At 39.1% G+C, this 72,089-nt stretch overlaps 1 protein-coding gene across 1 annotated transcript; it reads right to left on the bottom strand.

The window, feature by feature from the left end:
• Window positions 1–16,633: 16,633 nt before the first annotated feature.
• Window positions 16,634–18,343, bottom strand: LOC149167226 (uncharacterized). Its single transcript, XM_089430412.1, has 3 exons — window positions 17,937–18,343; window positions 17,416–17,489; window positions 16,634–17,148 (listed from the first exon to the last, which is right to left on the bottom strand). The coding sequence occupies exons 1-3, from the start codon at window positions 18,341–18,343 to the stop codon at window positions 16,634–16,636; spliced, it is 996 nt and encodes a 331-aa protein (XP_089286538.1).
• Window positions 18,344–72,089: the final 53,746 nt, after the last annotated feature.

Genomic DNA, 72,089 nt, shown 5'->3' with positions numbered 1-72,089 from the left:
TTGCCTGGTGTGCTGTCGGCGCCGTTGGTGGGTCGCTCAGAACCCTAACAGAGTCCCTCTGCCACCTATGTTCAATATATTACAATTATTATCATCTACTACTCTATAAATATTATTATCATTTTCATTATCATTTTTATATATTCAAATTATTTGTTTTTTTCACACTATTGCATATTAACATATTCATTTATATACTTTATTATATCATATTTTATATACGATTATATAAACAATACTTTATTACATATATTTTAATACATCACTTAGTATTCTTATACTTCTTCTATATGCAATTATAATTAAACGTGATTGATTTCCCATCCATTTTACAAGTGCATTTATGTTTTACATTAAGGTTTTACTATAGCATGCTCTAATTGGTAGTATACAGAAAGTATCTCATTAAGCTAGCCGAATGTATTCATGCAAATAATCATTATTATTGTAAAAATTTTAAAATATAAAATGTTTATAAACTGTAAATAAGTGACACATTTTCCTTTTTTCTTCATTATAATCTTTTTGAATTAAGCTTTTCTGATATAATTTAGAAGGTCATTTATCTTTCTTCTAAACTGCAACATAGTTTGATAACAAGAAAAGAATTCCTTTTTACACATTGTTTTGATTAACGTCTTTAATCTAATAACTGTTTAAATTTGATATTTTAGTAAATATATAAGGAGATAAGCCAAAAATATAATAATTTTTTTTTTTTTTCTTCTTTTCCTCCAAAAATATTTACCCTTGGGGATGACATCAGCATTTTGAATCTCACTAGTTCTTTTGAAGTTGACTTTTTTAGTACAATTTTGTTTTGAAGCCCATTTTTGATGCAGAAGCATTCAGCTCAACAATATCATTGTATTTTAGTAGACATAGGGGGTCTTGTGTTTCCAAGGAAGTTGGTTTCCTATGTTTTGAATTAATGTAATTATTAAGGTTTTGGGTGATTTTAATTAGAGAAGCTAGAATAGGGATTTAATTAAGTATCGTGAGGCATATTTTTAAATGTTCTCGAATGTAGGAGAACATGAGAGAATCAAGATAGTTGAGAGATTTGAGAATTAATTGTAAAACTTAGATTAGGAGTTAGTTCATGATTTTGTGGATTAGAGAGGATCCTTAGAGATAAGGAAGAGATTTTAGGATTTTGTTGAGAAGGTTATGGATCTAAACCAGGAATTGGTTGTAGAATCCTTTTGTATAAATGTAAGCCTAAAAGGCATAGTCAGGGGTTAGCTGGTTAGTTAGTCAGGTCGAGAGTTAGATAGGTTTGATTGTAAGCCTACGGGCAGGTAGGAAAACAGAGGCCACTGATTAGAAAATCAGGCCAGAGAGACAGAGAGTCTCATTATGTAATCATTTGTTTATATATATATATATATATATATATATATATATACATAGATTCAATTCCTAAATTGTGTAAGTGTGTGGATTGAGTAATTGAATGATAAATTGAGTGTGAAGAGAGAGTTTCTACATAGTATATGTATGCAGGTGGAGTTCGGGCAGAAGACACAGAAGAAGTGAGGATGAAGGATTGTGTCAGATCGAAGGATCGTGTCAGATCGTTGAATCCGATTGAAGGATCAATATGAAGTTTAGGAGTGACAGTGTTCAAGAGTACGCAGAGTAAGTCCAAGAGGGAGTTGTGTTGTGGAACAATCAAAGACCAGAAACCCTGGAGGAACCTGAAACCAAAGAGAACTTTGAAGAACCACGTAAAGGCGAAGAAAGTAAAGGCACGGAGGAAGGAATTAAATGTGCACAGGAGCCGTCAGATTGTTTAGATCGACATATATTAATTGCGGAAGAAGAAAGGCGGAGGAATAGATCTGGATCATCAAATCGACAAATCTGTTAGATCGATGGTGATCAGCGATTGCGGTGGTAGGAGAGTACGAATTTCCTTGATCGTGGCTGAAGTCCTGCACTCGCTCCTAGCCATCAATCTCATATTCAAACTCTTAGCTCACTGTCAACTACGGGAGTTAAGCCCGTTTTAATCCGTGTACTAGTTGAAGTCCAGCAGACTGTAGATTTGATGGCCTCTTATACCCAACGGATATCGGGTCATAATGTGATCGAACTTTAATTTCAAAATCGGACTTGAACATCTATACATCAAGGATTTATATTCCTTATCGGCTCCATAAGGGCGGTTAAACATTGCGCAAGTAGCTCGTCCGATATCGCTGCTGACCGTTGGATCAAGTGTGCTTTGATCAAACAGTGGAGGATCGCCGATTAGGTTGGTTGATCAGGTGTACCATCAACTGTCGGATCGAAGGGTGAGATCAACGATGGAGATTGAAACCGATAAGACTTGGGCTTGAGCAGACCCGAGAAGTTTATTAACACGAGTTAAAGTTATTTGGGTTCCAGAGGATGAGTGGAGATCATGCGACAAACGTCGGATTTGGTGGAGTGAAATTAACGGTGGAGGATTGAACCTGATAAAGGTAGTGCATCGATAAATGTGCCAAGGGCATGGAAAAGGCGAAAAGGTAAGGTTAAGTGGGTTTATGGTATATTTCTATTATATAAGAATTATAATAGAAATAAAGCGGATAAAGGTTTTATGGGTTAAGTTCGAATATAACCAAAGTTAAGAGTGGGGTTTGGTTAATATGCGCGGGGTATAGAATTAACCAAATTTTATGAGGGTGAATAAAGTTCCGTTGGAAAGGTTAATGAGGTGTAAGACTATGTATAGTCAAATATAACGTTTCCACATAAAACTTAATTAAGAAAATTAAACCTTGATTTAAGAAGGTTTTCACCATGGATCAGATGATTAAGGCTTGGGACCAGTGACATGCAATTTTATTTGCATAATGTGGGTATTGTCGGCTTAGGCTCGCGTCATTTTGGTATCAGAGCAGAATTGTGGTTGAAACATTTGGTATCAAAACAACACAAAGAAATTCTGTGTGAAAATTTCTTTGAGAAAATTTAGAATAGAGTTATGTTTTAAGATGTGTATGCAGGCAAGAGGAGATTAGATTTCAATCTGACAAGCAGTAGGCACACAGAGATAATGTGTAGCGGAATTTACAGATGCAAGAAACAGAGAACAATCCATTCAAAGTACGGGAGAATGGTAGAAAAAGATCATGCAAAGATCTTGAAGGTGAGATGATATGTTTTTATTTTAATTTTGATTTGAAGATTGGAGAGTTTGTGGTCTTTATATTGATGAACATGTAGCATCATAAGAAGGCGAGAAGATTGCAGCAACCTAGAGCAAGGAGTGCTCAATTGGTTCCAAAGGAAAGAACCAGAGAGATGCTAAAAGACTAAGCTCAGAGGAGAGAAGCTTAGTGAGGCATATGTAGCAAGAAGGAGACTTGTTACTGCAGGGGTTTTGTTGCAGCTCACAAAGGCAATTCCATAGAGGATGTGGGTAGAATTGCTAAGGGATGAAGGACGCTGATAAGAGTTTCTAAGTGAAAGAAGAGGTGGTCAGAACCTAGTATTTCATTAGTGATTGAAATACATGAAGACAATGGTGTTCTTAGAAGATGCAGATGAGTTGAAGCCTAGAAGGAGCAGAGAGAAGTGCTCAAAAGAGGTTCCAGAGATAGAGAACCAAGTGCTTTCCAAAAGACCAAGTACAGAGGAAAGCTTGGTGAGGTAAGTGGCAGCAGGGAGGACTTGCTGTTGCAGAGGCTTTAATGCAGCTCATAGTAAGTGAGTAAGGAGCTCATGAAGATAGAGAAGGAGAAGATGATTACTGATAGTCATAGCAGAGGTTCTGAGGAAGACCACAACAGAAGAAAAGTGAAGAAGGAGGATGCCAAGGAAAATGGCAAGAGAATGAGTCAAGAGGAGCTTGACAAGGAAATTGCAGAGTTAAAAGAACAACTCGATGCATTAAGGAGGATACTGGAGGAAAGCCAGAGACAAGGTTGGGTCTTGAGGAAAAAGGCAGTAAAGTGGCATAAGTTACAGAGAAGGCTACAATAGAAGCAAGTAAAGTGGCTGATGGAAAAAATCAGAGAAGTTGAGTTGGAAATGGAAGTTTCCATTTGTGAACCAGAATAGGGTGAAGTTCTGGGTGAAGATGAAGAATGGAGATCAGTGAACTATTGGGATAGTTCAGAGCAGCATACTGAAATGTTGCCAAAGGAAGAAGAGACACTGAGGCCTTATGTTTTTAATTATAATAATTGTTTTGTGAGTGCAGGTTTTGTAGAGGATTGGTAGCCTTATGAAGTTGTCATAAAACTTGATAAAAATTACCAGAGTTCAGAGGAGAACTTGGATTAGCATACTAATGTACTGACAGAGGATGAAGAGTACCTTTCAAAGGATAAGTATTCTAGAGCAGAGTATGATGGAGAATGCCTCTTGAATGAGGAAAATATTGAATTTTTGCAGTAGAAAGAAATTATTGATGAATTGATATTTGGAACTGTTACAAAACAAGGACAATTCCTTGTGGAGGAAGGAGATGAAGATCAGCCTGAAAGGCTAATATGTGAAACATTAGTTGAGGCTGTTGAGCCTTACATTTTTTAAACTGACAATTGTTGTGTGAATACAGGGATTATAAGTGTTGAACAAGAACTTATTTCTATGGAGATGAATGAGACAAAATTGTCTATGGAAGGTAGTCCGATTGAATCATTGGGCAATAGTGACCATGTAAAGGATGAAGCTGGAAATGAAGAGCATTGTGATAAAACACTTGCTAAATGTAAGGAGGAAATTGAATTGTTGGAGAAGTTGCTAGGAGGAAATGGCAATAGAAAAGAAATGGTTACAACAGTACTTAACAGTAGCAGAGGGTCTTTAAAAGACATGGAGACAAAAGAGTGTTTTGATTCACAAACCAATAGTTTGTTTGCAGGAACAGTGCATAGAATGATTGAGTGTGATGCTGTGATCGAAGAAATTGAACAGAAGTTATTTGGAGATGAAATGGAAGTTCAGAAGCAACAAGAGGGTAAGGATGTAAGGGTGACAGTAAGGAACCAGCAACTACAAAGTGAAAGTAACCAACAGAAGATTAAAGGAAAATTTAAAGAAGAGACTATGTTAGCTAAAAACATAGTAAAGGATCATCATTCCATCATGATGATAGGCACAATGGAGATAACCAGGGAAGCTGTTGAGGCAGTCAATAAAGAAGAAGGACTAAACTCTCATCAAAGGATCAGTGAATGGGAGAAATAATTGGAGCTACTGGAGAAATGGCTGAAAGCACCAGTAGGGAAGAAAGAACCTGATGAAGATTGCAAAGGATATGCAAGAGAGGAAGAGGAAAGAGTCCAGCAAAGAAATGAGTTGGACATAGAAATTGAATTGATGATGGATTTGATGAGAAAAGAGTCTCAAAGGGAGAAGAAAATAGTAAGAAAGCAAAGCAGCAACAAGAAAAAGACAACAACAGACTGTGAGAGCATAGCTAGTGGGGCAATGTAGCATAAAGTATGGAGACCTGGAGAACAACAACAAACAACAACAACAACCAAGGACAAACTATAGAACAAAGTATGGGATCCAGGAGGACACAGATCAGAAGCACATGATCAGGAGATCATGATTATTTTCAACCTTGAGAGTCTGATGCAAGAGCATTCAGCTCAACAATATCATTGTATTTTAGTAGATATAGGGGGTCTTGTGTTTCCAAGGAAGTTGGTTTCCTATGTTTTGAATTAATTTAATTATTAAGGTTTTGGGTGATTTTAATGAGAGAAGCTAGAATAGGATTTTATTTAAGTATAGTGAGGCATATTTGTAAATTTTCTTGAATGTAGGAGAACATGAGAGAACCAAGATAGTTGAGAGATTGAGAGATTTGAGAATTAATTGTAAAACTTAGATTAGGACTTAGTTCATGATTTTGTGGATTAGAGAGGATCCTTAGAGATAAGAAAGAGATTTTAGGATTTTGTTGAGAAGGTTATGGATCTAAACTAGGAATTGGTTGTAGAATCCTTTTGTATAAATGTAACCCTAAAAGGCATAGTTAGGGGTTAGCTGGTTAGCCAGTCAGGTCGAGCATTAGATAGGTTTGATTGTAAGACTATGGGCAGGTAGGAAAACAGGGGCCACTGATTAGAAAATCAGGCCAGAGAGACAGAGAGTCTCATTATGTAATAATTTGTTTATGTATATATATTATATATATATATATACAAAGATTCAATTGCTAAATTGTGTAAGTGTGTGGATTGAGTAATTGAATGATAAATGGAGTGTGAAGAGAGAGTTTCTGCATAGTATATGTATGCAGGTGGAGTTCAAGAAGAACACAGAGAAGAAGTGAGGATGAAGGATCATGTCGGATTGTTGAATCCGATCGAAGGATCAATGTGAAGTTCATGAGTGACAGTGTTCAAGAATACATGGAGTAAGTCCAAGAGGGAGTTGTGTTGCGGAACAATCAAAGACCAGAAACCCTGGAGGAACCCGAAACCACAGAGAACTTTGAGAAACCATGTAAAGGTGAAGAAAGTAAAGGCACAAAGGAAGGAATTAAACGTGCACAGGAGTCGTCAGACCGTTTGGATCGACGGATATTAATGGCAGAAGAAGAATGGTAGAGGAATAGATCTGGATCGTCAAATCGACAGATCTGTTAGATCGACGGTGATCAACAACTGTGGGGGTAGGAGAGTACAAATTTCCTTGATCGTGGTTGAAGTCCCGCACTCGCTCCTAGCCATCGATCTCATATTCAAACTCTTAGGTCACAGTCAACTGCAGAAGTTAAGCCCATTTTAATCCATGTGCTAGTTGAAGTCCCGCAGACCGTAGATTTCATGGCCTATTATATCCAACGGATATCGGGTCATAACGTGACTGAAATTTAATTTCAAAATCGGCCTGAACATTTACACATCAAGGATTTATATTCCTTATCAGCTCCGTGAGGGTGGTTAAACATTGCGAAAGTAGCTCGTCTGATATCGCTGCTGACCGTTGGATCAAGTGTGCTTTGATCAAACGGTGGAGGATCACCGATTAGGTTGGTTGATCGGGTGTACCATCAAACGTTGGATCGAAGGGTGAGATCAACGGTGGAGATTGAAATGGATAAGACTTGGGCCTGAGTGGACTTGAGAAGTTTATCAACATGAGTTAAGTTTATTTGGGTTCCAGAGGATGAGTGAAGATCACGCGACAACCATTGGATTTGGTGGAGTGAAATCAACGGTGGAGGATTGAACCTGATAAAGGTAGAGCATCGATAAATGTGCCAAGGGCATGGAAAAGGCGGAAAGGTAAGGTTAAGTGGGTTTATGGTATATTTCTATTATATAAGAATTATAATATAAGTAAATCGGATAAAGGTTTTATGGGTTAAGTTCGAATATAACCAAAGTTAAGAGTGGGGTTTGATTAATATGCGCGGGGTATATAATTAACCAAAGTTTATGAGGGTGAATAAAGTTCTGCTGGAAAGGTTAATGAGGGGTCAGACTATGTGTAGTCAAATATAACGTTTCCACATAAAACTTAATTAAGAACATTAAACCTTGATTTAAGAATGTTTTCACCATGGATCAGGTGATTAAGGCTTGGGAAGAGTGACATGCAATTTTATTTGCATAATGTGGGTATTGTCGGCTTAGGCTGGCATCAATTTTTTACTTCAAAATACCCTTAATGTTTGTCTTAAAGGGAACAACATTACCTCTAGGGAGTTTAAATTGGCACATGGACACACATTGACCATTATGATGACACTTGTACGAGTTACAACTTCACAATGGTGACATGGACTTCATGATGAGGTGGCAATGCGAGGATGTCTGCCTTGCTACTTCATATTACATTCTTGATGATAAATCTGATTCATTTTTAATATTAATGGAAGATCTTCTGTGTTTCTCATATTCACCCTCCAAATGGTATTTGATTAATATCAGAATCATCTTAGTCATAATGTGATGTCTTCTTTCTGTATTGGTCCATGATCTGCTTCATGTCGTCATGATAGCTCTCTTAGCGCTTCTTCTCTACAGGGGTTTCTTAATGTTTTCTCCTTTCTATCTTCTCTTGAGAATCACCTTGTCATGCTTGGAAGTTACTCCTGCCAATATAATCCATTCATGACAATCCAATATTAGCCTTAAAAACATCTATTATGTCACTGCCTAGTTCATGGAATGATATGCTTATGATATGCCCATGAGAAGGTTAAAAGAAGAAATCTTGATTAAGAAGGTTCAATCAAACTCATCAATGGCTTAAAAAGGCTCCACTATTCATTTTTACTATGGCATGCACTATGAGGAGGAGCTCTCCTTGGTCCAGCATAGTGGGGGAAGTCGAAGGGACAAGGTGGAAAGCTTCATGCTTCAAGGTTGCACCATGCACTCCAAAGAAAAGAGCGAAAATCTTAAAAGTGCAATTTGACTAGTAAAGGGTGAGGGGAGGCATCCTTCAACATTCCCTACCATGTTATGTGCTCAAAGGAAGTGATAAATGAAGTCTAGGGTGCATGAGCGCATTGGGAAAGAGGGAAGGTGAAAGGGTTAGCCTTCGGGACTACACTATGTTCTCAAAGGGAAAGAAGACTTCTTGGAGAGCACAGTTTGACTGGTCAAAGGCAGAGAGGAGGCTTACTTTAGCCTTCTATACTACACCATGCAATCTATAAGAAGAGTTTAAGCAAGCCTTAGGAACAGACCACATTGGGGAAGGGGGAAGGGTGAGGCTTCAGCCTTTGGGAGTGCGCCATATGCTCAAAGGAATATGAGGCTTGAGAGAAAGAAAAATTTTCTTCAATAAGGGGTCATTGTTTCTTTTTAATATGCTTTCCATCCTAGGCTAGTGTAATTTGACCCAAAATTTGGTAATTGACCATTTCAAGTGTGCTTTTCATTGAGGGAAGCCATAGGGATGAAGCCACTTTTCCTAAGAGGGTTTTCACTACATTGGGAGGATAGGAGGATCTTTGCATTGCATGTTATGCCTCTAGAAAAGGGTGAAAGAGGTCCATGATGCTATCTAGGAATGATCTATGTGTCATTCAAGGTAGAGGTGACCAAAATTTATTGTAGTGAGTCAGTGTGAGCAAGAAGGGTTAAGTGACTGCCCTTGGGAGGATCAAAATGTGAAATAGGTTTAAGGTAATCTTGAGAGGGGATTATTGCACCAATATTTGGGAGAAGGATTGCATCATTTATGCCTATCGATAGGTTGATATATTAACTCGATAAGAGGGCTAAATGATTCATAACTTACACTAGGCTAAAGGACCAAGAAGTTCTCTCAAATGGCTAAGTGTGGGATTAATAGAGTAAAAGAGGAAAATGCATCCTAACATGACTCAATATTTGATCACACACATAAAACCATTAAAACAATCTAGAAGAATACACAAGACTCATGAATGACAATCACACCTCAAAACGCCAACAAAGCGACACTTATTTCTATGTTTGACAATTGAAACGACACTTTACAACCCTAAGGACAAAAGTTACGAAAACTGTGATGATCGTGACCAAAAGGCATGCTAAGCCCTAGGAATGTGTCTAGTGCATATTCTAATGATATGTAAGACCATGTAATGTAGAAGAGTGCACCAGAAATAACTTTGGTGATATGCAAAGGTGTGACACATGCAGGAATGAAAATCACAAAAGAAACACATGTGACATGAGGAAAACATAAGAAAAAACTTCCAAAATGTTAACGACCTTTAAAGTGACACATGCCAAAGGGAAGATAACATGAAAACACCACTTAATAAAGTGAAACAAGTAAAGTGATAGTCATGAATGTGAAAGCGACAATTGTGAAAGAGAAATCGCATAAAAGTGAAAGTTGAGAAAACTTTACATAGTAAAAGTACAAACACAACCAAAGTGAGGGAGACTGCCAAAAAAAGTGCTCACTAACTATCATCATGAGTTGAACATCACAAAAGTATTGTCTTGATGGATGATGCTATTCATGTTCAAGCTTTCATAAAGGAGGTGTTCTCATTAACTCAATTAGACTTTGGATGCGAGTGCAAGTGATTTCAAGACTTAAACACTTTTCAAAACATCAAATGACCATGGAGTAACGATAGAGCAACAAATCATAAGATCCTGAGTAGGCTCAAAAATTCAAGTGTGACCAAAATTTTGGAGGGTGTTGATCGCAATGACAACACGTCCTTATCTGGACAAGTTTGTGATAATATTCATTGATGAAATATTGATATATTCTAAGAATGAGGAAGAGAACGCACATCGTTTAGCAGAAGTGTTAAAATTGTTGAGAGAGAATCATTTGTATGCCAATCTTAGTAAATGTAGTTTATTTCAGATAGAATTTCATTACTTGGGGCATGTTGCTTCCAAGGAAAGTATAGCAGTGGACCTAGAAAATATTAGAGCTATCATGTAGTGAGAAACTCCTTGGAATGTGGGTGAGTTCAGATCATCCATGGGATTAGCAAGTTACTTCAGGAGCTTCATTAGGAACTTCTCACATGTTTCCTATCCTATTACATATTTGCAATGGAAATGGAAGCAGTTTGAATGGACTGATGAGTGTGCATCTAGTTTTGACTAGTTGAAGCATTTTCTTACAAATGCTCTAGGCTTGAAGTTTGCAAATCCAAAAATGAGTTTGTGGTATGTACATATGCTTGCAAGAGATGACTTGGTGGATTCCTGGTGTAGGAAGGACGATTGTTATTCTATGAGTCAAGGAAGTTGAATGAGCATGAGAAAAACTATGTGACTCATGATCTTAAGTTGGTAGCTATCATTCATGCCTTGAAGATGTGGAGAAATTATCCTCTTGACAGGAGGTTCATCTTGATGAGTCGTCACAGTGGGCTGAGGTACTTATTTGATCAACCTAATTTGAATTCCAAGAAAGCTCGTGTTTCCTTGATAGGGCCTGACCCAAGTTCAATGTTATCTGCACCAACCAACAAAACCATAACTGCTTGCCCTTTCAGAAATAACCCACGTATCGCAAGCTGAATTCTCACCCGAAGCAGTATTGGGGGATGACAGAACCAAGTTTTTCTATCCAAAGGTCAATGTGATAGGTTCATGTGGTTCCTAGGGCTTAGATCTATCTTCGCTAACACTTAACCCTTTTGAGAAGAAAATTACTATAAATGCACTTAAACGACTTCCAGATATTTGCGAAGGATCTTAATCATTCATAACATGCATAATTATTACTGATCTACTATTTTTCGTGCACCAGATAAGCATTAATTCATATAAATTATAACACAGAGCGAAAATACAGAAACTTGCAGAAGTAAGAAAGAAGACACAGATGCATTAGAATTGGCTCAAAACTATCTTTATTAAGTATAATCAATTCAGTACAGACTTATTTTCTCTGCACACTCAGCTACAAGGGGCCCGTGCACTCAGCTTGCGGACTTACCAAGGTCCCCACGCACTTAGTTGCAGGAGCCTTCCCCTTTCACCTAAGTATAGGAACAAACCTTTCCTGCATTAGGTTACTTTCCCTTACAAAATTTCTTATCAAATAGATACCTCTCAGACTCGCTATGACTCATATATATATAAAATTTTCCTTACAATACCATGGTACACGGGCTGTGGGTGGGTCTCAAAACCTTCCTATTACTTACCCACCTAAGGGAATAAAACCCCTTTGACTCATACCATCTTCGTGCTCCACTTCCACATTTCGCGGAGACTTTACATATTTACAAAATTTGACCAAAACTTAACCCAGGTACCCCATCCCAATAGGCCCCCAACACAAATTGGTTGACTCGCCCTCGAGTCACTCGAATGGCACTGCAATCTTGTTTTGGAGTTCATGCAACTCTATCTTCAGAATCTGCAAATCAGCAGTACCCTGGACCACGGCCTGTTGTACTTCTTCAACCAGTTTTTCTGTTGTAGGGCCTTCCATCGTGAGGCCCTTTGTCCTTTGTGTCTGCTGGATGGTCTTCAAATTGTCTTGAACTGATAGAGTGAGCTGGATTTCTTCCTCTATCCATGGTTGTTAAATTGGAAAATAGGGCCAAACTTCATGTGGGTCATCTTATTCATGGCTAATAATATTTTTATTAGATTCCTCTCGTCGAGAGGTGTAGTATTGATCTAAAGATCATCTGATTCCGATAAGTATTTATGGATATATGAATTTCTTTTGATTATGGAATTATTATCAAGCCGACCTACAACTCATGTAGGCTCAGAAGCCCAACAGTTGCATCTATTCAAACATCAACGTTGTGTATAAATACAGGAGGACTTTTCCTCATTTTCACTCACTCATCTCATCACATCTCTCTCTCTCTCTACTGCGCAGAAAAGAGTCTCTTCTCTACTGCGCAGAAAAGGGTCTCTCCCTCACACATGTGAAGCTGGAAGCTGTTGAAACTGAAGCTGCAACTGTAGAAGTAAAGTTTGACCTGCGTGGACCAGAAGATCTCCTCATCTGAACTGTGTTGTAGGTTCATCTGAACCTCCTCTGAAAGCCGCAACTTTTGGTGGTGGAATCAAGTCAATCCGACGGACGGTTTGCAAGATATCGACTGCCCTAGTTTGAAGGAAGCTGCTGAAACTGAAGCTGCAACTGCAGAAGTGAAGTTTGACCTATGTGGACTAGAAGATCTCCTCATCTGAATTGTGTTGTAGGTTCATCTGAACCTCCTCTGGAAGCCGCAACTTTTGGTGGTGGAATCAAGCCGATCCGACAGTCAGTTTGTGAGATATCGTCTGCCCTAGTTTGATGATGAAGCCGCTAATGTTGATGCTGCTGATCTACGGTTTTCTATTGCTGATTTAAATCAGATTTATTGTACTATTTCTCTCTACTGAATTATTGAAGATAAAAGAAGATTTGATCAAAGGGTTTCCCCATACATTGTGGGGTTTGTCCCTGGCTAGCCGCCACATCTTGTGTCTCTTGTCTTGGCTTGTTTTCTGTCGATCGTTTAATGTTCTATCTGCACTTTACTTTATGTATTTGTGATTGTTAATCTGTGGAATATAATAAGAAAAAGAAGTAAATTGTTATAAGCATATAACATACCATAACTTAACAATGGTTGTGTTCTGGCCCTCAAGATGGCCTCTTTACTGTGCAACTCTTCAATCTTTATCTGCAGTTGTTTTCCTTCCTATAGTCGTGCGAAGTGCTGGACTGGTGCCAAAGTCCGTGCAGTCAACCTCATTTCATAAAAAATTCGCTGCTTCTCCCTAATATCAGTATCGATCTTCTGCAGAGTGGGGTCCTCCTGTAGAGATGTCCAAAGTTCCATGGCCTGCTCGAATAATTTTGTGCAGTCCTTAACTGTTGTGTCCAATGTGGCCATGCCTTCTTTGATTGTTTCTTCGCTGCTCCCGAACTTCTAGCGGAGTGGTTGGTTGCAATTTTAACTGCAATTGTGAAATCTGCAACTGAAGTTCGAATTAGACTCAGCTGATTTCATCCTTTGATTCCCGGACCGCTGCAACAAACTTCTGAATTTTTTATGTGGACCTTGCATCTGTGGGAATGTTGAGCTTTGGCAACGTATTACAAGCCTGTGTAATTTCTGCTTCCAAATTCTGATTGCGCATGGCCATTTCTTCCCTTTCCTTCAGCGCCTGCGCCTTTTCTGCGAATATCTACTGGTTGTTTTTTTTTACTTTGGTGATCACCAGTAGCACACGCTACTCCCTAAACCTTAGCTCGTTGGATACGCCTTGGTGTAATTTGTGGAGCATTGGGATAGGGAGTGTCGTGAGATTGACACCCATATCCTTGAGCTATGACAGCTGGGTGTTTTCTTCCTCTGACTGTACGTGCAGGGACCCCTCTGGAAATTGAATGACTTTGAGATCCAGAGTTTGATTTGTATCTAGCACAGTCACACTCACTTGTTGCAAGGTCGCCTAAATCCCGCTTGCTTGGTCAACGCTCGCTTGCAGCTGCCCTGTTTGAATCTGTAGGTCACGCAGATCCTTCTACACATTACCCAGCACCTATTATTATTACTGCTCTAACTACGTCCATAGTTATGTTGTGGTATTGCAGACCTTTTATCCAATTTCTTCCAATTCCCCCTCAGTGAGGACCATTGGATCGACATGCGCGTGCCTGTCAGACTTCTGCTTCTTCCTAGGTCCTGAAGTTGTCTCTTTGGAGTGCTTCTGTACTCTAAAGGGAGTTCCCTACTCTGCGCCTCTGCCTCCTTCAACATCAGATTCCTCCTTGTCCTCAGTGTGGTGAGAAGTAGACTCCTCAACTTCGACAGTAGTCTCCTTAGCCACCGCTCTTGTTCAGCAACTGCCTTAGTATTAGCTGCCTTGGTAGCCACTTCCTTCTTCTGTTGCACAACTTTCTCTCAAGCTGCAGCCTACTCAACCTCCTTCTTCTGGAGGAACTCTCCCCGACCTTTCTTGTACCCTCACCGATATTTGAGGGGTGCAACCACTCCCTTGGCCATTTCCCAACGAGCTCCTGTGCATCTGCCTCATTCACTGGGTAGGGTAAGTTGTACCATGTTTTCTACGTATCCCGTCTTGTGCGGATAGACACATTGTGAAAGTCCACCTTGAACTTTGCATAAGATTCCAATTTTTCATATAGATTCAATGACAGCCTTGACCTCTGGCTGATCACCATGCAGAGATCCATCTTGACCAGCACCCAAAACATTTTAGTCTCCATGACCCGCACAGGGTCCTTTGTCTCCCATAGTGAAGTGAACTTTGTGGCTTCTGGTAAATCAGGTTCTTATGGAGGGAATTGACTGTCTTCTGGAAGCCTCCACGTGACTAGCGTAATCAATAGAAATAGTCAAGCATAGTGAAATTCCTTGCCCTCATCTTATGCTTCATGACAGTTGGCCAAAAATTCCTTGCAGAGGTACTGTGCCCAATTGTACCGGACACCTTTAGCACATTGGGCAGCTAATGAAATTACCGGTGTCGTAACCTCATCTACGCGACACTTCCACATGATATTACAGGCCAAGATCTACATGGAAAACTCCATTTCCTTGTCTATAATGGAGAGGATGGAATATCCGTACGACTTCTTCACCAAGCCAAACTCGCTCTTCATTTGGTTTGCGAGTTGTTTTTCTTTGGTTTTTCCTCCAAACGCCTCTACTGGATCCACCCCTTGATAGGGAAACATAGTGATGTAGTGGATTAGCATATCAGTAATGGGGATGGGTTCTCCCAACCAAAGACACCCATCATGCACCAGGGTGAGAATTTTTCGAACACATACTGTGTTGATGTTTGTTCTACCGAAATGCGACACCCAGAGCATGTTCAATAGTCCTACTTTCTCAACCCCAGTGACCCACGTCATCAGCCCTAGTCGCGTTACTCCGGTTTCTTCATAATAAATATTTTCCAAATACTTATTCGGCACAAGCTATGGGAACTTCTCATGGTATTCCAAGTCCCAATCCTCCAGCTTGAGCGAGGGAATGTGCCCTAATAGCGCGCCTTCAAACACCACCTTCTCTGGTAGCAGTGGTGTAGAAACCATAAATTTGGCGGTATCTGGGTCTTTTGGCACCTTCGTTTTGCCTTTTCGTGGTGGGATATACTTTTGGAGCTATGTTATAGGCTCACCCTCTTCAGCGTCCAACTCCTCGATGCATCCGCGAAGCTCTTCTTCATCAAGATAAAGGGGATCACGTTGATGTTGTGAGTTATCCATTTTCCCCTTTTGGAAAATCTCTGGGGGGTTTTTGCATGGTGATTACCTCACCGGAACTTGCTCCTTCTTCTTCTATTTCTTCTCAGCAAAATACGGCTTAGGTGTAAGAGACCTAGGCACCGAAACTCTCATAGGAACAAGGGGTGGTACTTCAGCGGAGCACGTGGCTTTAAAGAGTGCAACTTCGGTTGTGACTTCTGTTACGAGGGGAGTGGCCTTCATTTTCTCAAAGATGATCTCTCAGCACCACTTGAATAAGCTCGCGAATTCTGGTCGTGCTAAAATGTCTTCCCAAATCTTCTCAGACATACAACAATCTCTATGACAACAAGGATTAAGGAAAACTCGTTGAAATAAAAGTGTTTGAATGATGGTTAGCCTGCCAGATTTATAGGTGAATTTGAATTCAAATCCAACCGTTCCCTCCAATTTTCTATTGTTAATGCATCTTTTGCAATAGACTTCCAAATATATGCCCCATAAATGCGCCCTGCCCGCTCCTTCTAACGGAAAATTTTCCATCCAATCATCTACAATGCACCCAACAGCTAATTTTTGAACTGGATACATGGCACCAACCTCCATGGCGCAGCTCTCCTCAACGCCCTATTTTATTCCATCGCGCAGCCCCCTTACTTCATCTTTTCAACTTTCAAGTAGTGTAGTTTATAGTCTCATACTTCCTTGTAGCTGCCTGGAGTACTAAGACTATCCGACCATCATATAGTCATTGCGCAGGGGCGAGATCACCTTTGTACAACTTCAATCAACTACCATTAACTCTTTCTGGAAACAATTCCCCACTCAGCTTCGCGAGCTGAACTACGCCACCATCCGTAATTTCCTTGAATACATAGGGTCCCAGCCAATGCATTTGAAATTTTATAAGAAATTTCGTAAACTTGCTGCCATATAATAAAACCAAATCATTTACCTGGAAGGTGTGCTGCTTTATATGTCGATCTTGTCAGGCCATTTCGTGCTCCTTTTTCACCTACTGGTGAAATCCGGCCAAAAACATATCTTCCTCCAATTCCATTCGCTGTGTGAGACGCTCCTCCATCGTGTTGCAATCAACCATATCAGTGAGGGCTACAATCTGCAGACTCAACACAATATACTCCGTGGGCATCATCATCATAGCCTCTATCCCACAGACCAACCTAAAGGGAGTTTGTCCTGTCAACTTTTTACATGTTATCATATATGCCCATAGAACTGCTGGTATGCATACATCCCAATCATTCCTTTTCGTGTTGCAGACCTTTGTCAATGCACTTTCCAGGATCTTATTGAACTCTTCAACCATACCATTACCTTGAGGATGATAGGGCATGCTCTTCTGGTGATAAACTCGGAATTCATCCAACATTGCAGCAATAGTTTCGTTTAAGAAATGCATACCCCTATCGCTCATCAATATCTTAGGACACCCAAACTGAGTTAAGACAAACTTGAAAAGGAACTTCGCAGCTGTAGCAGCACTACAGTGTTTGACCGGTTGTGCTTCTGCCCATCTTATCAAATACTCAGTTGCAGTAATAATCTATCGCATGGCCATATTTTTCCCTCGTGGCTATATCAGACCCACAATGTCAATCACCCATTTGTCAAACACCTACAAAGAAATATGTTGGGTTAAGGGCATTTTGTCCCTCCGCAATGGCTTCCCCATCCTTTGACAAGCATCACATGGGTTGCAATATGCCTTAGAATCCTTATGCACTATCTGCCTCAACAATCTTATACGTAGAATCTTCTACATGGTTGCTTTACCTGCATAGTGTCCTCCCGCCACTCCTCCGTGTTCTTCGGCAAGGATGTTGGATCGTTGAAACTCCAGAACATATCTGCGCAGTATTTTATCGAAGCACATCTTATACAAGTTTCCAACGATCACAAAAAAATCAGTCACACAGACCACCAATTCCTTTTTCTGTTGTGTATAATATACCTACGGGGCTACACCATTGGTTAAAAAATGGATCATGTTAGCAAAGTGATCATCTGCAACATGGATAGCAAAGAGCTATGCATCTGGAAACCCTTCTTCCAAACTAGTGGACTCTTCACCTGTCTCAATTTTGGATAAGTAATCTGGTCCCACATTCAATTGTCTAGGCTTCACAATCACCTCAAAGTCATATTATTAAAAAAGAAACATCCACTTACAGATCTTCCCCCCCAACACAAGCTTATTGACCAGGTACTCGAGAGTGGAGTGATTTGTATACATCTTGAAGTGTGCACCCAACAGGTAATGTCAAAATTTTTGTAGCGTGTACACCATCGCCAACCCTTCGCGTTCCATAGTTGAGTAATTCTTATCGGTCTTTGATACTTTCCTGCTCGCCAAGGCTATAGGATTATCAATTTCTCCTTCATCTACCTCTGTTAATACCGTGCTTAACATAATGCAAGAGGCATCCACATGAACATGAAATTCCTTCCTCCAGTTTGGGAACACCAAAATGGGTGTAGTCACCATCGTTTCCTTTAAAACATCCAAACTGTTCTGACACTGCTCATCCCAGCAGAAAGTCATGTCCTTCTTCAGTAATTTCTCCATTGGCGTAGTTATCTGCGCATAAGCTTTGATAAACTTCCTGTAGTATCCGGTGTGGCCTAGAGTTCCACACACTTTCTTTACATTCTTTAGAGCCTCTAAATTGATAATAACAACTATCTTCATAGGGTCTACCATTAATCCCTACTTGGAGACCACATGGCCTAGCAATATCCCATGGGACACACAAAATATACATTTTTTCAAATTCAGGGCAATCTACTATCTGTGACAAGTATCCAACATAAGGCGCAGACTTGCAACGTAGCACTTTACCAACCCAAACATAGTCTAGTCATCAAAATAATCTTCTAATAATTTATGGATGAATTACTTAAAAGCTGTAATTACGACCCTTGAGAATATCGTGGGTGAATTCTTTAGCCTGAATGGCATCACTGTGTACTAGAAGCATCCCCACTCCATCACGAAGGTAGTCTTGTTGTGATCCTCCGGTGCGATCTTAATCTGATGGTACCCTAAGAACCCATCAGTGAACGAATAGGCCTCCTGCCCTCCAACATTCTCCAAAATTTCATTCGTAAATGGCGTTGGAAATGGGTCATGAATGCACTTATCATTGAGCTTCCCCAGATCTACGCATGTCCTGATCTCATCTTGTTTCTTCTTCTCTTGAACAACCATAGGGCTCACCCAATCAGACTCTTCCACCGACTCAATGATTCTAGCCTCCAACATTTTTTCCAGCTCTTTGCACACCTTCTCCTTATACTTGGGATGTAGATGGTAGGGTCTCTGTTTCATGGGCTTTGTATCGGGATTTAGGGTGATCTTCGTTACACTCAGATCCCCTACTATTCCTTTTAGATATGAGAACTTGATAGGAAACAAGTCTTGGTATTCACGCAATAGTTCCACAACCTTATTGACTGTATCTTCATCCCAATAATCACCGATCTTTGCAAGCTTAGGTTGTGCATTGGATCCAATTTTCACTTGCTTGATCTTCAAAGGTTCTATTATATAAGGGTTTTCTGCTTTGAGCCCTTCAACCTCGTGTTGTCCCTCGACTCTGGAATGTTGATATTTCGTGGATCCTCTTCTTCTTCTTCTGCAGTCACGTTGTAGCATTCCAGTGCATGGCACAGTTGTGTATTCCAGTCTGGTTGAACCCATTCTATCGGCTCCTCAGGCGTCCTAAAGATTGCAGCCTTAATTTCCTGGAGCGCTTCATCAATACACGCAAATCCATCCTCAAAGCTGAAAGTTAACAAGAAACTTTCCCTCAGGATATCCCACTCAGCTGTCCCATGGCGTAGCTCCGTTTCCAAGTACCAGTTCATCAGAATAGTATCTAGGGTGTGACAAAAGATATGTACCCATTTTGGTTGAGGCTCCTCCCCCCAAGCTTTAGTCCATCACGCCAAATTCTCACGCGGATCATCCTTGCCTGAGTATTTCTCAGTCAGGCGGGTATTCGCGTACCTGAACCTTAGCTTCACCATTCAATTGTACTATTTCTAGTCCATGAAGATTTTCTTATGTGTCCCCCACTGTCGTGCAGCCCTAATGCGCAGCGCCAAATCTAGCACCTGGAATATATATTCCTCTTGAACCTTCTTTTCAAATTGATCCAAAAATAAGTTAACATCATTCAAACCATCATAATGAGGTAGGTTTCGTACCTCTGTGGATGCGCATAGAAGCGATTTTGTCATCATATTGTAGCGTAACGTCGAGATTTCGTGCAAAATATTTTTGCAATGCTCGAGTTCTTCATCCGAATCTGAGGTGCAGGAGATATATTTATCCCATGTAATTCGCCATCTACAATGGGATTAATCCAATACGCATCGCACGTAGTGATCTTGTATATTTGATCCAAATCGTCTTCTTCTTCGTAGTCGCAAAATGGATCAGTGTAGCCCACTCCTCCAGTGGGATCCAACGGGACAATAACCCAAAGTGCCTTCCTTTTAGAAGTCATTCTTTTCTTTTTTAGATTAATTACTGTATCCATGTCGAAGACCCAATCAATTCCTAATAACACAGGGTAAGGATTTCTGTCATCCATTATTTTAATTACTTCAAAGTTGACTAGAGTGCTTGCTCCCTCAATGTCTATTGTGACCTCGTACAGGCGCCCCATAGAAATTTTCTTTTGTTGATTGTCCATGTGTAGTTGTATAGGAGACCATTATAGCATAGGTCTCCCTATCCTTTCCCACGTATGATTTGGCAACACATTTGCATTAGATCCCAGATCCAGGATGACTTGATCCACTTCATACTCTCCAATCTGTGCAGTTAGCCTCATTTCGTGCCCTATCTGCTTCTTATGTTTACCCAATTTTCTCACAGCGTGCTGTTCGGGAGGAGTCTTGATTTTACCCGTACAGTTTTCAATTAGCTCCTGGAGCCCTTCCACTGCCTTCCTATCCCACAACAACTTCATATAGGTTTTCAGAAAAGTAGCCAATAGTGAGGGATCCATGTCACGCACTTCATTGTTTTCAGCCGATTTCTCCTGACTTCCTGACGTAGAAGCCTCATCAAAGTTCTTCTTGGCCTCCATAAAAGTTTCTTTAGCCCTGTTGAGATCAAATCCAACTTCTTTGTCGAAAACCTTGTGCACCTAGCCCTTGGTTTCTGGTTGCTTTCCTTTATCTTCTCCTGTGGCAATACCACTTCGCATCATGATATTGATGCTATGGTCCTCTTCGCGAGGCACCACCCTCATCATCTGTATAGTTTGCGTGGTTGGTTGAGTCTTTTTCTCTTGCATTTTGGTTATGAGCACCGGGAAATCCTCTAACACGTGATCAAACTTTCTACAATACTGGTAGGATAGATGTGTTGGGTTCTGACAGTCGCACGCAAAATGTCTCGCTTCTCCACAATTGTAGAAAATAACTTGTTTGCAACCTCTTCCAACCCCTCCTCCTCTTCCTCTTTTGTGGCCCTATAATCTTCTGCGCACTGCACCCTCACCTTGATCCTAAGGCCGAGTTTCATCTTGCATCCGATATGTAGGCATATGATCCATCATTAATTCGTAGCTTCGATAGTTTTGTTCATCATGCCCAACCAATTTACAGAAGGTGAAAAACAATTGTTGTGGAGTCTGTACAAAATTTTGCAAGAGGTGATAATGGTCAGTTGCATGCTTCTTGGTTATCTGGTAGATAGCGCATCATAGGGGTACTCTTGCGCTTGGTCTTGTAATATTCCCAAGCTTCAAAGGAATAAGACCTCCTCCAATCAGGTAATTCTGATAAACAGGACAGTGATCCTTATCATGTCCCTTATCTTTACATTTTATGCACCAAACTTCAGTGCGCATCTTAGGTTGAGCTTCCTTTCTTGTCTTCAAGCTTTGCAACGCCATGTGCAGGCTTGGTAGTTGCGACTGAATTTGTTGTACTCAAAATTTCGTATCCTGCACTGGTGAGGCTTTCAGCCTCATCATGATCTCCACTGCCTCTGCTTGCATTCCTATCTTATGTTGTGATAATGGAAATCTCAAATGAGGCAATAGTGAAGCAATGTACTAGTCTCTGTGTTAATCATTTGTGATCTTCATATTAGCCTGTTGGATCAGGCATTTTAGCCTATGATCAAAGTCCCATGCAGACTCATTTACCCTTTTTTTATTTCCTTAAACTCTGTTACAAACTACGACTGAGACTTAGGCCTTTTAAACTCATTGTTCAGGGCCTTATGAGTCTCTACAATCGTCGCGCCCAGTTGATTCGTACAAAACTTGATATACCACGTCAATGCCCTATTCTGCAGCGCTGTGACCAACTGTGCTTTCTTCATATTATCATCACTAATCTATTATGCTTTCCACACAGCATCCACAACGAACTAGAATTTTTCGAGGTCCTCACTTCCCACCCATTTAAAGATCGACATCTTCATCGTGTTCGCCATGGTGAATGGTTGACACAGAGGTGGAGGTGGAAGTGTAGGTGTATGCATCGGAGGTGGAGGTGGTGGTGGAGTGCATGGATGGGGTATCCTCGGGATACCCTGGCTTACTATCTGAAATTCGCTTCGTGATGTTCTCAGAATATTTCCTTCGTCGTCGCTATCAAAAGATCTTAACAACAGACTGTATTCAGAGCATGATTCTTCGTTTCTTCTTAAGGGTTTTCCGCTTTGCGTAGTTCCAAACATCAATGTAATGTCATAACTCGCTTTTCACACAACAACATCTTGATCCAGGTTTTCACAGATTTTAAGTACTTATCTCTTGGTCCCTTGAAGAACCTGCGCTCTGCTTCACTATAGCTGATAGTCGTATCGATCACGAACTCAGTGATGAATCCTCCTAAAATATGATCGATCTAGTAATCGACGGCCTGGGTGATTTTATTTTCTGAAGCCTGCAAGCGCTTCACCAATTCTGGGGTCCACACAATAGAGTCGTCAAGCTTCCACGTACCCTAACTATCCGCTAACCTGGAAAGCCACTCATGCAGTTCTAGGAAAAGAGCAGAAGAAGATTTCAAGCTCATCTGTGTACATGTATCTATTCAACCACTCTTCCTTGGACAAGCGTAGATTTTTGTTTTCCTATGCTGCAAATGCATGCAATTTTTGATCAATCCATTTCTCAATTTCTTTCTTCGTGGGGAACCATTTATCACACATCCCTTTATAAAGATCCTAGTCCCGACAACAGAACCATTTTTTGGCTTGATGGGGCCTGACCCAGGTTCAGCGTTATCTGCACCAACTAAAAAAACCCTAATTGTTGGCCCTTTTGGCAACAACCTGCGTAGCACACTCTGAAGTCTCACCTGAAGTAGTATTGAGGGATCAAAAAACCAGGTTTCTGCATCTAAAGGTCAATGTGATAGGTTCATGTGGTTCCTAGGGCTTAGATCTATCTTCGTGAACCCTTAACCCTCCGAGTAGATAATTACTGTAAATGCACTTAAACAACTTACAGATCTTCATGAAGGATCTTAATCATTCATAACATGCATAATTATTACTAATCTACTATTTTCATGCACCAGATAAGCATTAATTCATATAAATTATAACACAGAGTGAAAATACAGAAACTTACAGAAGTAAGAAATAAGACATAGATGCATCAAAATTGGCTAAAAATTGTCTTTATTAAGTATAATCAATTCAGTACAGACTTATTTTCCCTGCGCACTCAGCTACAGGGGCCCGCACACTTAGCTTGTGAACTTACCAAGGTCTTCGCACACTCAGCTGCAGGAGCCTTCCCCTTTCGCCTAAGTACAGGAATAGACCTTTCCTACCTTAGCTTACTTGGCCTTACAAAATTTCTTATCAAATAGATACCTCTTAGACTTGCTATGACTCATCTATATATAGCATTTGGATTACAATACCTCTCAAAACCTCTGTATCACTTACCCACCTAAGGGACTAAATCCCCTTTAACTCATACCATCTTCGTGCTATGCTTCCACATTTCATGGAGACTTTACATATTTACAAAATTTGACCAAAACTTAACCCCGAGGACCCCCTCCCAAGAGTTTGATGGCTTTCTACTCTTAAAGAGTTTGACTTCAAGATCAAGTACATCAAGGGAAAGGGTAATAGGGTTGCATATTCTCTTAGTAGAAGAGTGCATGGAAATCACTTTGTAACAATAAGTTATTATGGGACAGACTTGCAAGAGCGAATATTACATGCATGGTAGTAGGATGATAGGTACCAATAGCTTAAGCACAAGTTATAATAGTAGGGTACAGGTGATCAGGATAAGGATTATCGTCTCACGACAGATGGCTTTGTAAGATTCAGGAACAAGATTTATGTGCCAAATGACAGTGAGCAAAAGAAGCCTATCTTAAGGGAGTTTCATGTCAAGTCATATTCAGGTCACTTGGGATATCAGAAGACATTGACAATAGTTAAGAAGTTCTATCATTGAAAAAACTTGAAGAAATAGGTGGTTGAGTTTGTTCTCATATTTTTGTACTATCAATAGGTAAAAGTAGATTGGAAGCATTCAAGTGGTTTATTACAGTCGATTCTGGTTCCATAATGGAAATGGGAGGTCATTTCAATGGAATTCATTACATGTTTTCCAAGCAAATTGAAGCATCCTGATTATATTATGGTTGTGGTTGGCAGGTTAAGTAAGGTATTTCATTTCATTGCAGTTAAGTCTACGAATTCAGCTATTGAGCTAGCTTAGATTTTAATTAGGGAGATAGTGAGATTGCATGGTGTTCCTAAGAAGATCATATGTGACATAGATTCCAAGTTCACTTCCAAGTTTTGGAAAGATTTATTAGCAGGCTTTAGGACAGAGTTGTATTTCAGTAGAGCTTATCATTCGTAGGAAAATTGATAGAGAGAGAGAGGTTCAATAGTATTCTTGAAGACATGTTGAGAATGTACGTCATGCATCAGCAATGGAAGTGGGATCACTATATTCCACTAGTAGAGTTTTCATATAATAATGGGTATCAAGAGTCCTTGAAGATGAATCTGCTTGAGGCATTTTATGGGCGAAGTTGTAATACTCTTATCAACTAGAGTGATCCAGTGAACATGGTGCTAATTGGACTTGATATGTTGGCAGATATGGAACAAGAAATGTAGGTTATCAAGAGAAATTTGAAGGAAACACAAGACATGTAGAATATTTATGTAGATCAACATAGGGTATTTAAGGACCTTTAGGTTGGGGAACATGTGTACTTGCACATCAAGCCTAAGAGGAGCTCCTTGAGGATTGGATTATGTGTCAACCGTACACTTTGATATTGTGGGCCTTTCGATATCCTTGAGAGGATTGGATGAGTGGCCTACCGAGATGCATTGCCTCTGATAGTGAAAGTACATGATGTTTTCCATGTTTCATTTCTTAAGAAGCATGTCCATGATGTTGATCATGTTGTCACCTTCTGAAAAGAGAGTTCCAATTGTAAAAAGAGGTTGTTGTGCTTTGAAAATTAGAGATTAAAGGAAGAAGAACAGGTCCAGTTTAAATTGTTTCAGAGAAATTTCCGTATTCTCTAAAAACGAGTTCTTTCACAAACCACATTTTTCCTTTGTCTTTTAAACTCTAGCCAGAAGTCCTTTATATACCCAACTGTAGCCGTGTTTCCCATTCCCCTTCGAAACGTTCTAAAAATGCTAAGATATCATGCCAAAACCCTTTTTAAGCGTCGGAAGCCACAAACCATAATCACTATTGGCCCCTTCCCTTTTTTGTGATATATATCTACCCATCACCACTCCTTCTCGTTGATTGCGATGGAATCCCTCCTCCGCCGATATCACATATCACAATGTTTCCTCGTCAATTGCCATATCCACCCCACACGAATTCTTTCCCCCTCGATTGCGATATGTCAATTGGCGATCGCGTAAGTCAAAGTCCCTCCTCCGTCGAAGTCCCTTCCAGCTTGCAATTGTGATGTGCGAGAACCCTCCCAGATGTGATATTTTATGTATCGTGCATTATTGAAGTTTCACATCGAGAAAATCAGTGAGCGCTATGAAATGTGGTAAAAGGGCCCTCTCCTGTATTGCGATTTTGACAACAGCAGGTCCGGATCAACAATCCATATTTAATCGGCCTATATCAACGAGCATTAAAACATCTATTTTTCTTCCGCTCAGTGGGACGACGAGGGTATTTTTCAGCATATATCCAGCTGCATGGTCATCAAACAAAGTAAACAGAGGTAATACTATGTAATGTCCAATTACAATATCTCGGGTGGGACCAATCCCCATATATCAGCAATCACAGTTGTTAAGGGGAGCCTCGGCCCTTTAATGGAAAACCCCGATATGATAACTCTGCGATAAAGTAACGCAAAACCTTAAAGGTGTGGTGGGTCAGCGGCTGAGGCATTTAAGAAAGAAGATGCAGCATTCAAAGTCGGCATGGGCTGACCTAGAAAGACCCCTTGTGACATGAAACCAGAGTTGATGTTGACAGAGTAAATGAAGACATGAAGGCTTGAGAGGACTTGATTATCCAACATGGTGTTTCATACAAAGGGAAGACAAAGTACCACCCATGAGACCTCTAATTCTGTAACGTGGCATTAAATTGATAGTTGACCACTCATAGTTTTGAAGAACGAATGATCCAAGAAGTAAAGGAAGAAGTGACAGGAATCAACTGAGTGACTCAGGTGACCATACCATGGGCAAGAAACAACCTAAAACAAAGGCGATCATAGGGATGGGCATGGAGAAATTTTTTTGGTGCGTTCATCTAATTTATTTACTTGTATTGTTATCTTGTAATGTGTCGCCATTTATTGAAGCAATTAATTTTTGTAATCATTTTTGGGCCACAGAGTCATCCCAGGCCGAGACATCTAGTTGATCTGACATCTGAGGCTCGGTTGATATATTTTGTTGTAATTATTGTTCAATGCTCCCCTCTCTAGATAAATAGGGGGAAGAAACACTTCACAGAGGTTCAGAATCCTAAGGAAAAAACTACATGTTATTTTTAGACTGTATGACTTCATGATATGCTTCTTTCAGAATGTTAAGAAAATGGTGGTGATTCCTCCTTCGAGTACTACAGTATGTTCCCCCCCCGCCTTGTTTGAATTCCATTATGTTCATGTTTCCTCTTTGATTTCAAGTAATCATAGCTGCTAAAATTGTTTCATACATTCTTACAGATTCATTTGTATTGACTTGTTAATGCATGTTCCTGTATGGATATTTGAGATTATGTCTTTAAAAGTGCACCCCATGAATCATCGCACCCTAATCTCTCCTTCATCCATTATGTCTACCTGTAACTCGATAAGTGTAGAAATTCTTGATGCTTCAATATCTATGTGATAAGTGTAGAATTATTGACACTTAAATCTCTATGTGATGAGTTATTCTATCTCCTTATCTTCTCTCATTTCTCTTCCAAAGCTTATTAAACTGTAGGTTCTTGAACTACTTGGCCTCCGCTAGTTTATACATATATTTCTGTGAAGTTGTATAAGTGAAGAATTACCAGAAATACATGGCTTAATACCTTTAGATGAATGAACCAACTGAATTTGTTTATTATATATAACAATATATATATATACAAAAATATATGTTATGTATCCAGTTTCTTGAGAATCATATGAGACACACAAACTCTAGATGTTCCAGGCACTGGTCTTGTAAGCAATCCGAGGTTGTCTCTAGAAGCGAGAACATCTTCTGGCGTCGTTGCTGGGGAATGTATTGAAGGATTTTTCCCTTGGGATACGACAAGTTAAGCACTCTTTGTGTAGGTGAGAAAATACATTCTGATTGCATCCTCATCACCTTAGCGACTCCACAATTCCCATTATCATTTATCATCTTGGCTTTAGAAAGCCTCACACTCACTCAGATACCTCTCAGCGGAAAGCCCCACGTTAGAGGAATTTCTAGGTCTAAAATGGGCCTCTAAGGAAATTATAAAATAATAGTGGAAATAATAAAATAAGATTAGATTACATCATCAAATTTTAGAGGGAAAAAAGAAAAAACTACTTTTTCAACTCGTATTTTTAACTTATCTCCCTATGGGTTTACTCAAATTTCGAGTGGGAACACTTGTTGGATGTAGAATTTGATTCCTCATCCAAGGAGTACCCATGTTGCATACTTTTGATGGACCCTGCTACACAAAAAATGAGAAATACATGGAAAAACGTGATTGCAATCACGTTTTTCATGTATTTCTCATTTTCCATGTAGCAGGGTCCATCGAAAGTATGCAACATGGGTACTCCTTGGATGAGAAATTAAATTTTGCATCCAATGAGTACTCTCGCTCGAAATTTGAGTAAAACCTTAGGGAGAGAATATGAAAATTCAAGTTGGAAAAGTAGTTTGGTTATTTTATTTTTTTTTAATATTTTTACTTTTTTACCCCAAAAAGGGTGAATCATTCCCCATGGTTGAAATCATCATCTCTAATCTTATTGGTTCTTATAAAGTTTATTTTGGTTGTACATTTTTCTTAGGAGGCCCATTTTAGACCTCAAAAGTTCTCTAATATCTATATCTAACCTAGAGAAATTAATTTTCAGGAGAGTCTGGAAGGAGAAAACTCCTACTACTTATGCTACTATCTCATCATTATTTGAAGCCTCCTCATCCAGCTCCAACCCTCGGTCATTCACTACTCAGAATTTACTCCTTAGATCCTTACATACTCTGCTCTCGGTCTAACCGCTCCAACCACTATGGTTTTGGCCCAAGTTCCTCTGAAAATCTCAACCCCCCTCCATTAATTCAGATGGTTGTTTTGGGTTTCTCACTAAATAAATATGCCCCTCTTGATTTACCTCAACCTCTAAGTGTTATGCCTCACGACTACCTAAAGCTTTTGCCCAGGTTCAATGGGGAGGATGAAAACACTGCACAGAGACATTGAAACCTTTTTTGCTTTTGCTGACAATCTAAATGTAGAACAACTGGATGTGGTTCTGAGACTCTTTGTACAATCCCTTAATGGAGAAGCCAAAAAATGGTTTAAAGTCCTACCTAATTCCTCCATCACTACCTGAGAGGAACTCGAAAAATCTTTCACTCAAAAGTGGGGCGAAAAGAGAAGTCATGAGTATTTCCTCACATAGTTCAATGTTATAAGGAAGAAGCTAGAAGAAGACATTTTAGAATTCATAAAAAGGTTAAATAAGCAGTATAATAACCTGCCTGGTGAGATAAAGCCTCCTTAAGCTGCTGCTCACATAGTTTTTGTGGGATCCTTTGAATCCAACTTTGGTTTTCCCCTAAGAGAAAGGAAGTATCGCACTTTGGATCAACTCCAAGTTGATGCTCTTGAGGTAGAAGAAAATTTGACCTCGGCAAGGAAGTCAAGAGGTAAGGAATAACCTATTGAGAAGAAAAGGGGGAAAGAATAAACATCCTCCTCTCGTCAAACTAGATAATCGCCAGATCTAGAGTGGGAAGAAATGGATAAACTCATCAAGAGTTTATCGAATAAGGTGGTGAAACTTGTGTTGGAGAACAAGAGTCTCCCGAAACCGAATGTTCAAGGTAACAACCGAGGTTATAACCCATAGTATCGAAGGCCACCACTGTGTATTCTTCGAAGGGAAAGAAAGGACCAACTTGATGAGATCCCTCATCCTCTACACTTTGAAGATGATCTTGATGAACAATCATCGGACACACATGAGATGCAGGGAAACTTGTATTCCTCTTTCTATGAAGAAGAACATGAAAATATGGCTCACTAGGAGACAAGTCAGGATAGAGAAGCAACAAAAAGTGAGGAGGACATAGGTGATTACTATAAATAGTTTGTGGATTTTATGTAAGCGCAGCTACACCAAACGTATCATCTAATATCTTCAAGAAAGAGGTTGCGAGAACTAGAAAAACAAGAGGGAACTGCTCCCCGAGATATTCCCCTAGTGCCAGATAAAGGGAAAGGTAAGCTGAATCTCGACTCATCGAAGGTAAAAGTATCCTCAAATAAAGAATGTAATAACTTTGAGCTACACACAGAAGAGAAGGCACCCGTTCTGATAAAAACTACCAGCGATAAGAAAAGAGAAGTAGAACTAGGAGGTGTAGAAAAAGGCCAGCCTGCATTTAATCTTCAAAAGGAACTTGAAAAGGTAAATATTCTTGTTCCTCTAATTGAACTTCTAAATCCACCCACTTATAAATCTCAAGTATCTCAGTTCATGCTTCCATCCACCTTAGCACCAACCCATGACTGCTTAAACCTTCAAGAAGAAAGACCAATGGTTGTTTTTGGGCCTCATGTTGAAGAACTTGATCCTTCCACTGCACCCTTCTATGTGACAGTGGTAATTCATGAACTCTTATTGCATAACTGCATGTTGGACTTTGGAGCCTCACATATCCTCATGCTCTTAGCCATGATTTAACAACTTGGCTTGCAGATCACAAGGCCCTATAAGGACCTATACTCCTTTGAATCTAAGAGGGTCAAATGCTTGGGAATGATCAAATATCTAGTGGTAAAATTGGCTCAGATCCCTGTGAAGAGCGTAGTGATGGACATTGTAGTGGCAGATATTCCCCCTCGATTCAGCATGCTCCTATCTAGATCTTTGGGTTATGTTGTGGCCACCAACAACCCCCCTCCTTATTTAGTATTAGCAATAACACTAGGTAAGTGGGGACCCTTAGTAAAAAATTCAAAAAATCAATTAAGGCTCATGTATTTTACTCCTTAAGAAACATTGCATCGCGCAAAGAATGATAGGACATTTCCTTATGAGTAAAAATGATAAACTGCGAGACTGCGACACGCACTCCATCGCATCGCATGCATTAATAAAAACTCACATTGGAAAACCTTCAAAAAATCGCCGATATGCGATATCGCATATCGCATATCGCAAAGTTGCATGAAAAACACATAACGATTTAACGATTACAGCGATCTGCGATACTGCGATACTGCGATCTGCGATCTTGCGATAGCGCGATAAAGCAACCTTGCAATAGCATAACACAATGAAATTGCGATAATGCGATATAGCGAAATGCGATACTGCGATGCAGATCACAGAAATATTCCATCACAAATTTCCCTGGCTCAATATTCAAGAAAAGTTTTCCGTAAACCAAGAACTGGATACGCGCTTTAATGATAATTAATGAATTATACGCCAGTTGTTAATGAAAGATGGTTTTGTGTTGTTCGAAGAGCCAGTTCACGTCAGGTGGCGTGTTTTTCTTTTGCATATCCGTAGCATTTAAAGCTTTCCTATCGATTTTTATTATCATTACTCTCTCCTCATGTGTGAACCGCAGGAATGAAGAACAAAAGATACGCAAATGCAATGTGCAGGAAGCTATGAGGAAAAAGAGTAAAACTCCAATGTTCAAAGACAGAGAAAAGATGCCCGCATGCAACAGAGCCGCAGATTCATAGAATGCTGTTGAGCCATCCATTACAGATCTTTCATTTACATCCATGGTTGAATGAGTATTGAACGATGCTAATATCAACAGGCAGTTTAACGCTCAAGGTCAAGAGCTCACGAAAGTAGTATTTTTACAAATTTTGAAGCTTATACCTGGTGAAGAAAAAGGCGCTAAAGGCGAAAAACGCATCAGAGAAGCCCGGATCAAAGAACGAAGGCAGTTTCTGATGCATGGATGAGAAAATTGTTCGAGAAGCTAAGCCTCTAACTGCTCAGTCATTTGTAAAGCCTGAAAAATGCAAGAAATCAATGGTAAAGAACAAACTAGAAACAGAAAGCTAAAGAAAAGGCAGAAGCGATTCAAGGGTTAACCAAGTTGAACTTGGATTATTACTGGGCATACGCAGTAATTCCACATAGTCAGAGGATGACTCTCGAGTATATCATCGATGTTGCTGAAAAGATGGTGCCAGCTCTTACCATTTCTGTTTGCTTAGCTCAACCAAAAGCAGAAGACAGTCAGCCGACTCTACGCAAGCAAATACTGAATGCTTGCAACATTAAGGAGCAAATGCAGAAATAGTTATATATTAGATTTAATTTTTAGAAATAGTTTTGCTTAGAAAAATGGTGGTCATTTAAACCGTATCCTGAATCTGTGTAATTAAGTTATTTAGTTAGTAGTATTTAAACCCTTCTCATGCATTTAGAGAAGGGTCCAAAAATTTATCAAAAACTTGTCCTTAGAACATGCACTTTTGCACCCTCAGAGGAGGTTTTGGTGAATGAATGGATCAAGATTTGTTGATGTTTGCATTTGATATCTGCTACTGATGTTGCACTTATGTACTCTAAGTGGATGTTAGAGCAAGGAGAGATAAATCATTGTCACTTGAAGCTTATGAGTAAGACTAGTCATAAATGGTACTTTTATCTCTTGACCATTTCTGCTTATATGTTAAAGTGATATACAGTTTTTAGTTGTTTATGTATTATTGCATGAATGCCTGAGTTATCATTTGGCACTTTTGTATGGTGATAGCTATTTATTTATGCTTAATGTATGAATAGCTCATTATGTGATATGTTTTTCACAACTGTTTCGTCTAACTTTTTATGCGAAGTAGTTCATCTTTATTGATTTCCTTTCTTATAATCGCTGAATGATCTTTATTACCAGTTGTTATTTGAAATCTCTTTAGATCGCATAATAAAAGAATTACATCCCGGGTTAGTATAGATTTAGATGTGTTGTTTATTAGATTACAATAGCATAGAATTAGATTAAAATTAGAATTAGAATATCTTAAATAGGAACTGTTAGATCAGCAACATCAAATTATACACACACACACTCATAGATTGGGAAACTGGTCCCATTATCCCCAGTCGGACCCGCTATACCAAATGGATAAGGAGCTGCCAACCAAGGTCCGGACCAGGCGGGTATCCCCCTTGTTTTCGACCCGATTTTCGGGGCTTCAACATATTTGGCGCTAGAAGGAGGGCCTGAACTATGAATGGCAAGTAAATCCAAATCTGAATACCATTCTGAGAGTAAATCGCCCTCACCATCTCCCCCGACTTCTCCATTACACTTAAATCCAGAGTTAGAAGTCGCTCGAGTATCAACCGCTACTACACACCCTGACATTTCAGAGCAATCTACTGTTGAACTTCCTGAAGTCAAATCTCTGATTCACAAACTTCAGCGATTTTCTATTTCACCTCAAAGGTCTGATAAATCTCAAGGCAGCGTGACTTCGCAGTATAACCCTGCTCATCCCCTGACCAGGCTAAAGAGTGAAAAGTTTGGCATACAGCCAACCGAATTACCTCTTCCCACCAAGAAAAGAGCGAGGCAATCACCTAAAGAGTCCGACAGCAAGACTCTTTCATCAACATCATCCATCTCAACTTCTTCACCGCGAAGTCAACCATCCAATCCACCACTCCAGATCATCGTCCATCCATCCACAGGAACCCCCACAACTCTTCCTCAATCATCTACAATTTTAGTATCCTCATCCTCCCAACCACAGGGATCATCTTCTGCACTTTCCTCTGTTAGCAGTTCAACAATGGCCCAGTCTCCATGGAATAACCCTGGGGCAGTCTTAATGCCTGCACCCTTGAGTCAAATACCAGCCCATCCTGAGAAATGGCTGCCTAAATTTAATCCCGAGGCAGGGATGCTAGCAGAAGATCACATAAACAACTTCATGCTTTCCATTAATCTCAATGGGGTTACTAATGAAGATGCTTGTTGTTCAGCTTTTTCCTTATACTCTGCAAGGAACAGCCGGGTCATGGTATTTTTCATTACCCTCCGGATCCATCACTAGTTGGGATATCTTCCAGGAGCAATTCCTAACCAAGTTTGGTGATGACAGGTCTACGGCAATGTTAATCAATGACCTATCCAACCTTAGAGCCGAAACTAGAGAGCCTATCAAGGATTTCAATTTACGTTTCAACAAAATTTTCAACAAAATTCCTACTGCTTCCCAGCCCAGCGAAGAAGTATGATGTGAATGGTATATCACCACTCTACCATCGAACATAGCAATCTTCATGGACAGGGCCAATAAAACAACCTTAGCCGATAACATGAAAGAAGCAATAGCAGTAGAGAAACGAATAATAGCTCTGGAAAAGAAATCCACGATAGAGGAACGTAAATCCAAAAAAGTCACCTTCAAGGAAGACTCCAAGAAGAAACAAGCAAAAGATCCATTCGATTTGGAAGGATTGCAAAAAGTTCTAAAGACCATGTCCAATGAAATGGTTGACATCAAAAAGCAAGTAGCAGAAACTTCTTCAAAAAAAACCTACAGAGCTTTTAAAAGAGGTCCTTCAATGGATTCAAAGCCACCCAATGCCATTTCAAATGCTGAATCCGAGGAAGAGGAAGAGGAAATTGCCATTGAAGGGCAGACTGATGACGAAGAGGTTGTGGAATTACAAGGAATGTGGGATTTCATCCTCCCATAAGAAGAAGATCAAGAAGTATTCCCAGTTAACACACGAAGCAAAAATCAGCTTGATCCTCCCAAAACTATCCCTAAGCCAAAGAGCGCAAGCTCTGCAATAAAGGATAAAGTCGCAACAAAGAAAATGACATCTAAAGCGACTCAAACCAGCCCAGTCCAAATAGATGAAACAACTCCATCTAAAACACTGATCGTGTCGGATGAAATGGAGTACAATATTATAAAAGACATGAAAAAGACTAGGGCTAACATCACCCTTTACAAACTGAGCAAGTTAAAGCATCAACAGAAGATAATGATGAAAGAATTACATGCCGTGCCAGTAGCACCTTTGCCTGCCGCTGTACTTTCTCAAGCTTCCCATAACATGGGAAGACCTCCAACTAACGCGATCAATAAGATTGACCCAAATGACATCGCTCTAATTGGAGGAAGATCAAGGTCTCACACTCCCCCGTTTCTCCTTACTTATGAAATCTTCAATAAAAATGTGCACAATTGTTTGGTAGATTCTGGTGCTTCATCGAATATTTTACCCAAATCCATATGTGCCAAGTTAAACATTCAAACACAGAAATCTGTTGTGCGCATAGTTCAACTAGATCGATCCCAAGTTGAAGTGATCGGCGAACTAAATCAAGTAACCATAAGGTTGTCATCCAACCCAAAGCTATGTCAAGTTATTGACATTTTAGTTGCTAACATTCCTGAATTCTATGGCCTAATTCTTAGTAGGGATTGGTCAAAAAAACTCCATGGATACTTCGCAATTGACTGGTCGCACATGTGGCTTCCCTACAACGGTAAACCGAATCAAATAAAAGTTGAACGACAGTTACATTAGAAGTACATAGTAATGGAGCTAGAGGGGGAGAATGAACCAGTAGCGTATAACAGCAGCATTATTGGAAATTACTCGGTAGATTCTTTCCTCGGCAATTTCAATGCTCATGCATCACCCTATTTAGAACACTTTTTTTTGTCCCAAGTCAAAAAATTTTCTCGAACTGATATTTCGAAATGTATTAATTTTTTAGATAAACCGGTAAATAAATCTTTGTTTTGGAAATTATTTTTTGATGGTTCTAGATCTAACGAAGGAGTAGGAGCAGGATGCATTTTGATTAGTCTAGAAGGGGATAAAATCATGCTTACATGCAGACTTGAATTTGATTGCACCAACAATACAGCAGAATATGAGGCTTTGGTCCAAGGCTTGTACAAAGCAATTGGGTTAGACGTCAAGTATCTTCAAGTTTTCGGAGACTCTGAGATTGTGGTTAAACATGTACGTAACACTATACATTGCTTATCAGGTCATTTAAAACATTATCAATCCTTGGTTCAAGATCTGACTGAGCATTTCATAGCGTTTAATATTTCTTCAATCCCCAGACTCCAAAACGCAAGTGCAGACCTTTTGGCTAACGTAGCTTCCAAGTTTATTCCTTCCAAAGATTTTAGTCCAGATAGATTCTCAATAGAATTAATCTTTAGACCATCCATTCCTGATAACATCACAAATTGGAGAGTATTCAATGATGATCCTGATATTGTAAATTTTCTCACATCTGAGGGATCCTACTCCAATCAAATAATTGACGAAGACCAGCATGATCGACAATTGCAACAAGATAGCACTAACAATGCTATACCTAAGTCGGTGGTCAAGTTAGAAGACTTATATGATTTGAAAGATCGGTTTAAGAGGTCTACCAATTCAAAACTCCAAAGTTCAACCTTGAACTACGAATTAGTAAACCTAGGGACCGATGCCAACCCACAAACCATTAATCTAGGCCTCAGCCTAGCCCCTGAAGAAAAACTAGCATATATTCGTCTTTTGAGACAATATAAAAATGTTTTTGCCTGGAATTATGATGAGCTGAAAACATACGACACTTCCATCATCCAACATACTATTCCCATGATCGATAATGAAAAACCTATCCAACAAAAGCTGAGAAAGATCCACCCAAATTTAGAAAATCAGATAAAAATTGAGCTCAATAAGTTATTGAAAGCCAGAATAATCTTTCCCGTTAGACATTCCAAATGGGTCTCCAATATGGTACCTGTTAGAAAGAAAAACAGAGATATTAGGATTTGCATTGACTTTCGAAACCTTAACAAAGCCTGTCAAAAATATAATTTTCCTTTACCACCTATGGAATAGATACTGCAGGCAGTGGCGGGCTCAAAATTAATGTCTTTCTTGGATGGATTTTCAGGATATAATCAAGTGTTGGTACATCCTGATGATCAATTGAAAACCACATTCAGAACTAAATGGGGCACATACACATATCGAAAGATGCCATTTAGTTTGATTAACGCTGGTGCCACATTTCAGAGAGCCATGGACATCGCATTCAAAGGTTTAGTCAATAAATCTTTAGTAATTTATTTGGATGATATAACAGTGTATTCAAAGAAGCAAAGCGACCATCTCAAAGACTTGAAACAAATCTTTCAACGGTATTTAAGGTATGGAATTTCACTTAACCCAAAGAAATCTTTTTTCGCACTAAGTGAAGGGAAACTTCTAGGACTCATAGTGTCAAAATCTGGTATTCACATCGATCCCGACAGAATCAAAGAAATTTCTAAAATATCCCTACCTCACAACAAAAAAGCCATGCAATCTTTCCTTGGTCAAATCAACTTTGTAAAGAGATTCGCTCTAGATTTTTCACGAATCGTGTCTCCTTTGCAAACCATGATTAAAAAGAATTCAAATTTTAAATGGGGCCAAGATGAACATGAAGCATTCAACCTGATCAAACAAGCTATTATTAATGCTCCATTTTTAGCAACTCCGAATTTTTTAGAGCCTTTTATTTTATACACATTTGCCTTAGATAAGTCATACGCTGCGATACTAACTCAAGCAAATCAAGAAAAAGCGGAAGCTCCAATTGCGTTTTTCAGTTCAAATTTATAGGGTGTTGAATTAAATTATTCAGACGTGGAGAAACAAGCTTATGCTGTTCTCAAAGCGGTCAAATACTTCAGACCTTTCTTACTTAAAACCCATACTAAGATTATAGTACCATTTCCAGTGGTAAGGAACCTTCTAGTACAGAAGGATGTGGGTGAGAAGAGGGCCAATTGGGTTACTGCCTTACAAGAATATGACATTGAGATTAAATCAGCAAACATTATAAGAGGTCAAGGCTTCTGCAAAATGCTGGCTGGAGCATCGCAAATTTCTGAAATTCCATCTGAAGAGGTACAAATATGCGAGGTAAGCCTAAACGATACAGAGTCATTATACGCTGATATCATTTATTATCTTAAGAATGGGTACGCTCCTTCACACCTCGATCATACTAAGAAAATAGCTCTTAGGTTGAAAGCCAAACAATATCAGCTCATAAATGATATTCTTTTTAGGAAAAATTATGATTCTGTTCTTCTTAGGTGTCTTGAGAGAGCTGAAGTTGAAAAAGTTTTGCAGGAACTCCACGATGGGCCGGTAGGCGGACACTAAGCTGGAGATGCTACTGCACATAAAATCTTGCGCGCGGGATATTACTGGCCCACGTTATTTAAAGACTAGCACAGTTACGTGAGGAGTTGTCAAGTCTGCCAAACTACTGCTCGAAGACAAAAGAAGCCATCCTTGCCACTACAGCTGGTAAACATCAAGCAACCTTTCAGTCAGTGGGGATTGGACATAATAGGTGAGATCGTTCCTCACTCTTCTAAGCAGCATAGATACATCCTCACAGCAACAGATTATTTTACTAAGTGGGTAGAAGCAGTTCCGCTCAAGACGGCTAATTCTGAAAATATCATTGAGTTCATAGATCAATTTATAATCACCAGGTTTGGATTGCCGTCCGCTTTAATGTTTGATAATGTATCATACTTTTCTGGAAATGCAATGATTGAATTCGCAATTAAAAGAGGATTCAAACTTAAATATTCAGCCAATTATTACCCGCAAGGCAATGGGTTAGCTGAATCCACAAATAAAAACCTAATCAAGATTATTAAAAGAACAGTTGACCAAAATCAGAAGAATTGGCACAAGGCTTTGATATATGCTTTATGGGTAGACCGAATAACGCAAAAAGCTTCTATCGGCACTTCTCCCTTTAATTTAGTTTATGGGAAAGAAGTGGTTCTTCCGACTCACTTAGCAATTCCCTCTTTGTCTTTAGTTCAATACATTGATGAAGTACCCACTTCCTCCTTACAGCTGAGACAAATGGAAATAATTAAATTAGAAGAACAATGAGAACAGGCTAGGAAAACGCATGCTCATCATCAAGCACTAGTAAAATGCTCTTTTGATTCAAACATAATGACCAGAAAAGATTTTCATATGGGAGATTCAGTTTTAAAGTGGGACAAGGCTCATGAAGAAAAAGGCAAACATACAAAATTTCAAAGAAGGTGGCTTGGTCCTTTCCAAATTGTAGAGGTCATAGGCCCATCAACGTTTGCGTTACAGGATTTAGCAGGTAAGAGGGATCCTTTGCCTGTTAATGGACAAATTCTCAAGAAATATTTTCCATAGAAGATTCTTCTTCTATTTTTTTGTAGAGTAGTTGTTTTTCTTTTTCATAATAAAACCAGTTGTGAGTGGTTACATTAGGCATTTACGAAAAAGACACCAATTCTCTTTTAGATTTTGAATTTTTCGCTTGTACAAATAGCAAATCTTTTGGAAAACTGAACTTTATTATTGATAGGTACAGTTAAAAACTTTAGCCTTGATATGATACTAGTTTCAACTTCAAAAAGTTCGATGAAGACAACCTTTAGTGAAGAAATTGTTTTATCTCAGTACAATGAAAGGTATCAATAACAAAATAAAGATTCTCTGTAGGACAGCTGTTTCCAAAAACTCTATTATTGTCGTCCAGAGCTATCTTAAGGAAACAATGACTTCCTCCCTACTAAGGAAATCACAACTTTCAGAGGAAAAACCCAAGGATACACTTTATCTTGAAGAATAAGGGGTCTCATCACGAGCCGGCTTATCATTATCACAGATATTATAACTTGTTGACTTTGCCAATACTGTACACCACAACAGGGCAATGACTCAAGATTGTTGCAATCAAAAGACAAGGGGTCTCATCACGAGCCAGCTTGTTCAGCAAAGTTATAAATCAAGTGAATGACTGTGTCATAATTTGGCTACCAAACTAAGACATTGTTCTCTAAGAATAAAAAAGAAAATCAAAATAATAAGTGTGGATATGGATTTTTCTTTGAAAGTTGTAGGCTGCTTTAAGTAGGATACAGGATCATTGTTGGGTAACAGGTAACCCTGTCGAGGCTATAAATGCCTGCTGGCAGTAGAGGCTCTACCTATGACAAATGAGCATATTTAAAACTGGTTTACAGAGAAGACTTTGTTTTATCTTTACAAGACCAAGTAATGGCTCATGTAAATACAAGGACTAGCCTGAGGAAGCAAATAATCAAAGTGGAAAATGGTTGAAACAAAATATCATTAACAGGTTAGAGCATAATGTACTTTATCTTTCCATAATAAAGTTTAATTTTCTGAAAAATTTTCTGTTTTGGAAGTTTAGAAAATTCAATAGAAAAACAGAGATAACTGGTTCTTCCAAGTGAATCGCCAATTGTTGTGGCCACCAACAACCCCCCTCCTTATTTAGTATTAGCAATAACACTAGGTAAGTGGGGACCCTTAGTAAAAAATTCAAAAAATCAATTAAGGCTCATGTATTTTACTCCTTAAGAAACATCGCATCGCGCAAAGAATGATAGGACATTTCCTTATGAGTAAAAATGATAAACTGCGAGACTGCGACGCGAACTCCATCACATCGCATGCATTAATAAAAACTCACATTGGAAAACCTTTAAAAAATCGCCGATATGCGATATCGCATATCGCATATCGCAAAGTTGCATGAAAAACACATAACAATTTAATGATTACAGCGATCTGCGATACTGCAATACTGCGATCCGCAATCTTGCGATAGCGCGATAAAGCAACCTTGCGATAGCATAACATGATGAAATTGCGATAATGCGATACAGCGAAATGCGATACTGCGATGCAGATCGCAGAAATATTCCATCGCAAATTTCCCTGGCTCAATATTCAAGAAAAGTTTTCCATAAACCAAGAACCGGATACGCACTTTAATGATAATTAATGAATTATACGCCAGTTGTTAATGAAAGATGGTTTTGTGTTGTTTGAAGAGCCAGTTCATGTCAGGTGGCGTGTTTTTTTTTTTTGCATATCTGTAGCATTTAAAGCTTTCCTGTCGATTTTTATTATCATTACTCTCTCCTCATGTGTGAACCGCAGGAACGAAAAACAAAAGATACACGAAGCAATGTGCAGGAAGCTATGAGGAAAAAGGGTAAAACTCCAATGTTCAAAGACAGAGAAAAGATGCCCGCATGCAACAGAGCCGCAGATTCACAAAATGCTGCTGAGCCATCCATTACAGATCTTTCATTTACATCCATGGTTGAATGAGTATTGAACGATGCTAATATCAACAGGCAGTTTAACGCTCAAGGTCAAGAGCTCACGAAAGTAGTATTTTTACAAATTTTGAAGCTTATACCTGGTGAAGAAAAAGGCGCTAAAGGCAAAAAATGCATCAGAGAAGCCCGGATCAAAGAACGGAGGCAGTTTCCGATGCGCATCGCTGAGAAAATTGTTCGAGAAGCAAAGCCTCTAACTGCTCAGTCATTTGTAAAGCCCGAAAAATGCAAGAAAGCAATGGTAAAGAACAAACTGGAAACAGAAAGCTAAAGAAAAGGCAGAAGCGATTCAAGGGTTAACCAAGTTGAACTTGGATTATTACTGGGCATACGCAGTAATTCCACATAGTCAGAGGATGACTCTCGAGTATATCATCGATGTTGCTGAAAAGATGGTGCCAGCTCTTACCATTTCTGTTTGCTTAGCTCAACCAAAAGTGGAAGACAGTCAGCCGACTCTACCCAGGCAAATACTGAATGCTTGCAACATTAAGGAGCAAATGCAGAAATAGTTAGATATTAGATTTAATTTTTAGAAATAGTTTTTCTTAGAAAAAGGGCGGTCATTTAAACCGTATCCTGAATCTGTGTAATTAAGTTATTTAGTTAGTAGTATTTAAACCCTTCTCATGCATTTAGAGAAGGGTCCAGAAATTTATCAAAAACTTGTCCTCAGAACATGCACTTTTGCACCCTCAGAGGAGGTTTTGGTGAATGAATGGATCAAGATTTGTTGATGTTTGCATTTGATATCTGCTACTGATGTTGCACTTCTGTACTCTTAGTGGATGTTAGAGCAAGGAGAGATAAATCATTGTCTCTTGAAGCTTATGAGTAGGACTAGTCATAAATGGTACTTTTATCTCTTGACCATTTCTGCTTATATGTTAAAGTGATATACAGTTTTTAGTTGTTTATGTATTATTGCATGAATGCCTGAGTTATCATTTGGCACTTTTGTATGGTGATAGCTATTTATTTATGCTTAATGTATGAATATCTCATTATGCGATATGTTTTTCACAATTGTTTCGTCTAACTTTTTATGCGAAGTAGTTCATATTTATTGATTTCCTTTCTTATAATCGCTGAATGATCTTTATTACCAGTTTTTATTTGAAATCTCTTTAGATCGCATAATAGAAGAATTACATCCCGGGTTAGTATAGATTTAGATGTGTTGTTTATTAGATTACAATAGCATAGAATTAGATTAAAATTAGAATTAGAATATCTTAAATAGGAACTGTTAGATCAGCAACATCAAATTCTACACACACACACTCATAGATTGGGAAACTGGTCCCATTATCCCCAGTCGGACCCGCTATACCAAACGGATAAGGAGCTGCCAACCAAGGTCCAGACCGGGCGGGTATCCCCCTTGTTGTCGACCCGATTTTCGGGGCTTCAACAGGTTCCAACATGGGGGGCTCTATCAAATTAGATCTATCTTATGCCACTATTCCCACTTTTGGAGGCGAAGAAAGGAGGTTGTACAGAGAGTCTGGATTTGTAAAAACTGTGACCCTAGTTGAAGGTTCTAAAAATTCTCCAGTGTATGGAAAAGAAAGCGACTTCTCCTGCCTGTTCCTAGAGGAAGATGAGACCATATTAGAAGAAACACCAGTACATCTAATGATGCAGTTAGAACACCAACGCACAGATGAAAAAAAATTGTGAAAATGATGGAGCAAAATACAAAGAGGGAAATGGAGCAGGAGTATTGTTGGTATCTCCTGAGGGTAGCCTGATACCCCTCTCATTCAAGTTGGAGTTTGAGGTAACAAACAACATGGAAGAGTATAAAGCATTGGTCCTTGGGCTACAAACAACAAGGAATATGAATATTGAATGCTTAACGGTGCATGGAGACTCCGAGATGGTTGTAAAGAAGATCAGAAATCAGTGCCAGGCTAAGCACCCCAGATTGAGGACTTACCAGAATGAAGTATTGTATTTGATTGATAACTTCTTCCTATCCTTCAATATCCAATTTCTATCTAGTGAAGGAAACAGAATCGCTGATTCCCTTGCTGTAGTAGCAAGAAATTTCAAACCCCCTCAAAATCTGCTTCTCAGTTACGAGGTGGAGGTCAGATATAGACCCTCAATACCTGATAATGTCAAGCACTAGAAGGTATTCGAGGATGATAATTAGATCAAACGATTTATAGAAGTAGTTGGGGAGTTCGCTAACTCAACCATTGATCAAGGAGAGGAAAAAGAGGTAGATCAAGAACCCACTTCGTGGGAAGACACAATGGCTAGACATAAAATTCTGCAACTGAAAGGGAATACCATTCCTCGTGGGCTAGTCCCACTGGAAAGATTATTTAACAAGGATGATGTAGCCTCCAAACCAATGGCTCTGGAGATGGACGAAAAAGTAGAATATTGCAATATTATCTCAGAGGATGAACCCCAGATGGTCAGAATATCAAAAGGAATCTCCTTGCAATATAAACAAAGGTATTTAAATATCTTCAAAATCGACAAGGATGTTTTTTCTTGGTCTTATGAGGATTTAAAAGAATTTGTTACTAACATCATACAAAATAAGGTTCCTTTAAAGAGTAGAATAAAACCACGCAAGAAGAAGCTCGGGCATATTAATCCACTCTAACTCCCCTCCATTGAAAAAGAAGTGAGGAAACTTCTACAGGCTAAAATCATAGTTCCTTTAAGGTACTTGGAGTGGGTGGCCAACTTAGTCCCAGTCCCAAAAAAGAATGGAGAAATAAGGCTATGTGTAGATTTTTGGAACCTTAACAAGGCATCGTTGAAAGAAAACTACTCACTGCCTAAGATGGATTAAATATTGCAGAAGGTGGTTGGCCCAGTCAAAATGTCCATGATGGATGGGTTCTCTGGTTACAACCAAGTGGTAGTCCACCTTGATGATGAGAAGAAGACTACTTTCACCACCCTGTGGGGAATATTCATGTATGCTCACATGCCTTTCGGTCTTATTAATGCAGGGGCCACATTTCAGAGAGCTATGGTTATATCTTTTCTAGGGGAGAAGGCAAGTTCATAGTGGTATATTTGGACGATATCACAATCTTCTCTAAGATTGATGAAGAACACATCCTCTACTTGAATCTCACCTTTGAGAAATGCAAGAGGTGTGGTCTTTCTTTGAATCCCAATAAATATCAGCTCTCCCTGAGTGAGGGGAAGATACTAGGACACATAGTAGCACAATAAGGAGTGAAAATTGATCCTAAGCAGGTCAAATCTATCAGTCATATTCCTCTACCTAGAAATAAGAAACAAGTCCAAGACCTTTTGGGGAGAATCAATTTCTTGAGGAGGTTCATACCCAACTATGCATAAATAGTGAAGGGTATTACATATATGCTAAAAAAGTAAAATAAAGTCAAGTGGAGCCCTGTTACACAACATTTTGTCACTGTCCCTATACTCCCCGTTCCTTGATCCTGGAGGACCTCTACAATAAACCTCGCATGCTTTGCCTTCATGGAGAAACTCCCATTATGTCCCTCTTCATGAGAAGATCATTTCCCTTTTGCACCATTTCCCTTGAAACTTCTGTTTTTCCCAATTTACAAGACCGGCACTAATGGCCTTTGTCTTCCCCGCGCCGATGTGCAGAGATTAGCACTATTCCCCGCGCTGATTGGTGCAACTGAGCTATGTTCCAGTCGTGTCGATCCTATTATGGAAAGTTTTTTAAATTAGAGTTGAAGCTTCCATCTCTAGAAGCTCTGTAACAGAAGTCTGGTAAATGGTTTGGCCGGATGGGGTCGAGGATGAAAATTTGGGCTCCTTTCCACTATAATGATGGAACTACCTCAAGGGATAAGTCCTTCTCCCATGAGAAGAGGATCCATCTCCCATCCTATATAAACCTCCCTTCTTCCCAAGCACAAGCTAGTGGCTAGTGTGAAAATCAGAGTTAGAGTGTTGGCTGAGTGTGAGTATACTATTTTGATTTGACAAGCAAGCTATTACTAGTTGTAGTCATCTAGTTGTGTGAGGGAGAATTGTGTTTGGTTTGGAGTGAAGTCTAAAGGGAAGAGTCTTTAAACTATTGTTGTTTGAAGCCATCATGAAGTGCTAGCAAAAGTGTGTGGGAACCTGGTCTTATCAGAGGAAGACTGCGACGTCAAGACGAATGGTTGTAATCTCTCTTTGATATTAATATATGCAACTATTGATTGATTTCCTACATGTTTTGTAATATTACATATTCATGTCTTAATGCTTCTTGACTCATTAATTAGGTTGAATTGCAATTTGTCTATTATTATGTTTATGTGTTGTTCTTGTTTACTTGTTTCAGGAACTTGAAGAAGGAAGAGATTGCTGGAGTGAGAAAGTGAGGACACCATCAAGCAGGATAAGTGACCAAGAGGTAGGCCCTCTTGATTGATTCTAATCTAAGGAAATCTTCCATAGAATGTACTTGTTGTGGCTAGACCCATTATCGGGCTAGAGGAATTCGTTCGTGTCCGCACTTATAATTTTACTTCACCACAAATTGGCGACACCACTGGAGAGATCCCATTATTTTGTTTGTTTTGGATTTCACGATTTCGTGAGAACTTTGCTAGTTTCGCGTTTTCCCTTTTGTTCTATTGCTTTTCTCCTACTTATTGGCCTAAGTCTAAAATCCATAGTAGCAGATCTGGTCCCTGTTTTGATTTTTTTTTTTTTTTATCTTTTTCTTAGTTTCCTCGGACAGTGTGTGTAATCGGCTGACAGTCGCGTCGATCAATGCAAATTGCAGAGGAACAGTCGCGCCGACCCGCCTCTGGTGCTTGTTGTCAGTTAGGCAGTCGCGCCGATTCCTGTAAGTGAAGATTAGGGCTAGACCCCAATCTTGGCCAGTGTGTTCTTCTCTTGTGTTTTTGACCCTGTGAGCTTTTTGACTATTTTTCTCCCTGATTAGAAAGCTACTTTTCATTTGGTTTTGCTTGCTTGTAGGCTTGTCATCTTGTTGTTTGATTGATCGAGTCATTGAGTGGCCAGCGACACTAGGACATCTAGCTAGTCATCCATTCAGCAGCTTGTGGACTCATCGAGTCTGGTTGTGGGTGTGTTTGCTCCTTGCATTTGTTTTTGGTCCCTTGTACGACTTTAACCTCTTTTTGCACAAGTTTGAAAAAGTTTGTTTACTAGTTTGAACGTCTTTTTCCGCCATAGATTACATTGTCGGTCTTGTGTTTAGAAAAGTCAGTGTTTCATTGATTTGAATGAACTTCTCTTTTTCATGTTTTCACCTGCTTGAAGAGCTCATAGTCTCAAAAAAAATTTCATTGAGAGATTGTATGCGAAAGTTTGTTTCATTGTTTCATGAGAAAATATGAAATTATAGCTTGTTGCATCATTATGATTTGCATCTTTTAAAAACTAGAATTGCATCAACATTTGAAAAGGAAAAGAAATTTGTTCATTTCGAAAGGACTAATAGATAAGTGCTTGTCAGGAAATTAGGAATTGTAATTCATTTTTCATTAGTTTATTTTTCAAAAAATGTAGTGAAAAATCATTTCGTTTTTAGTTGCTTGATTGTTTGCATTTGATTGAGTAGTTTCTACCCTCTCTAGTGTAGGAATTTCATCGAATTGAAAGGGTCTTGTCCCATTTAGTTGCATTTTAGGTTTTTTGAGTAGCATCGCTAAGACCTAAAAACTGAAACTTAACTCAATATCAACTCTAAAATGAATTCAATTTACCTAAGGCGCATTTGACATTAATGATCACATCTAGAAGGTCTAGGCTAGAGACGTGTTCCGGTGTCTGTAAACCTAGCAGCTGTCGTTAGCTTTGGCATTAGACAGTGCTAGCATGGATTTGTGCTCCCCGTACCATCGTGTATATAATAGGAGACCCCACTAGGCTGCAATCCTTTTATCCTTAGGAAGCTGAGTCGGTTGCCTTGCGAACGTGATACACCGAACACAGCATTTGGGGAAATTCCATGCTCGTACTTCTTGGTTCACCAGGAGGTATTCTACAATTCACGGTTGCTTGGTAATCCTGTTTACCTAGATGATCTAGAGTAGTCATTTGATCTTTTTGACTCATTAAACTTAAAATATTATCCGAGAACTTGTCCTTCCGAGCTCGTTTCCAATCGAAAGTGATAGAGTCATCTTTGTTTCTTTCTCGACTCTTAAAAAATGAAAGAAAATCAGTCTTTTATGTGTCTTAAATAATTGATTGCCCACGATCCAAAACATCCTATTATATTTTTTACCAAATCGTGAGTTCCCTTAAAAGGACATTTTAAAGCCTAAAGTTATTTGTTCTGTCAGCTAAGACAAGGTCATCGTGACTGAACCATCTGGTTCACCCAATTCCTCTTCCTCTCCTCCATCTGAAAGATTGTCTAAGGATTTGTTTCCTAAGTTATCAGAGTCACTTGAGGACCAAAATGTTGAACTCATAGTTGTTTTGATTGTTCAACCTTTGTCATCTCATCCTCCGCCTACCTTCGATTTAGGGTCTTCTGCTGATCTTGACCCAGAATCTCCGGATAACCCCATTCGAACTCCAGAGAGCTTGCTGACCATTGACGGTTAGCTTGGACTGGTTATCTATCCTCCGAACCCTCTGTTTGATGTTGTTGAGATACTACCACAATGCCCTTACAATCTGTACGATCAACTAGGTGTTCCTTTAGAACTATCCCCCAGTCCACGTTCGACTGTCTGTCGTCATTTGTTTCCAGACATGGAAGCAAAAGGCGATGCTCCAGTCACTTCTCCGGATGAGTCTGAAGTCTCAACTCCACACATTGTTGAGGGAGAAGAATTGCAGTTGTAGTTCCCTCCCGAGGGTTTCCCTTATTCAGAAGGTATTCCCGCTAGCTTGCCACCCGGCTATGTGTCTTTAGGGCACTTAGTTTCAGGAATACCGAGTGCCTCATCACTCCATTATAACTCTGTTTGGGCATCAGGTGTTAGACCTACGTCAGGTCCATTCTTCACAAACACGACCTCCCAACCAGTTGTTACTTCATTCCTGGTGCAGCCCACCATCCTAAACACTCTTGTACCATCAATCCCAGTTATGCGTCAGTTGCAACCAACGGTTTCAAAGATTGTCTCTGCCAGTTCTTTTATCTCGACAGTTAGTGGCCAAATTGTGCCACCGCTTGGGGGGCAGAACCTAAATGTCTCTATGGTGTCAGGTGCCACTAATGTGAGCAGCTCACAAGCTCACATGCTTGGTATAAGCCAACCCTCTTCTAGTATTATTTACAACCCTGTTGACCCTACTGGATCAAGCAATGTCCAGTACCAACAGGTTCAGAATCCTGGTGGTCCGTCTGGATCGAACAATGTTCAGTATCAGCAGCCTTATGGGGCTCAGGTCCAATACCAAAATCCTTACGTTCCATATGGTTCTCAAGGATTGGTTAATCAACCTTACACCATCCCGTCTAGGCAGTACATCCAGCCTAGCTACGGCCACATTCAATTTGGTAATTTCCCGGGCACTGTTCAAGTACCCTTGCAATAGCAAGGACAACTTTTGCAACAACCAGGGCAGCCTTTGTTACCGCAAGGGCAACCTTTGTTGCAGTAAGGGATTTTCGTGCAACAACAAGGGCATATTATCCCACAACGTGGTCACCTACAACAAACGCAAGGTCAGCCCTTCCAACAGTTGCAGCAGGCCGCGCAGTAGCAGATGCAATATGCTCTGCATACCTCTCAACCCATACCCTCGCAGGGCCAACCTTTGCAAACCCAGGGACAAATTTTGCAACCGCAAGGTCAGCAAAACCAACTTCGGCAGTAGCAACCCTTGTATACCTATCAATTAGGGAAACCCTTGCAAGGATAGGTTTAAGGTCAAATCCTGCAGCAGCAAGTGAAAAATCCTCTTGTCCAAGGCCAACAAGTTCAGAATCCTGCCAGCCAAGGACACTAGGTACAGAACCCCTACGTCCAAGGGAAACAAGCGTATCAACCTTATGCCCAAGGAATATAGGTCCAAAATCCCATTGTTTCGAGACAACAAGCCCAATAGCCCTATGTTCTGGGACAACAGGTCTGATACCCATATGTCCAAGGTCAATAGGCTCAGCAGCCTTTTAACCCATACGTTTCCTATCAACAACCTGTGCATGGACAATTTCAAGGTATTCAAGGTCTGAATCCTCCCTTTGGTCAAGGTAATCCACAATGGGGGCAGCCTCAAATGCCATATGGCCAAAATCCCCCACTGTGGGGTCAAAATCCTTACTAGCAGGGATGGGCTCCTCCTTATGGGCCCGCTTATTGACCTCCCATGCCTTTTAACACTCAATTACCTTTCTTGGCTACACTTGAGTTGCCGGATGTATCACATCTTACGAATGATCTGATTCTTCATTCATCGTACTGGCCTCTGGTGTCATCCAAGATACCAAGTGATTGCCCAAAGTTCGATGGAAAAGCTAAAGAAGATCCTCAGGCCCATGTGATGACATATCACCTCTGGTGCTCGTCGAACTCATACGTGGACGATTCCATTCGTCTTCGTCTTTTCCAATGAACCCTCATGGGTGTCGCAACAAAATGGTACATCGAGCTACCTTGAAGTACTTTTCATGACTTCAATTCATTAGCCATGGCCTTTCTCACACATTTTCAACTACCGGTTCGTTACGAAACGGGTACCTATCTGCTCACATCGCTTAAGCAAGACACTACGACACACATCTCTGATCATATCCATGAATGGAGATGTAGACGTCAACTGATCAAGTTTGATATAGTTGATCAGTTGCTCACCGAATGGTTTACCAAATCGTTCGTAGCCCTAATTGCTTGCAATATAGCCATGGGTGGATGCGTCACTGAAGAGCAAGCCATCGCTTGTACCCAGTACTTGGACCTGGTCTACTCTCAGTCTAGCACCTTATATGAATTATTACATAATGCTCCACGACCATCATCCGATCCCACAACATCGAAGTCACCCCCTGTGCCTCCCGTTGATGGAGTTATTGGTTCAGTATCCCATGCCCCTGTCAAAACTTCTTCCAAACAGAAGTCGATCTCGAATACGGTTCCCAACAGTTCAACTCAAAACCCTCCAGGCCCCATTAAAACCTCAGAGGTCCACCATGTTCAATCTATCGTAGCGGACAAATCCTCGAAAGGAAAAAAGAAAGCCAAAGCCAAAGCCAAAGCCAATGCCCCGAAACAGGGTCCTCCCAAATTGTTTGTTGGTGAATCATCGCAACGGAAACCTAAGTATCCTTGCCTCATTTGCGAGGAGGATCACTATACTAAGGATTTTTCATGGCAATCTAAAGTTAGTCAATTGCTCAAGGGGACCCTTGATATCCTCAAAGAGAATTTTCCGTCTCAGTAGACTCAGATGGTAGACTAACCCCGATCTACTTCCTTTAGATCTCAAGTGTTCATGATGAGCACGCCCATTAATGTGGCTACTCGATCGAAGGATTATCAAACTCTAGCTCCCACAGTAGGCAAAGAAAAAGAAGTTCCACCTTGTTCTTCTACCCTGGTTTCTGGCCCTCTGCAAATTAAGCGCCCTAACCCTGATTCCGCTCCACGGCCACCCTCTCGAGGTGTGCTACCGAAATCCTCGTACAATCCCAACGCCCAAGCCACTCAACACTACAATATTGTTGAAGATTTGGCTTAGGCACCATCAGCCATGCCGGCTCTCAAGGTACTCCAAAGCTGCCCATCACAGCAGAAATATTTGTTGTCAGCTATCGGGGGCATCAATCCCACTGATTATAATTTGATCTATTTCGATCTAGAGAACCATGTTCCAAGACTCCCTCATCAGATTGCCTTTCTTATTCAGGTAATCATTAATGAAAAGACCATCCACCGCACTGTCATTGATGAAGGTGCTTCTACCTGCATCATGTCAACTGCATGCTGGAAGGCTATTGGTTCCCCTACACTGAACTAGTCTCCGAACACATTGGAAGCTTTCGATGGGCGCGATTTGCGACCCTTCAATGTTTTACCTAACCTTGCCATCATCTTGGAAGGCAAGACAATGCAAGTCGAAGTAGAGATTATTGACGCCAATCTCAATTATAATCTTCTGTTCAGCTGAAGTTGGACCCATGCCATGCATGCCATGGCCTCCTCTTTGTTTCGTGTGATCTGTTTTCCCCATAAAGGGAGGATTGTCACTGTTGATCAACTGTCTTTCTTTGCCTCTTCCTTGTCTGATGGCAACGTTCCGTATGTCAAGCACTCTGGTGCTCCCTTTGAGAGTGTGGGGACATGTCTCTTCAAAGATTCTGCCTTAATGGGGATTTTTCCACTCCCACCTCCTCATGTTGCCTTCATCAACATGATCTCGGCCAAATCTTATCCCTGGACCATACCTGCGCCAAATCTGGTTGATGCTTGGGGTGACGTCATGCCGCTTAGTCCCGCTGAAGTCAATTACGTGGAAATTGTTTCAGCTGCGAACTCTGCATCCTTTGATTCTCATATCTCAAAGACCTCTCTTGATATGTATTCTCAATCCCCCTGGCTTGGCACTTTGGAATCTTCTAATCCCTTAGCCGAGACCTTCCTCGCTGATGAAGGTATCATGGAAATCATGACTTTCGAGGAACCATGGATCGATACACATCATTGCTCCTCGTTCCTGCCTCACCCGACGGTCATGTCTACTTCTTTCGAAGAGTCCTCTTCTCCGTTGTTCATTGATGTGTTAGTTTACCCTGACATAATCAAGATATTTCAACTAAGGGCACCTTTATCCCTTCATGGATTCAGGATTTTTCACTCTCCCCGAGTTTTCACCGCTTGTCCTTTGACTCGTAACCCTCCCTCGCCCAGGGGGCATGGGGGCAAAGCCTTATATGAGTTCTACTCTATTATTTGGCCAAGTTAATTCTTACTCGTCATGACAACAGCAAAACTTTGATGTTCATATTAGTTGATTGATGACTCGAGTCCCAACATGGACTCCCACCTCAAACAGTACTATCGTTAGGTCATCTTGCATGGAAACTTATGTACATTAGTGTGTGATTCATTTCTGTACATTGTGGTTTTGTGTAAAAATGAAACCAAACTCAAGCATAGTTTTTCATTTCAAGCTTGTGTAAACATGAAACCGAATCCAAGCATAGTTCTCCATGGATCAAGCTTGTGTAAAAATGAACCCATGCCCAATTTACATCTCGTGATTACCGTTTTATCAGCTGATTTATGCTAGATGAGCCTTGGTTGTTTCATTCCATCGCCACCATCTCTTTGGCCGATCATATGCTTTCACTTGGATGTGTTTCCTTTCCTGAGGGACCGCAACGATGAGTGGTTTTATTAGCCAACCTCTTGACCATTACATGTTTTGAGTAGTTCCTCCATTGTTGGCACCAGTTGCTACCCTTTATACCACTCGTTCCTCTAGGACGAGTCATATTTCAACTCTTTTCTCGACTCGTTAAACTCATATGAAAAGATCGTCGAGTATTTTTCCCTTTTTGACTTGTTAAAGAGAATAAAAATGGGGGGTCCTCTTTTAGCTCTTTTTCGACCCTTTAAAAACGAAAAGATGGCTAAGTCCTTGTTTCTTCGAACTCATTAACGGATGCGAAACATCATGTGCCCAGTGTAATTTTACCCCCTTTTAGGTTTGGGAGGCACTATTTACGAAAAAGGTACTCCTTGACTGAAATGGTCAAGCGGTTCTCTTAAGTATTGTTTTCTACCTTTTCAGGCTCGAGAGACACAAACGTATGAAAAGGGACCATGTGGAGTTTTCTTTTACGTGTCTTTTTCAAACTCTCTAAACATGAAAAAGATACCGAGTTACACCTTTGTCAGACTCGTTAAACTATTAAATGACATCAGATTCGTCACCATGACGAACATGAGCTTCTCCTTCCTAGGGCTTGTTAAACTTACTAGGTCGGATTCGTCCGAAGGATGAACTTACAGTGCAAGAATATGCTATCCCCTTCAAGCTTGTGATTAAAAAATAATTGGGGTACTCGCCAGAAATGGTGGGGGGGAAATTTGGAAATCTATCAAGTCGTGTCGGCAGCTCACTCTTGAACATGACACTCTTTACTTCGAGTCAGGTTGGGACATCCTCCTTTACATCGTTGACCTTCCTAGGTTTGGGCCGTTCAATTTTGGCTTCCATATGATCTCTGCTATGTCACCATGACCACCGATCTTATGGATCCAAAGCTGCCAAACTTCCAGTTTTGTCACCGATATGTTCAAGAGTTGTCCTTCTATAGTTACACTTACCTTTGATTCTCTGTATCATCCAAAATCATTTTGCATCCTCTCATCTCGCGTCGATGATGTGGGATTCATTATGGACCTCCTTCGACATGGTCACTTTCCATCGACATCAACTCATTATCCGGGAAGTTGACCGAGAGACTCCCTTCCAGTACCTTAGAGCTTGCATGCCCTAATGGCAAGTTCTTCGCACTCGACGACAAGTTCACATCATTGGCTTTCGATCGAGTGATTTCATGGGTGTTCAACTTCAGTTCCTGTATTCACATTCTGTGAATTGTGTTGATAGTACCTTGAGGACCATCATCATTATTGGTGGTTTCTCTCACGCTTGTTAATAGTTTACATCATTGACTGGTAATCAAGTGACTTTCTAGCATGTTCGACATCAACACATCTATTCGCATGCTAGAATTTGTACTTTGATTGGGTAGTGTTGAAGTGCAAGACCCTGGACTTAGATCACGAAAGTCTAGGTTGTGAAGTGGTGTGACATGGTTATGATGATATGCATGTCTCTATTAGATGGATGGTTGCGACCAGACCATGAGTTATCATATGTGATCCTTCTCATTATTGGATGGTTGCGACCATACCTTGGTTTTGTTATGACCCTCTTTGACGGATGGCTGCACCCATACCTGGATCCATTTACACGATCATTCTCTGGATGGTTGTGTCCATGCCACGATTCACGTATCATTTGACAAAGATCTCAATTTATGTATATGTATCTGTACTTGCTTGCAGGTTTTCCAATGGCATATCGGTTCCCTGCACTGATTTATAAAGCATTTCATCCCTCACTCTGGTTCAGCCTTCACACTTTAGGGGGCATCTGTTACACATCATTTTTTCACTATCCCTGTACTCCCCATTCCTTGATCCTGGAGGACTGCTACAGTGAACCCTGCATGCTTTGCCTTCATGGAGAAACTCCCATTATGTCCCTCTTCATGAGCAGATAATTTCCCTTTTGCACCATTTCCCTTGAAACTTCTGTTTTTCCCAATTTACAATACCGACGCTAATGGCCTTTGTCTTCCCTACGCCGATGTGCAGAGATTAGCACTATTCCCCTCACTAATCGGTGCTAGTGAGATGTGTTCCAGTCGCACCGGTCCTGTTATGGAAATTTTTTTAAATTAGAGTTGAAGCTTCCATCTCTAGAAGCTCCGTAATGGAACTCTGGTAAATGGTTTGGCCAGATGGGGTCGAGGATGACAGTTTGGGCTCCTTTCCCCTACAATGATGGAACTACCTCAAGGGATAAGTCCTTCTCCCATGAGAAGAGGATCCATCTCCCATCCTATATAAACCTCCCTTCTTCCCAAGCACAAGCTAGTGGCTAGTGTGAAAATCAGAGTTAGAGTGTTGGCTGAGTGTGAGTATACTATTTTGATTTGACAAGCAAGCTATTACTAGTTGTAGCCATCTAGTTGTGTGAGGGAGAAGTGTGTTTGGTTTGGAGTGAAGTCTAAAGGGAAGAGTCTTTAAACTATTATTGTTTGAAGCCATCATGAAGTGCTAGCAGAAGTGTGTGGGAACCTGGTCTTGTCAGAGGAAGACTGCGACGTCAAGATGAATGGTTGTAATCTCTCTTTGATATTAATATATGAAACTATCGATTGATTTCCTACATGTTTTGTAATATTACATATTCGTGTATTAATGCTTCTTGACTCATTAAGTAAGTTAAATTGCAATTTGTCTATTATTATGTTTGTGTGTTATTGTTGTTTACTTGTTTCAGGAACTTGAAGAAGGAAGAGATTGTTGGAGCAAGCAAGTGAGGACATCATCAAGAAGGATAAGCGACCAAGAGGTAGGCCCTCTTGATTGATTCTAATATAAGGAAATCTTCCATAGAATGTACCTATTGTGGCTAGACCCATTATCGGGCTAGAGGAATTCGCTCATGTCCGCACTTATAATTTTACTTCACCACAAGACCTTCCCCTCAAGATTCCTTTACCCAAATTAAAAAAGCTTTGGCTGAAGCCTCGGTACTAGTCAGCCCTGACTACTCAACGCCTTTCTATATCTTTTCTTTTGCTTCTCCACATACTATTTCTGCAGTTCTGCTATAGAAGAATAAAGATGGTCATGAACAGCCCATCATCTTCTTCATCCAAGTCCTGAGGGATGCTGAGCTGAAATATAACATCTTGGAGAAATAAGCCTATGCATTAGTCAAGACTTTGAAGCCATTTTGAATGTATGTGCTACAATCAGAAATCACAACATTTGTCCCAATGATAGCAGTCAAGCACATCCTTGTGCAAGGAGACAGTGAAGGAAAAAGGGGTAGGTAGATAACAAAGATATAGGGATACGAGTTAGAAATAAAGCCTACTAAGCTCATAAAAGGCTAGGGGTTGGCCAACATTTTATTAGAATCTAATTGCATAGCTTTAGGGATAAACTTGATAACAGAGGAAGGCAGAACGAGATTAAAACATCAGAGAAAAAGATCCATGTTTAATACGAGGGATCACCCTGGTATAAGAATATCATCCATTATCTCTTATTCCTGAGGTGCCCACTAGGGCTGGATAAATCTAAATACAGAACTCTGAGACTGCAATCTCAAAAGTATATTATATCCAATGGTCAAATCTACTGGAAGGACAAGGTGGGGGTTTTGTTGTTATGTTTGGTAGAAGGAGAAACTCATAAAATGATTGAGGAATTTCATGGAGGACTTTGTGGAGGTCATTACAGCTAGAAGATCTCAAAAAATCCTCAAGGTAGGATTGTACTGGCCTACACTGTTTGGAAATGTTCATTCCCAGGTCAGGTCATGTTAGAAGTGCCAAGTGTTTGCTGAGAGACAAAAACTTTCTCCTCTCCCCCTGATTCTAGTGCATGTGGAAGAACCCTTCAGATAGTGGGGACTAGACTTCATAGGAGAAATAAACCCACCTTCCAGTGGCCAACACAAGTGGATATTAATGGCCACGGATTATTTCACCAAGTGGGTAGAGGCCATCCCAGCCAGAAACGCTACAGACTCAGTGGTAATCAAGTTTATGGAGGAGAACATATTATCTCTCTTTGGTTTTCCTATCAAAATTATCACTGACAATGCTCAAGTCTTTAAATCTGCAAAGTTCACCAGCTTCTACCAGAAATTCAATATCATCATCGGGCACTCCACTACCTACTATCCTCAAGGTAATGGGTTGGCTGAGTCCTCAAACAAAAATGTCGTGATAATGTTGAAGAAGACCGTCACCGAGAATCAGAGGAACTGGGACTCACAATTGAAGTTTTCCCTGTAGGCTAGTCGAGTAACTCCTAAACGATCCACTAGAAAATTGCCTTTTGAGCTAGTGTATGGTAAGGTTGCAGCTTTCCCAATTCAATTAGCAATGCCAGTGGTGAAGTTATTACAAGAAGCTGAGGAAGAGCCAAGTGCCTTGACACAAAGGATAAACCAACTGGTCAAAACTCATGAAAACGGAGACAAGGTGGGGGCTAAATTGGTAAATTACCAACAAAAGATGAAATCTTTGTTTGACAAGAAGGCCAAGGATCGACTTCTTCAACTAGGAGATTTAGTTCTCTGATGGGATGCCCGACAGGAAGAAAAATGAAAACATGGAAAATTCGACCCACTTTTGTTCGAACCTTTCAAACTTTCAAAAGAGAAAGGAAATAATATGTACCTAATCAGAAATCTAGATGGTGAATCGTTGGAACTGTCAGTAAATGGTCAATTCCTCAATCTTTATTTCCAGAATTAGAGGTACTTCTCTTGAACCCATTGTAAATATGGTGTACGTTTTGTAATCATTATATGAAATTTCTAGTTTTTGTTGAAAATTCCACTTTCACAAAATTATCATTTGTTTAGAAAAGACTCCATGCCCAAAAGACAAGTTCACAGCCTACAAGTTCTTGACGCATTGCAATCCAATGCCCCATCCCCAGGTGGAGCCAATGTTGTCACCTTCTGAAAAGAGAGTTCCAATTGTACAAAGAGGTTGTTGTGCTTTGCAAATTGGAGATTAAAGGAGGAAGAACAGGTCCAGTTTAAATTGTTTCAGAGAAATTTCCATATTCTCTAAAAACCAGTTCTTTCACAAACCCCATTTTTCCTTTGTTTTTTAAACTCTAGCTGGAAGCCCTTTGTATACCCAACTCTAGCCGTGTTTCCCATTCCCCTTCAAAACGTTCTAAAAACACTAAGATATCATGTGGAAACCCTTCTTAAGTGGTGGGACCCACAAACCATAATCATTATCAACCCCTTCAATTTTTTGTGATACATATATGCCCGTCACCACTCCTTCTTGCCGATTGCGATGGAATCCCTCCTCCACCGATATCACATATCACAATTTTTCCCCACCGATTTCCATATCCGCCTGTCACCACTCCTCATTGATTGCGATAACTTTGCCCCCCCCTAATTGCGATATCACAATCGAGGATCACATAAGTCAAAGTCCCTCCTCCGCCGAAATCCCTTCTAGCTTGTGATTGTGATGTGCAAGAACCCTTCCGTATGCGATATTTTATGTATCATGCCTTATTGAAGTTTCAATTCTGGACAATTAGCGAGAACTATGAAATGTGGTAAAATGTCCCTCTCCTACGTTGTGATTGCGACACCAGCACGCCCGGATCAACGGTACAGATTGAATCGGCCCAAATCAACGAGCATTAAAACTTTTATTTCACTTTCGCTCAGTGGGACAACGAGGGTATTTTTCAGCGTATATCCAGCAGCATGGTCATCAAATAGAGAAAACTAAGGTAATACTATGTAATATCCAATTACGATATCCCGGGTGGGTCTAACCCCCATATATCGGCGATTGCAAGTGTTAAGGGGAGGCTCGGCCCTTTAGTGGAAAACCCTGATGTGATAACTCTATGATAAAGTAACGCACAACCTTAAAGGAGTGGTGGGTCGGAAGTTGAGGCATTTAAGAAAGGAGATGCAACATTCAAAATCGACATGGGCTGACCCAGAAAGGCCCCTTATGACATGAAACCAGAGTCGATGCTGATAGAATAAATGAAGACATGGAGGATCGGGAGGACTTGATTATCAAACATGGTGCTCCATAAAGAGGGAAGATGAAGTACCGCTTAGGCGACCTCTACTTATGTATTGTGGCATTAAACTAATAGTTGATCGCTCCCATTTTTTAAGAACAAATGATCCGAGCAATAAAGGAAAAAGCGACGAGAATCAGTTGAGTGACTCAGGTGACCAGACTATGGGTAAGCAACATCCTGAAATAAAGGTGATCACAGGGATGGGCATGGAGATATTTTGTTGGCGTGTTCATCTAATTGATTGAATTGTTTTCTTATCCTGTAATGTGTCGCCATTTATTGAAGCAATTAATTTTTGTAATCATTTTTGGGCCACATAGCCATCCCAGGCCGAGACAGCTAGTTGATCTGATAGCTGAGGCTCGGCTGAGATATTTTATTGTAATTACTGTTCAATGCTCCCCTCTCTAGATAAATATGGGGAACCAAAACTTCATAGAGGTTCAGAATCCTAAGGAAAAAAATACATGTTATTTTTAGACTGTATGAATTCATGATATGCTTCTTTCAGAATGTTAAGAAAATGGTGGTGATTCCTCCTTCGATTAATACAGTATGTCCCCCCCCCCCCTTGTTTAAATTCCATTATGTTCATGTTTCCTCTATGATTTCATGTAATTGTAGCTGCTAAAAATGTTTCATACATTCTTACATATTCATTTTTATTGAATTGTTAATGCATGTGCCTATATGGGTCTTTAAGATTATATCTTTAAAATTGCGCTCCATGAATCATCGCACCCAATCACTCTTTCATCCATTATGTCTACCTATAACTCAGATAATTGTCTAAATTATTGATGCTTCAAGCTCTATTTGATAAGTGTAGAATTCTTGACGCTTCAAGCTCTCTGTGATGAGTTATTATATCTCCTTATCTTCTCTCATTGCTTTTCCAAAGCTTATTAAACTGTAGGTCCTTGAACTACTTGGCCTCCGCTAGTTTATACATATATTTATGTGAAGTTGTATAAGTGAAGAAGTACCAGAAATACATGGCTTAATACCTTTAGATGAATGAACTAACCCAAACTTTTTATTATATAAATATATATATATATATATATATATATATATATATATATATATATATATATATATATACAAAAATATATGTGATGTCTCCAGTTTCTTGAGAATCATATGAGACACACAAACTCTAGATGTTCCAGGCACTGGTCTTGTAAGAAATCTAAGGTTGTCTCTGGAAGCGACAACAGATCACGTGATTGATTGGTTTGTATTGCAGGTGGAACTAGAGGGAGAATTCCAGCCATAACCAAAATGAATATTACAGGTGAAATAGTTCATGCTCTGGAATAGAGAAATCAAGTAGGTTAAAGTGTAGTGGAAGCACTTTGGGCCCAATGAATCTACATGGGAGATGGATGATCAGCTGTGAGCTATGTATCCTTCATTATTTTCTAGTTTGATAAAATGACTATTGTTATATGTATATGTATATATGGATGTTGTTGTAAATACCGCATGTGTTATAAAGATCCAATAAGATGTATGATTCTCATTTTTTTTTATGTTGGTCATGGTTTGCAGGATGTCATTGTAAATATTGCATCGAGTTATGTTATAAAGCTCCATGGGTAGTATGTTTTGGTTCAGCAGTTTTCTAGTCATATGTGTCATAGAACACCAAGGATGGTGTTCCCCCAAGGGTGAGGTGTTTGTAACAACCCCTGGTTTATTTTCTAAGTAAATAAAACAAGACTAAGGTCATGGGACACATATTCCAAGTTGAAGGTTGGGAAAAATATAGTGATGGGCATCACTGGAGATTAATTAATGCCTATGGAAATTGGAAAAGGCATATGAATAGGCAAAGTGGCAATAAATAGAATTTATTTATGAAAATAAAGGAAAATAGGAGAAAAGGAAGGTGAAGAGATAAAGATTTACATGAGAGGAAAATTGAAGGAAAAATGAAGTAAACTCAAAAAAATAGAGGCCTCAATGATAAAAAGGCATATGAGGATCAGTTCATAGCTTTTGTCATTTTGACCTTTTGTGACTTCAGCCTTGGAGCTCTCATTCATTCTCTCATTCTCTCATACTCTTGCACATTTATAGTATTCTTGGAGCATTCTTGGAGAACTTTGGCATACATTTCATTTGGATAAAGAAGGAAAATGAAAGAAGGAAAGTGCAAGGGAATAATTAGATCAACAACTACAACTGGATTTCTTTGCAGCTAATAGGTTATATGTGATATTTCCTTGTTGATTTATGGATGCATGGTATGTGCATGTGTTTTTCTAGTTATGTGTTGTCATTGACATGGATATTTTCCTGGACTGACAATGGTTTTATCCTTTCCTTTCCATTTCCTAATTAGCCATGGTGTTGTGGTTTTTTCCACTTGATTTTTTTCTAATTTGTGCTCATAATTCCTTATGGTTGAGGGTTGTTACAAATGCTTTGGAAGACTTGGAATAGCTTGCATTGAGTTACTAGTCCTGGAGCCTAGGTTGGGGAAAACACTCTAGAGCCCTTGGTGGGTTGTGTTACTAGTCCTTGGAGCCGGGTTGGACAAATGCTCTGGAGCCCTAGAAGGAAGTGGGTTGAGTTAGTAGTTCTTGAAACCTTAGAAAAGTTATGTAGAGACCAATCTAGTTGGTGTTAGCGATGTCTGACCATGGAGGTGGGATCGTTGTGGTTGAGGGTTGAGGTGGTTTGGCATATGGAAGCCCTTGTTTGTTTTGTTTTGGTTTAATATATGAGATCCCACATTCATGCTTGGAATATGGAATGGGGGTGATTGGCTGAAAGAGAGATTTGGTTCAACCCAATCTATGGTCGGGTGGTATGTGGAAGTCCCTGATTTGGTTGGTATTTTCATATAGTAATATGAGACATTTTCCTATGGCGATCTATGAGTATATTTGTTGATTATGATGGTAATCCTATGGTTGTTCTCCCATGGTTTCTATGTTGATTATTTTCTGGTTATATGATTGGTTATATGATGTGTATCATCTATGGATCTCATCATGGATTGTTAAATTACTGATTGGTTGGTGAATGTATGGACTAATACATGTTGTTACAGCTATGTAGAGAGGTCATATGGCATTATTAGTGATTCTTAGATGAATCTAAAACTGATATGATCAGATATGCATTCATGCCCTACAGCTTACATGTTTTCCATGTGTTTGATGAAATGTCTAATGTGTTCTAGGCAGTCTAGCTCAAGTTCTTAATTTGAGTTTGAATGTTTAACTTTGTCCTCATGTGAATAATGATTTTGGAAAGTCTCAGGCATTTCTTAGCAGTGGTCTAGAGGTTTTCCTGGAATTGTGGCTCTAATCTCAGGACTGCACCATCTGAATTGGGCAAGTCAGGTCCCGACCGCATGGAGGTAGTGTTGTGTAGGCGGTTGGAGGCCTATAACCACACTGAGGTCTTGTCATGCATGTGCTTGGGGGTCTAGGCCAGTGAAAAGAGCCCCAAATCATGGTTTGGTCACTTGGGGTGGTCCTTTTTCCTATGAGTGTCTTGTCACCCTGAGGGATGTTGTGATTTGTCAGTTTGTGGTAAGTTTGTAGGCTCCACTTCCTTAACTGGATATTGAAAGTGGGGTCATGTTATAGTAACTCTTTGTCTCATGTTTACCCTGGTAGGTTGGTGAAATTAGGTAAATGTGGGAGGGGTGGTTATAATGTATGATCTTCAATTCCCGAAGCATAGTACTTGACTTAACAAGTGTTGGAGAACCAAGATATTTCTCGCATCATGATGAAAAAAAGTAGGTGGAAGATCCTTCATCCACAAGAGTTAGGCACACATCTTAAAAATATATTCACATCAAGATCTAAAAAGTGGTATGATGGGATAATATAAAACAACTAGAATTAATGTCAAAAATTATCTTATTTTAATGATAGAGATCAACCCCTTTAGTAGTAGTGAACAAGAATTTGCATTACATGGGATAACTCTGTAGAACCTCCAAGGCATGCATGACATAAGGTGCTTGGGTTAGATCCTTAACAACACTATAATGTTTGGTAGCCCTCACATTGGGATTGTGTGTCAAAGTTTAGAGAACGCAATTCGGTGGGAGAAACAATAGCTCCAAAGGCTTATCCAACATGAGAGGTGAATTCAGCATGGTTGGGATGACTGGGTCCTTATAAGAATAACTCGACACTAGATTCTCATAAGACAAATCTAGTAGATAAGTTGAAATTTTCAATGCATATAAAGACAGGTGGAGAGCCTCCAGGAAACTTTTGTCCTCCCATGCCCCCAAGTCAAGGTGGAGGAGGTTTTGCAACCAATTGTTGAGGTTAGGTGAGGAAAGAATGTGTCAAAACAACTGGTTGTTGAGTGAAATCCATTTTCACAAGAAATAAATGAATCTCATCCATCCTTTGGCACTCGTGAGTTAAATGATCCACCTAACAAATCTCACAAGAAAATTTTACCTTTCAGTGATGCTCATTTGTGTCTCTACCCTAATTTTGTTGGGGTTTGTGGGTCTCTTAAGGAGGTTTAGAAGTATTTTGCTACCTATTTTTCTTCTTCTTCCTACTAGGTAGTTGATGATTCTTCAGTCGTGTGAATTGCATCATGTTATTCTTGATGGTTTTATTTGGAGACATGGCTTATTCAGAGTTGGGCTTAATTGTAGGGGCATGTAAAATAGCGATAAATTTCCCCTATTGACCATCTAACTGACTCATAAAATCAAAAGATATGGAACCAATCACATCATTATAATGTGGTCCCTAATTAGGTCATTGAATATTAGTTGAAGGATGAGGAGGGTTACAGGTAATATCATATAAAGTGCTTTATTAAGAATAGGCCAAGTCAAGAAACTAGGCACATAAAATGGTTTGCTCCTCAATAACTTCCCTAGCCATAGTGATATCCTTGGTAATAAGTTGTAACATGGATTGGGTAAACCAATATTTGAGCAACTTGTTAGGAATATTTTCCCTAATCAATTGATTCTATGCCTCCATTCGTGGATATGATCAGAGATACAGGTATAAGTTTCCTACTTGAAGGTAGAGAGGAAATTGGTTCCAAACTCTTGCCACAAAGGTAACTGAAAGTGATTCAAGAATTTTTGCACCAAGGAAGCATAGTCACTATAGGATGCCTTATGCAACTTCATATATAATTTTGTGGCATCTCTAGTCAATTTTCTTTGGAAGATGCAAAACTTCACTAAACCAATTACTAAAGAATTATAATAACACCATAAATGATAGGGGCTAATAGGCATGGTTGTTTTCTCTCATTTACTTCAACGTTGGGAATATCATAAGGTAATTTCGTAGGCATTGGATTCCACCTAGGATTGTCATGTATGGTGTCATTACTTAAATTTTCCAAATCTGGATATTCAAGAGATGCTAGAAATGGAAGATGGTTTTGATTAAATGGGTCTCAAGGTAAAGAAGGATCCTAAACAGACCTTGTGACCCCCCCATAGAAAAGTTTCCAAAATATTAATATTGATCAAAGGGGTGAATGGATCTAGCATTTTGGGGCCTTGGAATAGCATCTTTGTCATATAATTATTCCCCCAAATGTAAAGGAATCCCTGGAAGCATGGCTATTGATGGGATTCTACTTGCCACTCGAAGGAAGGCCTCCTGATGCATAAGCACCACCATAAGTGTAAAAACTCATTGGAATAATTGTAGTAGCAAGGATATTACCCTAAAGTAAATTATACACGTTGAAGGATTGAAAACCTCCAAAGTATGGAATTTCTTTGAACACATAACTACCCCAAGAACTAAATGTTATTTTGAAAACAATATTTCCACTATATTGTCTAGGGACAAATGTATATACCTCCAAGAAAGTTCCTTGAATATGAATAAATCATGTTATAAATTATGATCGTATGGATATATGAACTAGGTGGAAACCACCCAACTCCTGTGGGTTGACTCAAGCTTTCCCCTATTCCAAGCACAAAGCTTAACAGGGGAAAAGACACAGATAGACTTGGGAAATTTGTCAAGGTTACAAGAAAAACCAATGGGATTCCCCAAAGAAAGCATAAAGGTGTTTAAAAAATTATACAAATAGGCATTATCGCACTGATAAGTGATAAATAAGACATCAAAGAGGACATTGTCAAAATAGATGGTGATGGGGGGGCCATTTCCACCATTGTAGAAGCACCACTCTCACTAAAAAATTGATGAGATAACAAGGAAAAATTCTTTATAAAATAGGCACTCAGTTATACAAGTAGGGGGTCAAGAGGGTTAGTGTAATGTGGGTTGATAGGTGGTGGCATAATTTCATCTACAACTTCAGAAGTGACTTGGTCTTTGCCACTATAATCAAGGTTATCCCTGTTAACACGAGTTTGATCTAAACCCTTAGATAATGAAGTTATGCTATGTCTTTGTGGTGGTGCACCCTCCTCTTTAGGAGGAAGGTTTAGCGATGTTTGAGAATGATGGATAGTTTAGTAATCGACAAAGAATATATGTTTATTTAATTAATTAATTTCAAAAACTCCTATGGCGAACTAGACTCAATCCAAATACCATGCACTAAAAAGTCCCTAAGAGATCCAATAAGAAAACCAAATAAAAAGGAACCAATTGAAAGCCAAGATGCTTGAGGAGATGAAGATCCTAAGGACCTTGGACTAACAAATTATTGGAGAAGTAGTTTCCCTAACCTCCCTATATCGGCCTTAGCCAATCCAAGTGAGCTCGATGGGGCTAAGCACAACCCTCCAAGAGAACTAATATGGTTATTAACTTCTTCCTTAGGTACCATAAGGGCTTCTCACCCATATTCACCTGCTGGGTGTGGAGCCTGATTATATTCTCTATTCATAGGTATTGTCACGTTGGACCTTAGTTCATAACGAGGTGACAAAATCATTTGTTTAATCACTGTCAGGGGGGTCCAGTGGGGGAGGGGGAGTGGGGGCATGGGTGCGATGGCTAAAAGTAGATGTAAAATTGCCTTGTAAAATATTGTAATTTCATAGTCAATCTAGGTCGTTCATTAGGCGGATGATATTACGTTAGAAGTTATGTTAATTTGGGATTTTTTTCCCTAGAAGGCAACCCTCGGTTTATATGAGAAAGAGAGAGAAGATTGTATGAGAGCAAAGAGGAAATTATAGCAGACCTATTGCAGGTTGTATCTCATCATTTTTCTAGATAATATAAAGGAAGGACTGGTTGTTTCTTCGTGGACGTAGCCCAAATTGGGTGAACCACATATATCTAGGTCTCTCTTGTTTTATGCATTTTCTGTGTTTGTGTTTCTGCAGTATTTTATGTGTTCCATTTCTTTGTAATATATAATTTTCTAACAATGCCTAGGAAAGTGCCATAGAATATAGGCCACTATGGTTATCATCTCACAATTAAATGACTGGCTAAACACATGTGATCAGAACCATATGTGTAGGAAGGGTATTTTAAGCCAAAAACCTCCTTATATATTGCTCAAAATGAGTCATACGCCTCTCTAGGAGATCCCCTTATCACACACATAATTCAATGAACATTGGCAACATGAGAGTGGAGATGTAACTCCACAGGTTCTCAATGCGGCCGCATGATTTTCTCCCATGTGAGAGGAGATTTTCACGAGAATCTAATGTGAAAATGGATTTACACTCACTAGTAAAACAAATTTCAATTTTATAGCCATGAAGAGTGTCCTCTCAAAATGCTACTTCAAGGATAGATAAACCTAGGCTAATGTTGGTTTTCTATAACTAAAAATGTCTAATTGTTTTTATTAATTATTTATTTTAGGTTGTTGACTATTGAGGGGTACAAAGTGCAACTGAGATGTTGTGAAAAGACACTCAATACCAATCTAAAATGCAACTATATGACAAATGCAATTTCATTTCTAATTTGATGAAAACTAGAATAGGAAGGGTAAAGAACTTTATTTTCCAATTAGTGACAAACAAAAACCTCACAATAACTTTGAATGATGTTTTTGATACTCTCTAAATTCATAGGACTAATTGATCCACTAAACAAATTATAACACAAAAATAATCTCTCTTAAAATATGCCAAAGCAAGAGCACCAACAAGCACTCAAAGGCTCAAAACTAAGGCTTTTCAATTGAGAAACATGAAATATGGCTTTTCAAACATGGAACAACAATAATCACACACTCAAAGAAGGTTTCAATTTACAATTTAGTGTATACATCTAACAAACGCAAACCTACAATGACTTGCATGGGAAAAAGTTTCAAACCCTAATAAAGGAAACATGACCAAAAATGCCACACAACTTGGATTTATTCACGCTCAAGCAAGAAAGCACACTAAAAATACTCATTAGAGCTTCATGACTAGGTTAAAAATGTGACACATTAAGAATAAAAATGAAGCATTGTTGGAAGAAATCAATCGAAACATACAACCTTGAAATGTTAAATCAAATCAAGAAAAAGATAAGAGATATCACAAATAAAAAGGTAAACTAAGCTAGATATGATCATATACAGGTATAGGATGATATATATAAGGTACATTCAATAAAGCTTGCAACAAACCCTACAAAAAATTTCACCAATGAGGAGCCATTTCTCCCATGGAATATATAGACTAGGTACCAAGTCATTGCAAGGACCACTCACAAGGAGCTACCAATAGTATAAATTGCTTTGTAAACTCTTGACAACGAGCGAATTTTCCCTATGCCTGAGATTCAAAATAAAAATTGACTCATATATAACAAAATTAAAGGAAATTAATCCCTCAACAACCCCATATTAGGTTGAAATCAAAAGATAAAGACTTGCTAATAGGTAAAAACTAAGGATCAATACCAAGGAAGGAGGATTCAAAACACTAGGGAAAGACTCCCTAGTGGAGTCATCAATTATTTTAGTTTGAATTCCACTTTGAGGCTAAGGAGATATTTCTCCACCAATTTCACCTCAATATTAGTAAGCAAATGTGTGATGTCTACAAATGAAGTCACAAAATTACTGCAATAGCACATCATTCATCTCATTAAAGAATAGAAGAGGAACATACATGTGTATCCACAAAGGCTGGTGTACTTTTACTACATTGTATAATCACTAGAAACATCACTTTGATTCAAAGATACCACTCAAAGCTCCCTAATCTGATCCCCTACACACATACACCACCAAATAGGATGATGTTTTCCTCCATGGAAGGCAAGTTAGTATACAACAGAAATAGCCAGAATGTATTCATATATGACAAAACATGACAAATAGGATAGAATTCATGATTGGCTTTCAATAACCAGAATCATATAAAAATACATTATACATATATTTGCAAATGGGCTCTCCTCCAATCCCTGGCACTCTTCTTCCCTCAACTTACAGGAAGACTAGGCTCATCTCACATGCAAGATACATATGTTTTGGGAAAAATCCACTAGCATCGCTGAGCTATTCAATCTCTTTCCCCTTCTCCTCTTAAGAGGGTCTCACTATATAGGATTTTCCTGGATTCAAGAGGATATATCTGGAAACCTAGGGATATGAAAAGTTAGGAAAATTCTCTAATAATTGATCCCTAGCCAACTAAAGATCAAGTGGTTGAAGTTGATCTCCTAGGGAATGGCCTACTCTAGAAGTTTGACATCCATTTCTCCCATGCCAAAGACATGCTACATACTCACTTTCATATTTTTCCACTGCAATGGAGTGATGGGTGATAAGAGGGGAAGCATGTGGGAGTAATGAGATAGTAAAGAAGCACAATTAAGGAGAAGGAAGGATGCATTTAGACTAGTAACTTTGGGAGGTTGAGCTCAGGTTCCTCTACCTGACATAAGGTGGTAAAAAAGGATATAACATGAAGAAATATAGAGGGAGGAAGAATACACTTTTCAAGAAGTAGGTACATTAAAGGAAATATTACAACTAACAATTTATGAAAAGTGACCTCTATAGGAAGAAAAAATTCAGGTATATTTGCAATAAAAGCCACCAAAAGTAGCACTACATGAAGAGGTAAAAGTAATTCATGCCAAAAAAAGAACAAATACACCAAGGGAGTTTTCACATGTAGCCACAACCGGCCAAATAAACTAGATTCTTCATAGAGAAACAAGAAATACAGCCCATAGGAATAGTTGGACCTTCTATAGGAAGATGGTTACAACTAGAATATTTAAGGCTCCCTCCTAGGTGACAACTTCTACATGTACATCCCCTGCCCCATGTAATGTTGGAGATTGAGAAAATAAAATAGAGGCATACAGGTGAAAAAAGATAGAAACAGAAAAAGGAGTTGGGGATGTAATCAGGCTGGAAGATGAAGTTTATCAACTCAAAGAGGAGATGAGTGATCCCCAAGGTTCAAGAGACCAATAGAAGGGAACACATCGAAAGAGAAAACAAGAAACTAAAATAGTAGCTATATAGGTTGAATCAACAAGAATAGTTAGTAGCGGTGAGTTGGAAAGGATGGAAACTAATATAATGATCATGGCCCAGTTATCTTTAGAAATGGATAGTCATAACCAACTAGCTAGGACCTACTATTAGTTTATAAAGGAGCAATGGTGCAAGTTCGAAATATCCTATTTAGCACAACAAGGATGAATTCACATATGAAATCCTAAGGACTTCATTATTTATGCCAGAGTTGTAAGATTGAAGAGAGATCCATGCTATGTCAATTCTACCTACACAACATGGTGTTTTTTGACTCACCATTCTGTCACCCAAACCCCTATGTAGGGTATGCCCAACTTCTAGCCCTATCCTCTTGACTGAGGCATGAAGAGATGAGGAATGAGGAGGTGAGTAAGAAATTAAAATAAGAAGTGATCACATAACGGTTGCGGACAAGGGAAAATGTAACTAACTCTTTGATTATCATCATATTCCATTACATCCTCATGTAGGATCAATAGGTGGCTAAGATCTAGAGATAAATACAAGAAGAGGTTATCCTCCACTTTGAGGATATGGTTATATTAGTGAGAGATGAAACCATATATGCACGTGAAAGAATATGGTAAGATTTACCATATATCCTATAACTAAAAGAAGCCCACACACCCACTAGGCTACACAATGCATTATCTAGGACACAACTCTACAAAAGGATCCTCTAAAGGTTAGGTATACAATTGATTAGATTAAGGCTAAATCCCTTATTTCTGATAAGAATAAAAAAAACAGATCAGCTAAGAACAAGAGTTAGAGGAGTGGAATAGAATAGAAAATGCAACATGATTTTAATTTCCAAAGGAGCTACCTAGATATATAACATGGGATTCTATGAAATATGCCAAGGATATGAGGGAACAACTCAAGGATCAAGAAGATTAAAAATGTACATTTTCCCGAGAATGGGAAAACATCTAAGTAGGGGGTATAATGGGCCCTTTAATTGTATATTTAAAGGCCCACCTATCATCTCTATCACCTTGGAAAAATGTGCCTTTATGACCTTGATTATTATCCATTTTGATAATTTACATGTTATTCCTTAAGTTGAGTGTGTGCTTAAGATATTAACCATACTAATGACTCATGCAACCCTTGTCAACCTTAGAATCTTTGTTTAGTTAGGTTTTTTAAGAAGCAACGCGTTCCTCCAGTAATCTCCCAACAATCTACCCTAAAGATAGGGGACATGTCCCTTCGGATATTAGTATGCACTTATAAGACTAGTAGAAAATATGATTTATTAGCAGTTAGATAAGAGTTGACTATACAACAATCCCTAGGGAACTCATAGCCATGATTCTAGGGATTTTTGCAGGGAAAGCAACGCTCCTATTGAGGAGGTTTCCCACTGAATATTTTTTATAGAAGGAGAACTTGAGATAGATGAGAAAGAGGTTTTTGAAGAGGAGAAACAATATTGGTGTTATTTGCAATCTTGCAACTTTTTACTTTTAGACTTATGGAATGTCAATTTTGCATTAATGGAGAAATATTTTCTTTTGAAAAGAATTTCATGTTGATTTCATTCAATCTCATAAGCGCCTTAAGGAGGGCCCACCAATAGCTTTTTGGAAACCATTTTGTACCTTTTGTACTTTATTTCCATGTTAATTTATTAAGTTTTCATCATTTCCTTTGTTGTTTTAGTCAACTACAATGAATTAATATAGTTTTATATTTTATGTAGATGCTTTGAATGTCATTGTTTCTTAGTTGTTGAGTGGTTATCATAGTTTTAATGAGCTAGAATCAACTTCATTTATCAATTTTTATCTTCCTTTCATTAGATTGTTGTACTTATACCAATTATGGGAGTTTCCTATAAATTTAATGGTTTTCTTACATAATTACAAAACTTCCTATAGAACATGTAGGGAAGCTTTGGTTTTGCATCATTTCTTATGGTTTTATGTTACTCATCTGAAATAAACTTGATTAGTGATTTTGGGTATGATTTAGGGAATAAGGGGAGGTTGAAGAGAACATTGGCACATTTACAGGATTGCCTTGCAAGATTACATATTGGCTTATAGTTGTTTTACTATGTGGTTGATTTGGTTTTCTACAAAAGTACAGTATATATGGTTTCCTTGCAAGTACAGTGCATTTCTTTATTGCAATTAGCATAGTCTTTAATTCTTGCAACTTTACTTTCCTATACTTCATTTCCTGCAATTTTACTTTCATGTTCTTGCAACTTTATTTATGCAATTTCAATTCCTACACTTTAATTCCCACATTATCATCTCCTGCAAGGTTAGTCCATGTTGAATGACTCTTCATTAATATTATCACTGCTTCCACTTGATCAAAAGGACACTTGATTCCATAGGTTAGTATGCATTGATACAAAGAAAAAATTGTGAGTTGCGTATACAGTGCATGATAACTTTTAAGTTTGCATAGACTTCAAGTAGACATATTAAAGTTGATACCTATAGGCTTACAACATTGTTACTAGAATATTGAGGGCCATCAATACCTCCACCCTTCTTGATAAAATTAGGATGTCATTAGCCATGCTAAATGATCTTGGTGTTCTTAGATCTTCATCAGTGAATAACCAATTTGGAAAATGGTTAGAACTATAAAACTAGCACATGGGGACATATCATAAAAATATTCTCAACCAATAATTAAATCATTAAATAATAGTTCATATCAAACCACTACTATTTCAATATCCACAACATTTGTGTCAGAGTTATCTAGTTATCACATAGCTCACAGATAACTCATATTCATGCATACACATCACAATTTAATATGAAAATTTATATAAAATGCAGTACAAATGTTGGAAAGAGAAAAGGAGGTTTTGGATCCTTTGCATTAGAGGTTTTTAGTGTGTCATAGAAAAGAGATTTGCCTCTAATTCAAGATTACCAATACTTGGCAACCATTTACCTTTGCAAAGTTTATCCTTGGGATAACATTCTAAAAATTTGGAGCACATTGTTTGCATTACACTTTTGCTTCAACTTATAAAAGAGTACAACTTTCAATCACCATAGCCTATGATTAAATCTTGATATTCTTTGATATGAAGCACGCTCAAAAAAATCTACTCATGCTATTTGAATTTTGTAAAACTATATTATCGAAGCAGTTTTCACATTGAAAAATTAAAAAGCATTGGTGGACATGAAAAAATCCTATAAACATTAAAAGATGGAGACATTAAATTATGTACAAATCCATTTCGCTCATATCATTCGTCATGTAAACGTTGAAAGATAGAGACATTGTAGTAGGTAAAATGGCAAATCACTTTTAACAAGTCAAATAAATTTGGATTGCATTCTTTATTCTCTATGAAGATCTCCACCTTTCCCTATCTTATTGTGAAATCTCGAAGCCCCACTAGGCACGTCTAGAAATTCTATGGGGAAAATATATATTTCAATATCATATTGAAAGATTAAAGCCCCACTTGGGTCGTCTAGAAATTTTATGAAGTTGATGTCATGGCCTTTTGGAATTCATGAACACGATACTCATAAAAAGGAGAAAATTGCACTTATTCGCACTTTGGAAATTGATAATGACCACCTTTGATAGAATTTAACATGCCGATTTTAAGCATCTCTGAACCATATTTTATTCAATAAGTTCTCAATTAAAATGTCAATAATTAAATATATAAATAAATTATATAAGTGATTAAATATATTTAAAGTAATTTGTCTGTAGATATTATATTTAAATTTTAAAATATTTAAAATAAAATTGTGTAGGTTATAAAAAAATTATAAAATTTTGTTTCAAAGCTAGTTATTATTTGTGGTATATTACAATC

Source organism: Pinus tabuliformis, chromosome 5_1 (assembly GCF_031772625.1).
Source record: "Pinus tabuliformis cultivar Carrire ecotype Pingquan chromosome 5_1, CPIR1, whole genome shotgun sequence".
Classification (NCBI taxonomy): domain Eukaryota; kingdom Viridiplantae; phylum Streptophyta; class Pinopsida; order Pinales; family Pinaceae; genus Pinus; species Pinus tabuliformis.
The sequence above is the reverse complement of the archived record's forward strand: the minus strand, read 5'-3'. Positions and strand labels throughout refer to the sequence as shown.

Excerpts from the sequence above, each read along its gene's own strand:
- LOC149167226 (XM_089430412.1), bottom strand. The coding sequence starts at position 18,343 with ATGGTAGACCCTATGAAGATAGTTGTTATTATCAATTTAGAGGCTCTA. Across the intron at positions 17,490-17,936 it reads TCAACTATGGAACGCGAAGG|ATATGTTCTGGAGTTTCAAC; the intron begins GTTGGCGATGGT and ends AATACTGCGCAG. Across the intron at positions 17,149-17,415 it reads GGCGGGAGGACACTATGCAG|AAGCACAACCGGTCAAACAC; the intron begins GTAAAGCAACCA and ends TAAGATGGGCAG.